General features: G+C 37.5%; 2 protein-coding genes across 3 annotated transcripts; one reads left to right on the forward strand and one right to left on the reverse strand.

The window, feature by feature from the left end:
• The first annotated feature begins 23,517 nt into the window (after positions 1-23,517).
• Positions 23,518-28,223, forward strand: LOC107798988 (aldose reductase). 2 transcript variants are annotated; one of them, XM_016622041.2, is made up of 9 exons: positions 23,518-23,784; positions 25,710-25,760; positions 26,074-26,147; positions 26,255-26,342; positions 26,426-26,632; positions 26,700-26,771; positions 27,357-27,593; positions 27,733-27,786; positions 27,944-28,223. In XM_016622041.2, the coding sequence occupies exons 1-8, from the start codon at positions 23,644-23,646 to the stop codon at positions 27,751-27,753; spliced, it is 891 nt and encodes a 296-aa protein (XP_016477527.1). In that variant the 5' UTR covers positions 23,518-23,643; the 3' UTR covers positions 27,754-27,786; positions 27,944-28,223. The 2 variants fall into 2 exon arrangements, with proteins under 2 accessions (XP_016477527.1, XP_016477526.1); XM_016622040.2 differs by lacking the exon at positions 27,733-27,786 and having other exon boundaries at positions 23,523-23,784.
• Positions 28,224-29,478: 1,255 nt separating this feature from the next.
• Positions 29,479-31,782, reverse strand: LOC107798990 (uncharacterized). Its single transcript, XM_016622042.2, has one exon. It carries the CDS (start codon positions 31,336-31,338, stop codon positions 29,791-29,793), a length of 1,548 nt encoding a protein of 515 aa, XP_016477528.1. The 5' UTR covers positions 31,339-31,782; the 3' UTR covers positions 29,479-29,790.
• Between the last annotated feature and the right edge of the window lie 40,307 nt (positions 31,783-72,089).

Raw genomic sequence — 72,089 nt, forward strand, 5'->3', positions numbered from 1 at the left:
TTTCCCTTTGTTTCTTTATCTCTATTTTTCTCTTTTTCTTTTCATTTTTTTTGAATTTTTTTCTTTTGGAATGAACTTTCTAAAATAAATCTATGGGACAATTTTTTCCGTATGACTTTAACTTGATTCCAAAAGAGGGGAAGTCAAAGAAATCAGTATAGGCTCAAAAGGGTATCAAATGGTATAAGTGTTTGGGTAGCTGAAAGAGGGCCTCCCAATCCCTGAAAATGCCGAGTACAATACATGCAACTTTAAATGACAAAAGGAAGAGCACACACAACATTTCTTTTACAATTTTGACATTGATATCACTAATATGATTTCCACTTTTCTTTAGCGCCTTGTCAAGTATAGAACCCTCGTTGGGTGATTCCCTATTCACAATGGATATCCTCCGTCAATTCAGAGAAAACTTTCTTGATTTTTTTTGTAACTTGAGATGCACTTGAACTCAAAGTTGCTTGCTTCAAATTGTCCGGGATGCACTTTTCTTTAACGAATTCTTGTCACCCTATTAACTTCTCAAATTATCTGTCCTAGTTTCACATGGTTTGGGCTTCATATGATCTCAAAATGTCCAAATCTGTACTTATTTCCCTCAAGTGTCCCTATCATCTTCAAAATTGTTTCCTTGTTTCATGACTAAACTAACTTTTATGACCACACCTAGAATTATGCGTGCATGTCATGTCGCTAGAGCCAGCATGAAAAGAAGTATAAAAGGAGAAGAGAACTAAACAAAAAATGACTAGAAATAACTGAAAATAGAAAGTTGCATTAGACAGATAGTAAAACGGTTTGAACGACAAGACAAGCAAAATAAACTTGGGTTACAACCCTGGAACAAACCTAGACAACACTAAAAGAGTTACTACGACTAAACAAACTAGGCAAAATAAAAGGATAGAAGGGTTTGAGTCACAAGACAATATCCGAGTTACAACCCTAAGATAACCTGGACAACAGAAATGACAACAAAATAAACTACCATCTCCTTCCCGGCTAGCCACAAAAGGAGCATCTTTCCAATCATCAAGATCAACATCTTAGCCACTGAGTTCCACATCAACAATATTAGGACCTTCGCAAGTCTCCATCACATTGACTTTAGCAAATTGTGTTTGGGTCCCTTTTGCAGGCTCGTTCTTAAGATCAACCTCTGCTAGCGCTGAAAGCTTTTCAGCGCATGGACCTCCGAGGATCTCAATAGAATTCTTATATTCCTTTTCAAAATAAATCATACCCACCATATGTGTCTCATTATGAACAGGCGATGGACTTTGGCTAGTGTCTAATGCATCTGGATTTTGCACGACAATATCACCTACATTAATAAGCTTCTAAATTGCTCTTTTTAGATCCCAACACTTTTCTGTGCTGTGACCCGGGGCAATAGAGCAATATGCGCACCTTTGAGAATAAACAAAATTCTTTGGAAGAAGGTTTGGTATTTTTATCTGCATCGACTTCAACATGTCCAATTGCCTCAACCTTTGGAACAAACTGACATATGATTCTCCAATGGGAGTGAAAGTCTTTTCCTTTTACTTTTGCCTTTATATCTTGTACTCTGGGCTCGATTGAAACCTTTTGCGGGTAGGTGGTTGGTATGCTTGAAGGGGCATGTAAGACATTTGTGGAAGTAGTGCAGGCCATCGCAGGTCTTTTGGGTGTGGAGCATATGGTGGTGCATTGTGGACGGAGTACTGGAAGGTGATGTACAACTTTTGAGGTTTTGTGGAGAGAAGTAGCATTGGGGAGGATTATCTGGAGCACAGGGATATCCATGGGGTCGATATCGAGGCTGAAAGCATTGAGCTGGAATGCCCACTGGATCCTGTCGTTGGCGCGGATCAACAACATCTTTTCTATTTCTCTTTCTTCCATCCAAACTTACTGAGATGTTCTGAATGTCTTGTGTAGTGTCTTTCAATGCAGAATAGCTCATGATTTTGCCTGACTTGATTCCCTCTTCTACCATCTCCCCCATTTTTACCATATCATTGAAAGGTTTACCCAAGGTCGAGATCAAATGACTGAAGTAGGTGGGCCCCTAGGCTTGTAGGAAAAGCTTAACCATTTCTTCTTCATCAATCAAAGGACTGACCCGAGCAACTTGTTCCCTCCATCTGAGCCCAAACTCCCTAAAGCTTTCCTCCGGTTTCTTTTCCATCTTAGATAGGGAGGAGCGGTCTGGGGTAATAGCTATATTGTATTGAAAGTGCTGAACAAAATCTTGAGCCATGTCATGCCATGTATGCCGCTTATTGACATCTTGACGAGCATACTATTGCAAGGCTGCCCCAGTCAAGCCCTCGCTGAAATATGTCATCAACAAATCCTCTTTCCCGCCAACACTTCTCATTTCACTGCAATAACCCCTCAGATGGGCTACTGGATCTCCACGTCCATCATACAAGTTAAACTTTGGCATTTTAAATCCTGCGGGCAGATGAACATCAGGGAACATACACAAGTCATTGTAAGACATGTTAATTTGATTTCCCATCCCATGCATGCTCCTTAAGGACTGTTCTATACCTTTCAGCTTCCTGGATATCCCATCTCACCCTTCTTTTCCTGTGAACTTTTCATTTTCAGTATGAGGCTCATTCCGAAGGTTTTGATTGTATGAGTCAGGAACCTTGTGGGCAACCTCTAAGGGATAATATTAGGCATCATGAGCTTTGAGTGGGCGTTTATTGTTGGATTTATAAGGAGAAGATTGTTGAGAAGTTGTGATCATGGGGATAGTGGATATGACATGTGGGAAATTTTAGGGAGAGGTAATTGGAGGATGAGTGATGGAGCTACTAGGGTGGTTGGGAAAGCTATAATAAGCGGGTAGATCATGAGAGTATGGGGGATAATCTGGCACTATGACCGGAGTTTGGGTAAGGGTAGCATCTAAGAAGCTAGGTGGTGGCGGGGGTGGTGCCTTCCCAGTCATCCAAGTCTGATATATGTTTGCCATGTGTTGTCTTAACATCCTTACCTCTTCAACCAACCCATTGCCCTATTCAACCAATTGCTTTTGGGCACTGGTATCAACCGACTCAATTCCATTGTCGTCTGCCATTGCCTTTCGACCTTATGTTGTAGAGAAGAGTTACCACTTTGAGAACCACAAACCAGCCACCCTTCTGCTCAATGAAGATAACAAAAGGAACAAAATGAGGTCATCCTATTAGCATTAGGGCATTTAACAGCTAAAAATATCACATTGCGTGCAATGCACCTAGCAATAATTAACAGTTCTAGAATGACTTCGAGGGTCACAAGATCACTTGGCATCATCCCAATTTTGTTCATTTCAATCTCCTCTTTTCGTTTCTTTTCTAGCACTTGCTTTCTCATTCTCCTTCCTTTTTTTCTAATTTTTCTTTCCTCTCATTTCTCACATCCCATAATTTCACCTCTTTTTTTCTTTTTTTTAGTTCTTTTAATAAAATAAAAAAATAATTCGATCGAACCTTATGTAGGTTGCCTACATATCATGACGTCACATGAATCCGATCTTTGCGTAGTTCGGAAAAATCGAGAATAGACTAAATAAACTAACGTTCTCTATTTTTTTCTTTAATGAATACTCTGATGAGAAATTATTAAGGAAAAACTCCTAGAAGAGAAAAAAATATTTTTTGATTTTTTCTTTTTTAAGAAGGAAATCTAAAGGCTAAACCAAAGAAAAAATATTTTGAATTTTCATTTGATATCATGAAGAATGATTTCGAAACGAGAAATGAAAAGATAAAAAAAAAATTGGATTTTAGTTTTTGATCACCTAAGGAAGAAACTCTAAAGATAAACACAAAATGAAGTATGTTTTTTCCTCTATGTACAATATCCTAAAGTTCTAGTGAAAATAAAAAGAAAATATTTTTTTGTTTTTTATATAATTCCCAATGAGAACCTTAAGAGAAAATCTTTTTGGATTTTTTGGAATTAAATATCTTAAAGAAAACTTTTAAAGGGGTACTAAAAGAAAATTCTCTTTTTTTCCTTTTTGAATTTTTAGTCTTAGTATACTAAAGAAAATATAAAAGCAATTTTTATTTCGAGTTCTAGATATTAATTTCTAAGGAAAAACCACAAAAGATTTTTTTTTGAACTTCTAGAGTTAGTATTCTAAAGAAACATCTAGCAGAAATATGAAAACGCAAAATCTCTTCTTTTTTTTGATTTTTGATTTATAACGCATCTTTTTCCAACACAAAATAGGAAATACAATAACAAAAGACTCGACATTACCATACAAAACTAGAAGGTAAAAGACAAATAAAAAGAAAAATAGACTAAAAAAAAATTTTTTTTAATCCACTCCTGAATGAGCGATCCCGACTAGATGGTCCTGGGGCTCCGTCATGCTCAAACTCCGGTAAGTAGATCCATACTTGTATGAGAAAATTAAAACTAAACAAGTTAAAGACCTAAAACGCTATGTGAGACAATAACCTTTCTTGTTGGACACATGCAAGACATGATTGTGACTATTTTTCTAAAATTAACCTATGTGGCTAAAAGTGGCTAAAAATGCAAGATTTGCCTAAGACCCCGCGAAGCCAAGAACCTAAGACTCACTAGGAAGACCGGACTCTATGTGGGTTTCCTACGTATCACGCCCCGGAAGACGAGAATTAGATATGCGTAGTTCGGGCAGATTGGATACGAGCGAGAATTAAAAAAAACAAGTAATTTAGAGAAAATATGTTTTTTGTCCTTTTTTTTTGAAAAAATGATGAAACATGTAAACTCTTTTTTGATTTTTTTTTTGATTTTTTTGATTTTTGAAAAATGATGAAAAAGTGCAAAAATTTTTTTTTTTGAATTTTTTCATGTTTTTTTCTTTGTCTTTTTCTTAACAAAAATGTGAAAGAAAACATAACTGGGCCCTACTTGTTTTTTTTTTCAAACTTCACCCTCTCTTTTTTTTCATTTGCCCTCAACTATCATTAGTCCGCCAAATGACCCTTTTACCCTTGAAGATTGCAACATGTAGCATATAAGATGCATCAGGATGGCCTTTTATTTTTTGGGTACACCTGTCCTAGACGGACCCAACATCTGTGTTGAGTCCCCAAAGTCAAATGCACGTGATGCAAATAAGCGTTCCTACTAGGATCCGACATGAGGCTATGTTATACTAGGTTTGAAAACCTGAGTTTATTTGTACTAGACTTGGCTTACCCGAGCGGACAGCTCGAGCCGGGGGGGAGGAGGGGCAGCGTACCGGGAATACAGAAGCTTCACCGGCTTTGCAACTTGTTCGAACCTCGTTCTAATATTAGGATATGACTTTAACAGAAGAGAAGCTACACGGAGTGCACCCTTCCTAGATGATTTAGAAGACTCAAAGAGAGGAGGGTTTCGCAATAATTTATATACAGTTCAACAATATCAAAGCGGTAAAAAGCAAGATTTAGCACATTATGCCCAAGCATGTAAATAAAACCATATAATAAATGAAGCCAAATATAACAATTATTCTAAGCTCGAATTCTTGAACCCTGAACCAGAGATTCTGGGTTCGTTTCCCAGCAGAGTCGCAAGAGTTGTCACACCTCCTTTTTACCATCCCCGAAAGGGGTATAAGGGGAGTTTTTTCAATTTAAGTGACAATCGAAACGAGATTAAATATTAGATTCAGAGTCGCCACTTAGAATAATTTATGGTGTCCCAAGTCACCGGTTTAAAATTCCGAATCGAGGAAGTTTGACTCTATTTAAGGTCCGTGAACATAGAAATCCGGGTAAGGAATTCTGCTAACCCGGGAGAAGGTGTTAGCCATTCCCGAGTTCCGTGGTTCTAGCACGGTCGCTCAACTATTATTATTGGCCTATTATTTGATTTAATACATGTTTTAAACCTATTGTGCATTTTTAGCTTTATAACCGCTTTTATTTATTTAAGAGATTATTTCAAGGTTATTTAAAACACATCGTAAGCCACGCTACATGAAATGCACCCGTGATTCACGACACGTTCTATTTAACCTTGTTAAAAATTAGAACCGGGTCACATGAAATGTACACCTGAACTTTAGTAATATCCATGATATTTATATAATTAACGCGCCTAAAGCAAACTACGAAGTTCATTTTTTGATATCTAAGTTATAAGATTAATATGAGGGCCATAAGCGACTCCATTAAAATGGCACACCTCAAACTATTGGTAAAGGTCTATATTTGATTAAACTGCTTAGGGGCGCTCTTATTAGAAAATAGTTCAAACTTACTAAACAACTATTGGTAAAAAGGGAATTTGGGCTACACATGATGGCATTTTAATTTATTTGGGGGAAATTGGACCGACAACAGGCCCCATTTAATATTTGATCAAGAAAAACAATATGTTGGGGCTGCCTGGGCTCGTAGATGAACCCAAAAGGCATGGACCTTCGAAGACCTCATTAGGTCTAAAAAGATCGAGGTTGTTTTGCTTGGGCTGATGCCCAGCCCAACAGTTTCACAAAAAACTCCACATTACAAATCCTTTTCTTATTAAATTAACATAGGAAGACTATTGGGCTTCAAATTAAGTCCAAATCTGGCCGTGTCCGGGCCTTGAGACAAACAGGCCAACTTATGTGACCAAGAATCAAGCCCTGGTTCAACTGAAAACTTTAAACAGGCCAGGCCCTTCTTGATATTCAAGCCGCTCTAGACATACAAATCACAATAAAAACATGAATACTAAGATCTGAAAATTAATATGCTGAATCGACTATATTATCTACATGACACTTAAGGCACGAATGTCAATTGACTGATTAATCATAAAACATACTGTTCAAGAAAGAAAGTTCTGATGGCCTTGACTTAAGAGCCAAGACAAACTAGAATAATGATCTAAGATTGCTAACATTATGAACTGTCAAATAATTAGAACAATGCTCTCAGAATCAAAACAGATTTTAATAATGACCATATAAGCTATCATGGCTGCCTACTGCCTCAAAATTATCCAAAATAATACATGAAAGAGACCAAACTAAACTGACCATTCATGTGAAAACATCTAAATTACAGAAAAACAGGATGTTAAACTAAACAAATTATGAGTAGCATACATATGAAGCCACAACTCTAACACCTTAAACATTGGGATTTCATATTGCAAACTCAAACAACAAGCATTCTTTACAACTTAGTTTGTCATCCAACAGCTCATAGGAGTACCTGGATACAGCAACAGAAACAAAAGATAGTTCAGTTGGATGAACAAATAGGAGATCAACAGTAGAACAATAGTGACCAGCAACAACACAACCAGCTCAGTCTATGTTTAGAACCCAGAACCAGCAAAATAGTGAAGCTCTTTTGAAAATCCAAAAAATTGAAAACCAACTGACCAATAGAACAGTACTCAAGACCCCATTTTTTGTGTTTTTCTGATTCTGAAACTCTCTCAATGTGTGTATATTTTCAGTGTTCTAGGTGCAGAGAATAGTGCTTGAAAATCTGATCCGAGAGTGAAGGATGGACCCTCATTTATAGGACTCTAAGGCCATGTGCCTAAAACAGAAATGGGGAATATTCTTAGCTTGCAGGCATCTTTTTTAACTGAATAGGACAGCTGGCAGCCTTTAATTGGCTCCAGCACTTGTGCTGGCCAAAATTGGGCCAGCTGCCCATATTCTAGAAGCTTCCTTAATAGAAATTTTGATTTTTTACTCTCAAAATAACCTCCCAAGTTCTTAGTTGTTCATTTAACCCCTCCCATGAGCCCCTTTAAGTTTTTATTTGTTCAATTGAAGCCCCTGAAAATTCTGAACATTACAAACTAAACAAATAATTTTCTAACAGAATCCATAGGCAAACCGAATAAAATGGCATTAATTTCTAAAACCTAAATAGGTTTAGCATGAAATGAAATCAGAAATAAACCCCACACTTGAACAATCAGAACTGACATTAGTAAGAACGATCAATAAATGAACTTATTTGAGATTTAACCTCTGAAACAATTAATACAATCATCTTAATAGGGAATAAAAATACCACGATTCACTAACATACTGATTTCGGAAAAATTCATTAAACACAAGTTAACCAATTAAAATAAACCTTAAATGAAGAACTACTGATTCTGATGGCAAATGCAATATTTTAACCCTAAACTGATGACTAACATTGATGATTATTCACAGGGGAAAGAAAACAAAATCTAATGGCCTGAAATTAAGACTAACTACCCCTTTTCATTTTTCGGTCAAAAGAAATAGAAAAAGTAAGAGAAATCGGAGATGTAAAGAAGCTAAAGAAGGGCAGGATGATGAGAAGATAGAAGAAGGGAAGAGGAACAAATACCTACTGCAAAAATTGACCAGTGGCTCCGGCTGGACCGTCTTTTCCGATTTAAATCCAAAAATAGGTGTCAGATGACTGTTCCCTTTGAGAAAAGACAAGTGACACCCATTTTCGGCTCAAATCACCTTGGAAGCTCATGTATGCTCAACCAGATTTGGGCAAATTAGGGTTTTTGGTATTGGTTTTAGATCTGAAATTGGAGAGGATTGAGAGGGATTCGAGGGAAATCATTTTGGGGTTTAGAAAGATGAGAGGACGAGGATTATAGGGTGTAATTTTGGTGGTGTTTAGAGTGTCGGAACCGCCGTGAGGCGATTTCCGGCGAGTGGAAGGCGGTGGAGACGATGAAGGTTTTTAGAGCGGCGGCTAGGGTTCTTGTTCTCTGAATTTGAGAGACATGGAATGAAGGGGGAAGTGGAATGGGGGGGTGCCTTGGTTCAGACAATTAAATAGATAAGGGGACTTGAGTTCCGGTCCGTTGGATCTCATTGATCCAACGGTTGAGATGGGGGCCAGAAATGGGGTCGTTTTGGTTTGAGAGTGGGGCTGGGCTGAATCCGGGTATGGATCATTGGGCTTGGGTTGGGAATTCATTTGGGTAGGGAATTGGGCTCAATTAAAATAGCCTTTTTCTTTCCCAATTCTCTCTTTTCCTTTTTTTTTCAATTGTTTTCTTTTTCCTATTTTAATTAATTAAAACCTAAATTAAACTCCTAAAATAATTAATTTGAAAAAAATTAAGTTGATTATCTACTATAATATTTACAAGAATCAATTACTCCTAAATTAAAATAGAAAATTACTGATTTAAAAAAGGCTAAAAATGCAAAAGTAAGCCAATTTTGTGATTTTTATTTTTTAAATAAATCAACTAATTTACTAGTTAACCTTAAAAATGTAAAAATAAATCCTAAATGCAATGCATGATATTTTTTGACATTTTCATGATTTTAACAAAAATTAAACATGCACAGAAAGGCAAACAATTAGCACAAATTCCACAGAATCCTATAAAATTGTAAGAAATGGAAAAAGTTGTTTTTTTTCTTGTATTTTATGAGAATAATTCCTATAGGGCAAAAATCACGTGCTAATAGACCCAAAAATTCATTAAACTTTTGGCATGTCACATCGCGCCCCACCTTGTGCCACACGACGTGACAGTGTTGTTATTTTTAGGCACAGTTGATAGCGATGCTACCCTCTAGTAAAACAGTCAATAACTCTTTGCATAAATGTCCAAATGACAATTGATTTGAACTTATGGAAAATAAATTCAAAGGGATGCATCCCCATCAAAATCTCATCTCTAAATCCTTCGAAAATTTGGATAAACACTCTCTTGAAATCGGACTATTTGTGAAAATTCCTATTTCAGTAGTTCAATTCTACCAAAACTTGTTCCAACCATACCGAAACTCACTCAAGTCCTTTGGTTCCCTTCTAGCCATCCCAACATGTCCAAATAACCTTTATGTACCTATCTAAAGGCTAAAAATATATAACAAAATGTAATAATATAAAAGTGAACCCCCAGGTCAAACTTGAGACTTTCTGAGATTGGTAAATATTACCAATTTAGGAAATAGTCATTTTTCTTTGAAACCAACCAAATGGGAAGAAGGAAGTACTTGAGAAATGGAATGCTAAAATATTACTACATTGCTTTAGTAGAAATTCTCATTAATAGTTAAACTAGAAATGCAAAATTCACTTTTACAATTCTCAACCTTCAGTATTGGTTAATTGATTTCTTGTTCTTAAAAGATGTTTGTGAACTTGTTCTTTTGCAATTCTTTGTTTTTATTCTTTATTGTGCCGAAGATCTTTCGGAAACAGCCTCTACCTTTATTAGGTAGGGGTAAGGTTTATACCCTCCCAAGATATGATTTTCATGCTGCAATGGCTTGTTGATACACATTTACTCTAGTCTCTTTCAAGTTAGATATTATATATGAAATTATTATGCTTTAACTCATAAACATGATAAGATTGAATGCAACTTTTTTGAAATATTCCTTTAGGGTGTTTCAGTGAAGTTAAAGATAGATTGTCACTTTGAAGTTCTTTGTTAGCTATCTCGACGGTATTTCTAAATGAATACTATTATTAAATGATCAACATTTTTATGATTAGGTTAGGATTTAAAAAAAAAAGTTACGAAAACAGGAATAAGAAAGCTATGTCCATTCCTTTTTAAAATATACAGGAGGAAACTTTAGGACTCAAATTTTTTACTCTGCTTCAAGATTATATGCAATTTTTTAAATTAAGAGAAAGGGACATGTAGCCATAAACTACTTGTAATAATATCTAGCAGATTGACTTTGCAAAGAAAGAAAGTGATTGAACCTGTTGTTTGCTAACAAATTTTAGATGAATAATACAGTTAGATATGCATTGTATCATATCCTTCTTTATTTTTATATATTTTATAGATATGGCTTGAGGGAGAGGTCGAGCCAGTGCAGGTCGTGTAAGCAAATCTTCAGTTAGGGGTAATTGTGCCACTCGTGAATATTTTGTTCATCCCGAATCGTACATGTAAGTCAACTTTTAAAATAATTTTATTGACTTTACTTTCATATGTTTTTTTTATTTTGTAAATTGAATACTCAATATTCTTTAATGTTTCAATTTCACTAATTATTAACTTTTCTACAGGAAAAATATCAGGAAATATTAAAAGGACAAGCACATAGTCAATCTGATTTTGATCAGTGTAAAGCATATTACGAAGCTGCAAGAGGAGAAAAGAAAAGAAAAGAAAAGTATATGGTCTTGGATCTCAAGCAAAATGCTACTACGAGCTAAATCTTCATGACACTTTTGGATCTGATGCAACATCCTCAGCAACACCTTCAAATGCTCAATCAACACTGATAGGGAATATGGATGAGTTAGTGACACGATTGATTCCTGTACTGATAGATCATATAGTTTCTGTAATCATTGAGTGGGTACGCGAATTAGTTTCTTTACCCTCGCATCAGCCAAATATTGATCTTACCAACCACTCATCTGATGTGGCACCTACAGTTCCTACCTTTTCTGCTGCTGCTAATATTGATAAGGTTCATGCATTGGGTTCTGACGATGACCATGACTATCCAGCCTCGCATAGTTAGCCTAGTTTGTTTAGACTTTATTGTTGGTGCTTGTGGATATTTTGTACTTAACAATACAATTATATGCATTATGCTGTATATTTTGGACCTTGTTGAATGTTAATTTATATTAATATCAGTCACTTTTAATTAAGTGTATTTAATAGCATTTAGATAATATGCTTGAATAGGGTACCTTTAAAATAATAAATAAATAAATAATTTAAAAATTAGCGACAAATATTTTTCGTAGCTAAAATTAACGCATTAAATTAAATATTGCAACAGATTGGCGACAAAAGATTTTTATCGCTAAACTAGGAAGAACTAGCGATTTTTTTTTTGTTGCTAATAAGAAAAAACGATGAATTTTGTTATGAATTGTAGCGACAAAATTAGTCAAAATAGCGACGAAACCAAGCAAAATAGCGACAAATATTTCAGTCGCTAAACTTGGCTACAAATATATTGAGTCGCTAATCTGTCGCTAGATCTGCGACAGCTTGTATTTTTCGTCGCTATGAGCTTAGTTGCGAGCATTTTAGAGACCAACTTAAATCCGTCGCTAAACTGTTGTAGCGACGGAAATAACATGTATAGCGACGGAATACGTCCGTCGCTAAATGCTACTTTTTTTGTATGTGGTTCTTTAAATTGCTAACTTTCAACCGAAAGCACTGAATCCTCTCTAGGACACCAAAGACCCCGATCCAAATATAACTACAAGTTTAAAATGATCATACAAACCTATCGGGGCCTTCATATCACCAATCTGAGCCAGTTCACCCAAAATATTGATTTTGGTCAACTCTTTTAACTTAAGGCCTCTAGTTAGGAACTAAGTATTCAAATTACTTCCAAACCTCTCGGAACCCAAACCCACCATACATGAACGTAATAAAACATCATATGAATCTATTCAAGATCTCAAATTACAGATTGAAATGCTAGAACTCAAAACGACTGGTTGGGGTCGTTACAATATAGTAGCTTTCCAATCAACTTCTGGTAAGAAGTGATATTCTCCAAATGTAGATCACCTAAATATGCACACATGAGTATCATAATCCATTGTGGTTAACTTCTAATTTAATTCAAGAGAGTATTAGCTGGTTTGGAACCACTCAAGCCTACTTTTGAAATCAACTCCAATATATATATTTTTGATCGAGTAAAATACATTTCTTGTATCTTAATAATTCAATCCCAAGAAAGTATCTCAATTTACCCAAATCATTTACCTTGAATTGACTATGTAATGTTTTCTTGGCATCCTCTACTAACTTGGAAGAACTCCCAGTTATAAGCAAATCATCAATATGTACCAATATATGATCACTATTTCTTTTTCTTCCTTCTTTATGAAAAGAGAGTGATCAAAGGAACTCTGTATAAAACCACCAAGAATTAGTGCTCAGTCAATTTAATATTCCACTATCTTCTATTTTAACTCATAAAGTGATTTCAATAACTTGCATATCTTTTTCTCCCCCTTATGTCAAACCCTTGGGACAGTATCATATATACCTCCTCATACAAGCCTCCTTGTAATTAAGAAGGCATTACTCCATCCATCTGGAACATAATCCATCCTCTAGATGTTGATATACTAATTATTATTCTTACTGTGATCATTTTTGTAAGCAACTCTCACTTCCAACCAAGAGGTTGTGAGTTCGAGTCTCCCCAAGAGCAAGGTGGGAAGTTCTTGGAGGGAAGGATGCCGGGGGTCTATTTGGAAACAGCCTCTCTACCCCAGGGTAGGGGTAAGGTCTGCGTACATACTACCCTCCTCAAACCCTACTAAGTGCGATTATACTGGGTTGTTATTGTACTGTGATATTTTTGTCATATGTGATAAAGTGTCAATGATAATCTAGACCCTAATTCTGGTAATACCTCTTGGCAACTAATCTTACTTTAATGTCTCCACATCCCTATTTGCCTTACATTTGATTTTATAGACCTATTTAGAACAAATTGCTTGTTTTCCAGTTGGTAACTTCATTATTTTTCAAGTGCTGTTTCCCATCTGAGCATCTATGTCTTGTTGCATTTCTTCAACCTATCGACTATCTTGAGAAGCTTCCTTGAAAGAATTAGGCATAGCATATCCATAGAAGGCTTCTAAGTATGTCTGGTTGCTTGTTGTAAGATTAGCATAAGATAAATCATGTGAGAGAGGATATAGATTGTTTCTTGTAATAATTTTTTTTAGTTCCGTACTCTTTTAACCAAATAGGAGACTTAGATGTTCTTGTAGTTTCCTTGTCTGTCGAACAACATTAGGAGCGTGTGGAACCTCTGAACTGTCTGTACCCCATCAGGAGTTTGTGTAGTGTCTATACTATCTGCAGGTAGTGCCTCAGCAATAGGATGCCCTGAATTGTGACTCTGATCATCACTTTCAGCACGGTCCTCATTTTCAACAACAATGTCTTCCTGAGAATGCTTCTCAAGTGAAGGTAATATAACAGTTGGTGGGACCGAAATCATCAAGTAAGTGCTATGGAAAAGTATCTTCCGTATCTAGCTGCATTCCTTTGAAGGAAAAAACATGTTCTCTGATTGTAACATATCTGCTTACTAGAAATCTTCTACTCTCTAAATTAAATCATATAACTTGCAACCTTTAGAATACCCAATCAAGGCTGTCAAACTTATCTCCTTTTGGCAAATTGCTAGCAAAAAACAGACAACCAAACATCTTAAGATGATCAATCTAGCTGGCTTCCTATAGCGAATCCTCACAAGGAGATTTTCCTCCCAAGACAAAGGAAGGCTACTTGTTGATCAAGTATACTGTTGTCTTCATACAATCTTCCACTGCTAGAAATCCGGTAAAAAGCGATCACAAAAAGCGACCAAAGTTGGTCGCTTATAGGCCTAAAAGCGACCAAAAAGCGACCAAACATGCCTGGTCGCAATATTGCTGGTCCCTTTATTTTAGGGACCAAAGTTGGTCGCTAATTAGCGACCAACTTTGGTCTCTAAGGTAAAAGGACCAAATATTCTGATTTTGACTTTAGTGACCAACTTTGGTCGCTATATTAATTTAATAATATAAATTTGGCGACCAAAGTTGGTCTCTACATATGAAATACGTTGTTTTTAATTTATCATTAATCATTAGAAAGTGACCAACTTTGGTCTCTAATCCAAATATTATATTTTAAAATCTGGACAATAAAGACCAAAGTTGGTCGCTAAATTGAAGAATTTAATTTTTTTTTTAAAGATAAGCGACCAACATTGGTCGCTATATTTCCAGAAATTATATTTTTTTTAATAGAAATCTGGGCAGGTAGCGACCAAGGTTGGTCGCTATTGCCCAGAAAATTATTTTTTTATAGTGAAATGCGACCAAATAGAGACCAAAGTTGGTCGCTTTTCTTGGTATATTTTTGGCAGAAACTGCCTGTTTTGGCAGCTACACCACCTGCCAGCTTACCAAACATCCTAAACAGGCATTTTATGCCAGCAACAACAACAACAACAATTAAAAGCAACAATCAATAGAACTAACACATTAAGCTAACAAAACTAAGTTAACGCTTATTACAAGCCCATTCGAACTAAAAAGAACTAACACAATAGAACTAAATTTTTTTGTCTAGTTCAAAGTATATAAAGTACTCAAGGAGTGTTCTTTCAGCATCCTCGTCCGAAAGTTGGATTGCCTCGCCCGATTCATTAGGTGGTTGACTGCGTATGAATTCTCCCACGTCAGCTGCATGTGAAGCGAACCTATATGAAAAATTATATATATTGAATTAGTATTTCAAAATTTATATAAAAGTAAATCAAAATACTTAATGAAAAGTAAAAAACTTACATGTATATAGTCGAGGTTTGACCCTCCTTTCTGAATCAGTCTCTTTCTTCTTCTTTACAATACGAGTTTCATTGAATAGCTCATCTTGCTTCATTGGCATCATAAAGCTGTCTGGTGGCTTTGGTGATTATCCTCGTGGTACTATTACTCGGGATGAACTTGGATACAGAGAATAACTTGGATACAGTACCTGACAGGGTGTGTCTTTGATCAATTGTTGATCTCTATAGCTAAAATGATAATGAGAAGGCAACGACATGTGTTTCAAAATAGTGATGGTATAGGTAGGATTTAACATTTCCTAAGTAGATAAAAGAGGTTATAGAGGAATTCTCTACTTCACTTTCCAAGAGGAAAAGAAGTTTGATTGATAGTGACAACGTTGATGAAGACGGAATATTTTCCGTTGGTCATGACAGTTCCCATAAAGCGGGGATCATAAGACTCTATGATGACAAAGATTATAGGAAGTTTTGTTCTAAACTTTCTTCCAAGTCTGATCTGTACAAGCTTAATATGATATTGGTGATATTTCTTCGGATTCAGACAATGATTTGACCGACAAAAGTATGGAAATGCTCTTAAAAAGAATTAAAGGTAAAATATTTTTCTTGGTAGAGAAGGATGCTGAAAAGATTTTACCTTTAATTCTTTTTAAGAGCATTTCCATACTTTTGTCGGTCAAATCATTGTCTGAATCCGAAGAAATATCACTAATATCACATTAAGCTTGTACGGATCAAACTTGAAAGAAAATTTAGAACAAAACTTCCTATAATCTCTGTCATCATAGAGTCTTATGATCCCCATTCTATGGGAACTGCCATGACCAACGGAACACATTCCGTCTTCATCAACCTTGTCACTCTCAATTAAACTTCTTTTCCTCATGGAAAATGAAGTACAAAATTACTCTATAAGCTCTTCTTTTATCTACTTAGAAAATACTAAATTCCTACCTACACCATCACTATTTGAAACACATGTCATTGCTTTCTCATCATCATTGTCGCTAATGAGAAGAACAATTAAAGGCACATTTTGCCAGGTACTGTGTCTTAGTTATTCTTGGTGGAAGTTCTATTGCTTGTCTAATAACGTCATCAACCTCTTCTAATAATCCTCTGGCAATCTAAAATTCCAAAACATAAACTAAAAGTTCAATTCATATCCTAAACCTTCAATTCATATCCACAAAAGTTCAAGTCATATCCTAAAGGTTCAACTCATATCGTAAAATGTTCAAGTCATATCGTAAAATTTCAATTTATATCGTACAAGTTCAATTCACAAGAACAAAACCTAAAAACTAAAAGTTCATCAATTCTTATCCTACGATTTTAAACATAAACTAAAAGTTCAATTTATATCCTAAAGGTTCAATTCATATCCACAAAAGTTCAAGTCATATCCTAAAATTTCTATTTATATCCTAAAAATTCAACTCATATCCTAAAAGTTTCAATTTATATCCTACAAGTTCAATTCACAAGAACAAAACCTAAAAACTAAAAGTTATATTCATATCCTACGAGTTTAAACATAAACTAAAAGTTCTAGTCATATCCTAAAGGTTCAATACATATGCTAAAGGTTCAATTTATTTCCTAAAAGTTCAACTCATATCCTAAAAGTTTCAATTCATATCCTAAAAAGTTCAAGTCATACATAAAAGCTTCAATTTATATCCTACAAGTTCAATTCACAAGAACAAAACCTAAAAACTAAAAGTTATATTCATATCTTACGAGTTTAAACATAAACTAAAACTTCAAGTCATATCCTAAAGGTTCAATACATATCCCAAAGGTTCAATTTATTTCCTAAAAGTTCAACTCATATCCTAAAAGTTTCAACTCATATCGTAAAAAGTTCAAGTCATACATAAAAGCTTCAATTTATATCGTACAAGTTCAATTCACAAGAACAAAACCTAAAAATTAAAAGTTCATCAATTCTTATCCTACGAGTTTAAACATAAACTAAAAGTTCAATTTATATCCTAAAGGTTCAATTCATATCCATAAAAGTTCAAGTCATATCCTAAAATTTCTATTTATATCCTAAAAGTTCAACTCATATCCTAAAAGTTTCAATTCATATCCTAAAAATTCAATTCACAAGAACAAAACCTAAAAACTAAAAGTTATATTCATATCCTACGAGTTTAAACATAAACTAAAAGTTCTAGTCATATCCTAAAGGTTCAATACATATGCTAAAGGTTCAATTTATTTCCTAAAAGTTCAACTCATATCCTAAAAGTTTCAATTCATATCCTAAAAAGTTCAAGTCATACATAAAAGCTTCAATTTATATCCTACAAGTTCAATTCACAAGAACAAAACCTAAAAACTAAAAGTTATATTCATATCCTACGAGTTTAAGTTCAATTTATATCCTAAAGGTTCAACTCATACCTAAAAGGTTCAATTCATATCCTAAAAATTCAACTCGTATCCTAAAAAGTTCAATTTATATCCTACAAGTTCAATTCACAAGAACAAAACCTAAAAACTATAAGTTATATTCGTATCCTACGAGTTTAAACTTAAACTAAAAGTTCAATTTATATCCTAAAAGTGGGCGACTCGTTGTACTCAAACAAGAGCCACGCAACGATTCGCTTAAGGCCTTAAACATTAACATTGTCTTGAACTTTAAGAGAAAATCCAAATATACTATCATGTGTCTATATTAAATATCTACCTATAAACTAATCAAGATTAAACTAAAAGTTCAATTTATACCCTAATATATATCTACCTATGAATCAAGTCTTTGACGTTAAATTAGTATCTATTGCTTACTAAAATATTGAAGGAGAAATACTCAATAAAGCCTAGCCTAAATATTCAACCCATACCCTAAACCCTAGATTTCTATAAAATGTTAAATAATGATAAATACAATCTAAACCCTAGGTTTCTATAAAATACAATGTTAAATAATCAATTGAAACACTAATTCTAGGTTGAAACAATAAAAAATTGAAACACTAATTGAAACCCTAGGTTTGTAATTCTAACCTTGAATTTTTAGGAGGTGGAGAAGGAAAGACGCAACAGCAGCAGAGGCGACGGCGGCAGCTGAGCGGTGGTCGTTGGTGGCGTGGGTGGGGCCTGGTGGTGGGAGTTGGAAGGGGGTGGGGTTTGAGTGTGAGAGAGAAAAGAGGGATTTTGGGAATTTTTTAGAAAGAATGGGAGGGGATCCCGGTTTTGAGAGTTATGTAATTAAAATAGCGACCAACGTTGGTCGCTATTTTGGTGGGTAAAACAGTTTTGAATTTTTAGACATAGCGACCAACTTTGGTCGCTATATTCTGACCGTTTGACCAAAATAGCGACCAAAGTTGGTCGCTATTTCAAAAAAAAAATTATATATATATATATATAAGCTGTATTCGATACACTATATATATAAGCTATATTCGATACGGTATTACCTCATACACTTATACTTAGTGCATAGTATAGCGTAAGTACATATATTATATATATATAAGCTATATTCGATACGGTATTACCTCATACACTTATACTTAGTGCATAGTATAGCGTAAGTACATATATTATATATATAAGTTGTATTCGATACGGTATTACCTCATACACTTATACTTAGTGTATAGTATAGCGTAAGTACATATATTATATATATATATATATATATATATATATATATATATATATAAGCTGTATTCGATACGGTATTACCTAGTACACTTATACTTAGTGCATAATATAGCGTAAGTATATATATTGTATATATATAAGCTGTATTCGATACGGTATTACCTCATACACTTATACTTAGTGCATAGTATAGCGTAAGTACATATATTATATATATATAAGCTGTATTCGATACGGTATTACCTCATACACTTATACTTAGTGCATATTATAGCGTAAGTACATATATTATATATATATAAGCTGTATTCGATATGGTATTACCTAATACACTTATAGTTAGTGCATAGTATAGCGTAAGTACATATATTATATATATATATATATATAAGCTGTATTCGATACGGTATTACCTCATACACTTATACTTAGTGCATAGTATAGCGTAAGTATATATTATATATATATATATATATATATATATATATATATATTATATATATATAAGTTGTATTCGATACGGTATTACCTAATACACTTATAGTTAGTGCATAGTATAGCGTAAGTATATATATTATATATATAAGCTGTATTCGATACGGTATTACCTCATACACTTATACTTAGTGTATAGTATAGCGTAAGTACATATATTATATATATATAAGCTATATTCGATACGGTATTACCTCATACACTTATACTTAGTGCATAGTATAGCGTAAGTACATATATTGTATATATAGACACACACGCCCGCTTCGTAGTACTATTCATCCCTTGTATTACAAAATTATTAACGACTTACATTTATATTATTTACATAGTAAACACAAAAGTGATTTTTAAATTTGACCATATAGAGACCAACTTTGGTCGCTAACTTTAAATGAATTTAATTTAGCGACCAAAGTTGGTCACTAAATGTACATGAATTTAAATTAGAGACCAAATTTGGTCACTAAAATTTAATCAGATTTATTTATATTTTATATAATATTTAAATTAATAATAAAAATTGTTAAACGTTAGAACTGGGTCCCACATTGGCGACCAACTTTGGTCGCTAAATTTTGAATTATATTTATTTATATTTTATAAAATTTTTACATAAATATATATTTATTAAAATATTATAACTGGGTCCCACTTTAGCGACCAAAGTTGGTCGCTATCTTCTTATCCTTCAGTTAGCGACCAACTTTGGTCGCAAGTTTTAAATTATATATATTTATATTTTATAAGTTTTATAAAATAATAATAAAATTATTAAAAAAATTTGTGTGGGTCCCACTTTTGCGACCAACATTGGTCGCTAAACTCAGTGTATCTTTGACCAAGCAAGTCTGACCAGTCCAGTCAACAGTTTGACTAAATTTGCGTCCAAATAGCAACCAACTATGGTCGCTAAATTATTTCAAATATTTTTTTATTATTTTCGGTAGTTTGGCGACCAACTTTGATCGCTTTTCTTAATAGACCAAATTTGATCGCCAATATTTGGTCGCTTTTTGGCCGAATTCTAGTAGTGAATTCCCATAAGCTATTTGGTATTGAGCTTTGGAATTTCATGCCCCATTCGAAAATGTGCCTATGCTTCCTTACTACCATCCCATTTTGGTGAGGGGTTTAGGAACATCTACTTTAATTCACAATTCCTAAAGAAGCCATTAATTCTTTACAACCAGAATTAGAAAACGTATGCTCATGCGTAACAAAACTTACCTCACTAACTCCCAATATTTTTGGTGTCATTTTTGTTTATACGATGTAAATAAAATAATGGCGTAGAGCAAAGGTGAGATTAAAGTTGATTGGTGAGTACAAACTTAGTATTCAGCTGCAGGACGCACTTTCTTTTAGTAAGATATAATATTACTTCCTAGTGTTTCTTATCTAAACTCTATAATAACTATACTTGGTACTTATTCCTTTCCAATATAAATGACACCTTTTTCTTCTTATTAGTCGTTCAAAAAAGAGCGACACTCTTAAATTATTTCTATTCATTTTTAAAGATAAACCTTTATAACCATATGAATATTATAATATTTTTGAAGGAAAATATTTTATTAAATCTCTCAATAATCTCTGCAAGTCTTTATTTTCCTTCACATATCTCCACACATCTTTATTTCCTCCAAATATCTTTATTTCCTCCACACATAAAATAAGCTATCAATACTTCTATTTATAATAGTATGAAATTTATTTCAACTAGAAACAGGAAAGTCTATTCCTATATTTATTGTAAACTGCAAATCATATTTAGACATAAATTAAATAAATCAAATCTTAAATAACTAAGGTTTCCTACTACAACTTTGAATTAGTTTTTCAATATTCTCCCATAATTCAAAGTTGTATAGTCTGACTTGTTCGTTGTGCAGTTATGTTGGAGCACTTCTCTCCAACTTTCACTTTTGATGAAGCACATGTCTTCATCCCTCAATTTGTTGAAACACCTCTCTCCAACTCATGTTAATGCACTTTATCACCAATACCCAATTTTTGTTTAAGCACCTTCTCCAACTCACGTTGATGTACTTTGTCACGAACCGTTGATGCACTTTGTCACCAACATCAAATTTTGTTGAAGCTCATGTCTCCAACTCATGTTGATGCACTTTGTCACAAACTGTTGATGCACTTTGTCACCAACACCCAATTTCGTTGAAGCACCTGTCTCCAACTCACGTTGATGCACTTTGTCACCAACACCCAATATTGTTGAAGCACCAGTCTTAACTCCCAATTTTTTTAAACCTCTCTCCAACTTTTAGAGAAGAGTTTCTTTCTCTTGTGCCATATTTATTTGCACCTCTTTAAACTTGCTTTTTTTCTTGAATCTGTTTTGAAACTTTTCATCGAATAATCTAATTCCTTTTGACAACTATCTATGATTATGCCAACATATTTTTTGGCCAGACGGCCGGCACACATTGGCTAACGCCGCCGCCAGCAGCGGGAGCTACTTGATTCTCTCCCAAGATTGTAGAAGCTCTGATACCAATATGAAAGAAACTAGTTTATTATAAATGTATAAATGATCTTTACAATTCTTATTTCCTCCACACGTCTCCCACTCATAAAATAAGCTATCAATACTCATATTTATAATAGTATGAAACCTATTTCAACTAGATACAAGAAAGCCTATTTCTATATTTATTCTAACTCCAAATCATATTTAGACATGAATTAAATAAACCAAATCCTAAATAACTAAGGTTTCCTACTATAACTTTGAATTAATTTTCCAATATTCTCCCGTAATTCAAAGTTGTATAGTCTGACTTGTTCGTTGTGCAGTTATGTTGGAGCACTTCTCTCCAACTTTCACTTTTGATGAAGCACATGTCTTCATCCCTCAATTTGTTGAAACACCTCTCTCCAACTCATGTTGATGCACTTTATCACCAATACTCAATTTTTGTTGAAGCACCTGTCTCCAACTCACGTTGATGCACTTTTTCACGAACCGTTGATGCACTTTGTCACCAACACCTAATTTTGTTGAAGCTCATGTCTCTAACTCACGTTGATGCACTTTGTCACAAATCGTTGAGCACTTTGTCACCAACACCCAATTTCGTTGAAGCACCTGTCTCCAACTCACGTTGATGCACTTTATCACCAACACCCAATTTTGTTAAAGCACCAGTCTTTACTCCCAATTTTTGTAAACCTCTCTCCAACTTTTAGAGAAGAGTTTCTTTCTCTTGTGCCATATTTATTTGCACCTCTTTAAATTTGCTTTTTTTCTTGAATCTGTTTTAAAACTTTTCATCGAATAATCTAATTCCTTTTGACAACTATCTATGATTATGCCAACATATTTTTTGGCCAGACGGGCGGCACACATTGGCTAGCGCCGCCCTCCGGCAGCTGGAGCTACTTGATTCTCTCCAAGATTGTAGAAGCTCTGATACCAATATGAATGAAACTAGTTTATTATAAATGTATAAATGATCTCTACAATTCTTTATTTCCTCCACACGTCTCCCACTCATAAAATAAGCTATCAATACCCCTATTTATAATAGTATGAAACCTATTTCAATTAGAAATAGGAAAGCCTATTCCTATATTTATTCTAACTGCAAATCATATTTAGACATGAATTAAATAAACCAAATCCTAAATAACTAAGATTTCCTACTACAACTTTGAATTAGTTTTCCAACAATTTTTAAGATTACATGTTTCAAAAGTCTTTTTATTACATAAATATTCGATTATACAAGCTTATTATTAAGAATAAACGAAAAGTTTAAGTAACATTACTCTTATATTTAAAAAATTGCCTTCCTTTTAGAAATTGACGGACTTAAAAAAAGGTATTATCACACAAAAAACAATGTCTCGTCTGCACACTCTAATAACTCTAACCATTTCATCAACTTGTACTCATCTATATATTCTTTTCTTTCGCATGATAAGAAAAAAGACAAAAGGGAAAGAAGGCATAAGCAGAGGGTGGTAGCAGGAAGGAAGAGAACGTGTCCAAAGACGCACAAAAAATGTCTAGCAAATATTTCCGAATGGCTTCGAACGTGTCAACATGCAATGCTACGTGTATCCTTTTTCTTCAGCTGGCGCCTCCCTTGCTACTCAATTTCCCAGGCCACATAAATGGGCACGAGTGCCTTAATTAATTCCTTCTTATCGAATTGGACATTTCATAAATCAAGACTGAAAACCAGATATAGGTGAAGAAGAAGAAGAAGAAGAAGAAGAAGAACAAGAGGAAAATGGCTCAGATGACAATAGACCCACAAAATGAGAAAATAGAATATTTTGAGCTGTTAAGTGGACACAAAATTCCTGCTATTGGTTTGGGCACATGGAGAGCTGAAAATGCAAAGGACTCTGTTTATACTGCTATCGTTGAGGTACTCTGTCTACTCCACCCCTTTTTGATTTTCTTAATTTGTGCTGTATACATATTCTTTCTGTCCATCTGTATTCCAGATTTTTGGTGATTTTTATATAACTTAACTGCCTGTTTGAATTGTTGTTTTCCTCGTTTCGTCATTATGTATCATTCATGAGTATCGTATTGTAATATATTGTATTGTGTTGTTGAAGTAATGTTTGAATAAACTGTATTGTTTGTAGTTGTTTTGTTACAATTTTCTTGTTATAGTATCATTCTGTATTGTATTTGTTAATGTATTGTATAAGGTTGTTTGATCATTGAAGTAACTTTTGGGTATACTGTATAGTTTGTATTCGTTAGACTGTATTGTTTGTAGCCGTTTAATGCAGTAACAATTTTCTTGTTTGATCTGATGTGAAGCAACGCGATAAACTAAACACATTAGATTAGCACGTAAATCATAAAACGAGAACTTATTCTTCGTGAAGGGGAAGCGGAAGCGGAAGACGGACGAACTGCTGGAATCACTGGTCAGTGGGGGTTGTCACGTTATGACGGAGCATCCCCTTATATCACAATCTAAACCCCTCGTCTGATTTGGGAGAAGAGAGCGTGGAGAGAGCGTGGAAAAATACTGCAGAGAGTGTTGTTTTATTGTACACAGTAAGTACTTATATAGGGAATATTAGGGTTAACTAATAATCCTATTGGGCCTTAAAGCACCCTTATGGGTGGACCCAATTTTCCTACATCTCCCATTCACACATAATGGGAGTGCTCGTCTAATTTGAGAAACATATTCTCCTCTCCTCAAACATTCATACACGGAAGTAAACCGTGCGACCAGCATACAGGGAAGAAAAATGAAGTAACAAATCCATCGCACCAAGTTGGTCAATTTGGTCATTACGTAAAATCCGTCTTCAATCTTACATAACAATGAGATTTGACAATACAATACAATAACAACGTCCAATGGTTTAAAGTAGCAATATAATACAGCCCCCTGAAGATTAGATCTTCTATTTTTTTACTTTTCTATTTCAAAGTTATGCTGTTTGTGAGGTCTTGATCGTTTCCATAGACCCTCTTTTAATTCCATTTTCGGGAATTCAATAACTTATGGACCTTCCCCTACAGGTGATGCTCGTGTTATTTGCTGCCTAAAGTTAAAAGTAGTGTAATTATAACTCATACCTGTAGTAACAATCATCTTAAGGAATTTGCATTTGAATTTGAAGTAAAATCAGCTAACAGAAGTTAGTGTATTATACAGGTAAGTTAGTTGGTGACATGAGATGTGTTTGAGGCTATTGCAAAAGAAGTAATTTGACAAGAGATATTTTGGTTTTGTTTCTTTTATCCTTTGTGGAATTGCTCAGTGCAAAAGCCTAATATCCCGGGTTTTAATATGCTTGTTTATGGATATTATCGGCTATATATATACATTAGAATATTCTCATGTATGTATTTACTATGCTTTATAAATTCTTACTGTATTAGTTAGTCCAAATTCAATTATCCACTCATGCATGCAGAATCTAAGGAAATTTAGAAATGCAATAAAATCACTACTCCTAATCGGTTATAATCTTCTAACTTTTTTCATTTGCATACATGTGAGAAGAACTTCAGAATTCTGTACATACTCTACCTCTCTGTTAAAAAAATCCTAAATAATGTCTCTGTAAATTGTTTTTAAAATTTTAAAATGTATTTTGCGTCATTCCTTCTTCTTTTTTCGTGTTTTACAATCTCCATTACCCAAGGCTTGGTCCTTGGAGCATGAAAGTCAAACTTGCAATGATAAGACCTTATTATATATTAGAAGGATCTTGATGAATTAAGTATCTCAAGGTAATCAACGTGTATTTTGAGGAAGCAAATTTGATGATATAAAGCTGCTTTTTTATGATAACGCTCTGGCTATGGCTGCAGGCCGGCTACAGGCATGTGGATACAGCGGCTGAGTATGGAGTCCAAGAAGAGGTAAATCGTTGATCTACATCCAAGTAATATCTTTTGTATAAGTTGTTTGACATGCACTTAGACGCACATAAGGAAAGAAAAGAGGCTTACAAATGCTTCTTTTGATTCATGAAGCAATTGGGAGTAAGGAATACTATGCTGTTTGCTTACTAGAAAATCCTGGACATAGTCTACAATGTTGCACATATACAATGTTCCGACCAAAGTAATTGGTAGAGATTGATGTCATCTAGTAACGTGCAAGTATGAAATTTGTTAACTAAAATAGATGTTTTCTGTGCTTAACAAGTAACTTTTTTTTATTCTTATATAGGTTGGCCGTGGAATCAAAGCAGCTATACAAGCAGGAGTAGAGAGATCATCCCTGTTTTTAACATCTAAACTATGGTATCAGGAAAATTATACTAACTTATTTCAGATCCCTAGGAGTTGTTACATTCATATGCAACTAAACAAATTATATGGATATAAGGTGATTTTATTGGTTGTTTTAGTTGTACTGATTTGTCACCTGAGAGAGTTCGTCCAGCATTGATGAAGACTCTCAATGAACTACAACAAGATTATCTAGATCTCTATCTGGTACTACTTCACGCTCCTTTCTTTCTGTGGTATCTGGTTTCAGTATAGAAATCTAATTGAGGTATCTGAACTTTATGTCGAAGATCCATTGGCCGTTCCGTCTAAAGGACGGAGCGAGCAGACCTCCAAAGGCGGGGGAAGTGTCCGACTTCAACTGGGAAGGCGTTTGGAGAGAAATGGAGAAGTTGGTGAGGGACAAACTAGTTCGAGATATTGGAGTATGTAATCTCACGGTCAGGAAACTTAATAAGCTCTTAGATATTGCCCAGATCATGCCTTCAGTATGCCAGGTCAGTTCTTGTCTTTTAACTAATGATATCAATGTCATCGTACTTATGGGTGATCCTATGTACTCAGATGGAGATGCACCCTGGATGGAGAAATGAAAAAATGTTTGAGGCTTGCAAGAAGAATAACATCCACGTCACAGTAAGTAACTGAAGCTCTGTTCATGACATACATTAACAATGTGACAAGATTGACATTGGACCTAAAGTGGGCTATTTTCGATCATATGAGTTCGAAAGATAAAAGAAAAAACACAAATGCCTTAGTTCAAACCTGTGACTAGTATCTTAGATGTTTAAAGTGGACTCGAATGTTTTGTAGCTTTAGTTTTGTACTTTTGTGATCCTAGTAACTCGCGGAAGCCATGTTAGAGTTGATGCATAGTCATGAGTCTTCATTTATTGTCATCAATGAAGTTGGAACTTTCAGAAGTTTACTTTGGACTGGAGGGCAATCCTTCCAGTGAAATTGCCTACTCCAAACAGATAAACATGAACAAATCGAGTATACTAGGATGCTTGAGAGAACCATGTTAAAGGAATTCGACGCATTCGCATTCCCCTTTCCTTAGGTCAGGTTAGCTGCTTCAGCCTTTGAAGTACCTATTGATGGAAGGAGGCTGTAAGTATCACGAACAAAGACGTGTCAGAAGTGAAAGCTTCTTATACTATTGAACATAAATCTGTGTATATAAATGCTTTTGTAGTAACAAGCAATCTTTTCCAGGCCTATTCGCCTCTTGGTTCACGAGAAATTGATCTTTTACACCATACCGTGGTGGAGAGGGTAGCAAGAAAGGTAAATAAATCAGCAGGACAGGTGCTAGTGAGGTGGGGTATACAAAGAGGAACCAGTACAATTCCCAAATCTGATCACTCTGAAAGAATCAAAGAGAACATTAAAGTGTTCTCGTGGGAAATTCCAGAGCAAGATTTCCAAGCCCTCTGTGATATCCCAGATCAGGTACTTCTCTCGTCATTTAAAATTCTAAATTGATGATGTTGGAAGAAAGCTATCAATAGATGATCGACAGAGTTAATTCCACAAATAGTATTGGAACTTTATCCACTATAATAGTAGCCACAAAACTATTTTATTGCAGGTAATGTTGAGCTACTTTTAATGAGACAAGAAAATAATATTGACGACTTTACTGGTTAGTGTGTAAAGCACAATAACTTTAATGTGACAAAATATAGACGTGTAAATTTATTATACAAAGTTCGGTGATCATACGTGAAGTTAGGCCCTAATCATTTGCCCTCACCGTTACCATGTAAAATTTATGAAGTTTCTATACCTTGTTTCTGTAGGCACGAGTATTGGACGGAGAAGAATTGTTCGTGAACAAGACAGATGGGCCTTACAGGAGCGTAGCAGATATTTGGGACCATGAAGTTTAATAAGTTTTCACTTGAAACATAGTTCCATTTGGTGCTTTTAGTTTATGTCAAGAATGAGTATGTGGTGTTTCTCCTTTTGTCACCGTAATAAAGTCCTGTCCAGGAAAGATGTTTTTGGAATAGCTATTGTCTCTCCAAATTCTGTAATTTGCGTGCTTTTTTCACTAGAGAGTTGGCTTTTCTTTCTCTCTGTGTGGGCGTGTGGCATGTGGCATGTGGGGCAGTGAGACGGAATTTTATTGTTTGTTATGCTTCTGATATCTAGGTGTTCTGCTTTTCAAAATTTATTTATTACAGATTAATTTGTTTACTTCAAATTATAAATAATTTATCTAGTAGTGTCCTCATCATGCTAGAGTATCTTTAAATACGGTATATTGAATTGAATTCTTATGGACCAAAAGGAGAATCTACGATAAATGCTGATTCATATAAGGACCTCAACTAATTTGTGAAGCGACGTAGTCATAACAGAGCATCTATGAAGATTCATATAGGTGACATCAACTAAGTTGGGGATGGGAGTACTTGTTCTCGACTTGATGAATTTCGTAGTAAAATATCGACTTCACATTATTTATGTGAATCTCTTCTTAGTCCTTGTGAGCGGATGCTACTCGGCCACCTTTTCGAGACTGAATCATACTTCAATAGCTGATGAAGTATTGCATTGCAAGTAAGGGTGTCATTACTTTATTAGGCGATAGTAGGAGATAACAAGTGTCTACATGTAAATGTAATATCCCTGGCAAAGAATGCTGCCAACTATATCTTCTTTAATCTCACTTATTTTCTATACTTGCATTCTATATTTTATGACTGAAGCTTTAAAACCAGCGAGATTGTTGGCAAAAAGTAAGTAAAAGTAAGTAAAAGTAACTCTACTTCAAGTCGTATTTCCAGTAACACAAGAAAAATAGTCCACTAGTATAATATGAAAGTACTCAAAAGAGGATATAAACAAAGAAAAAGGCAGAGGTTTTAGTTGACCGTTATGAACTCTTTTGCTATTATCAGTACCTAGCATTAAAAAGCTTAACACTAACAAGATTACAACAACAACTGCTTTTATGTTAATTTGGTTGGATTAGATGGGTTTACAAGCTGAAACATAGTCGATTTGGTTTTGTCTAAAGGAAAGATACACCCCTACATCACAACATCAGTCTATCTAAAACTCTCAACATCAGGACAGGGAGCGAAATCGTAAATCACAAAAGGTCAATAAGAAACAAAACCAATGAAACTACCTGACATACGACAACAAATGAACCAAATTCTTACCATCCTCAAAAGTTCCTAGGCATAGATATTTTAGAAGCAAGGATCCTAGATTGGAAGAAGAACAAACATTGCTTAACACAGAATGTTTAAACAGGCCACAGTTCAGAGCAAATATCCATTTTGAACCTGTCCCACACTCAAAATACCAGACAAAAAACAAGTTTAACTCAAAACTCACAATTCTTGCAAATTTTGTCCAACTTGTCTGAATTGAAACAGAAAAAAGGAAGTAACATATCTCAGCTGAACTTTTTACTCTATATCTACGTGCTAGCTAACACATAGTCGTGTACTCACAACTGTTATTGTACAAGCAAATGAATTAAACAACACGAACGTGATACAGAATTACAGATGATATTTGCCTACTACGAGATGTATAAAAAGGATGGCAGTTTTCCTGCTTGTGTGAGAATTACAAAGAGAAATAAGAAAAAACTAAAGCTAATGACACTATGCTGGTTTATTGATGATCACCACCACTGATGAACAAGAACTCCACTTTCTCTTAGAGAAGCAAAGAGATCCAAGCATTGGCCATATGTATGCTCATACTTAGAAGACCTCTCCCCAGGACAGCATTTCTGCCACCTATTGTAATGGCATTCAAGAAAAACTTCATCAATCAGGCAAATCGCCCCTGTTTCAAACAATCTGGGAATCAAATCAAATTCAGTGCCTTCAACGTCCATCTTCATCACGACATAATCCCTCTCCGATACACTGCTCTTCAACCATTCAGCAAAGTCAAAACCTTGGATCAAATCCACCTCACTTGCAGAGTTACTAGAAGATTCAACAGGTTGAATTCTTCCCATCCCTCGCCCTTTCGCCACGTCTTTATGACCCGGGTCTTGATTAATCTCAAACGACAACGTCTCATTCCTCACCCAAGCAGCATAGGGCAACAAAGTCACCCCTTTTTTACCCTCATACTGCCCATGGAAAGTCTTGTCAGCCTCGATTGCATATATCTCAAATGTCTTATTCTGTTTAGGATACTGCTTCTTAAACCAACTCACAATACTCGAGCCGTAACTCCTCGCCCCAACATCAACATACACATACCTCGGCTTAAAACTTATATCCGCCATGGACGACAAGTACTTTATTTTCTGTGCATTCTTCTTTAGAGTAATCCATGGTTTCTTAGGTTCCTCTTTAATCAAAGGCTCAGCTTTTTTAATCAGCTTCAGTTTATAATCCGGAACATTACATTTGTTCTTCGAATCACTACTCACTTTTTCCTCAACATTTACATCCCCAAAAACAACCTTTTTCATGACAATCTCACGAATAGTATTTGAATCAAAACCATCAATATTCCTAGACTTAATCAATGTACAACAGTTAAACAAATGAAGGAATGAATTGAAACTGTACGTATCTTTAGAACCTGTTGTATGGACCACGAAAAACCCTTCGGGTTTCAGAGTCCGACAAATCTCCGCCGCGAAATCCCCCGGCTTCGTCGACTTATCTATCATTCCGGCACCGGAAAATATGAAATCAAATGTATTATCTTCAAAAGGCTGTTTAACAGCTTTACCTGTAATAACCAAAGGCTTTGAGCCTTTCTTGTATATCCCAACTGAATCGGCGATCCCAATTTCCTTTAAAGCGAAAACATCAGCACCTACTGGAGTTTCGACGCAAAGGGTCTTCGAATTCGGGCTCAAAAACCCATCTACAACAAGATCCTGAAATACAGAAGAATAGAAACGGGCCGATTTTTGGAAATCTGGGCTGGTCCATAGATCGGGAAGTTTGGGCTTCGCCGGAGCAGATTTTTCGCTTGTTGTCATGACCGCTGATACAGACTCAGTCAGCTGCCCAACGCCGGAGGTAATAACATTCAGATTTTCGGGCAGGGAGAAGAAACAAAAATCGCCGAGGTCACAAGTTTCGCCTTTGAGAGTCACCACATAAGCAAACCGACAACCAAGAATCACAACACAAAATAGAAACAAACGAACCAACACATTCCTTAAAAAACCAGGCTTTCCCGTACTATGATCCATCAAACAACGTATTCTTGTGTATTTTTTGTAAATATTATCAACAAAAAAATGAAAAATACAAAAGTGAAAGAAGCTAAAATTGGAAAATAGAAAAGATTGGATTACCGAGAACAGAAACGAGCAGAGGTATGATTAGCGCCGATAAGAGAACGGTGAGACATGGGTTTTGAAAAGGGTAAAAATAAAGGAGCATAAGGGGTTAACATTTTTGGTAAGAAATAAGAAAACTGTATGATTTGTAGGCGAAGTTCACTCTTTTGTATATTTCTTCATATACAAATCCGAAACCCAAAACCCAATTTATAATTTTCTCACTGGGATTATGAAGAAATCAACAAAACCCAGTTCCTAAAAATTGCTGATTTTGGGATGTGTAGAGAGAGAAAATTCAAAGAGAGAGAAAAGGATGAAGAAAAATGAGTTGCAGGGGCTAGAGAGAGAGGGGGAATAAGAAGAAAAAAGGGTGTGAAGATGACGGGAATTTAGTTCGGGTGGGGTGGGCCCCGGGTGACTATAGCGTGGGAGAGTGCTTTTGGGTAGATTTAACGGCGAAAGGAGTTTGGGTTTGACTACTCGGTTTAGTAGCCCGTTTGGCCAAGATATAAAAATCAGCTTATTTTGAAAAATATTTTTTTTTAAAAGTATTTTTTTAAAAAATATTTTTGGTGAAAAATAGTTTGTATTTGGCTAATTAGTTTAAAAAATATTTCTGAGTAGTAATTAGTATATTTTTCTAAGTATATTTTTCTCAAAAGTGTTTTAAAAAAAATATTTTTGGAGAGAAACTACTTTTTTCTACTTCTCCTCAAAAGTATTTTTTTCCCTTCCAAAAACTTGACCAAACATCTCAATTATTGGCACAATTATTAATCTAAAGTGTTTTTGGCAAAAAAAAAAAAAACACTTCTGACCAGAAAGAAGCTTGACCAAACAGGCTATAGAATTGAGCTTCTTGTTAATTACGGTTTTGCCCGCTGCAGATGTTATTCTCATAGAGTAGCGTGAGATTTTACTTATGTGCATAGACATATTTATTACTTAATCGTAATTAAATAATATGTATTTTCATTTTTATTTTAAAATTAAATTATTGATTCAATAATTAAAAAACGAAAAGGACGAAATATACCTCTGTAGTATGAGAAAAGGTTTAAAAATAATCCTCGTTATATTTTGCGTTCAGTATACTCCAGATGTAATATTATTGGTTCAAATATACTCATTTTCCGTTAAGTTCACAGGCACCGACATTTGATGAGGTGCATGCCACCTCAGTGCCCCTAACCCATAACCCATTTTACCCCTCCCCTCTATTTATTTTTCCACCACTAAAATTTTCTTGGAGGGAAAGAAAATTTTAGTGATAAAAAAAATAGAAGAGAAGGGTAAAAAATGGGTTAGGGACCACTGAGATGGGATGTCACTTGACATCCACCTCATCAAATGTTAGTGTCACATAGGATTGGATGTTCACATTTAATAAACTTAACAGAAGAGGAATATATTTGAACTAATCGTATTATGACAAAGATATATTTGGACTAAAATATAACCAGAGATATATTTAAACTTTTTTTCATAGTATAGATTTATTTGATCCTTTCCGTTAAAAAAATTTACTCGATTCGAATAAGTATTCAACGAATAGAGTGGTTTTGGGTAAATTAACGGCGAAACTTTTTCTGTGTACTCGGTTTAGAAGCGGACTTGGGTTGAATTACGGTTTTGTCCATCTGGAGATGCTATTCTAGGCCAGCTAATGTTCAAGTTGTATACGGTTTCTTTTTGTTTTTGTCTTGCTTTTGGTTATGTATTAATTATTGGACGCGGAAAGGAAACGGCTCTTTAATGATTGGCTCCTTTTTTTAATTTTATCACATATTATTGGCTTTTTTTCCCTTTTTCTTTCTTTCTCTTTTACTAATTCTTTATTTTTTTAAAAAAAATTATATTTGCATTACAATTTACACCGTACATAATTGTTAACTTCTCCCCCTCCATTCACTTTTACTTGACACGTTTTGATTTTTCATTCCCCTTAAGAAATAATAAATAAAGTGCATAATTTACCATGATACTCATATTAATTAATACATATTTTATTGAATTTGAGAAAATAATTTGGAATGAGTAATAAATAATGTGGGTATAATAGGGAAAAAATTATCTTACTTAATATGTGTAAAGTGACAAGTAAAAATAAAAATCTATTTTTAATATATATGTCAAGTAAAGGTGAACGGATGGAGTACTTGCTTGTAACATATCACTTTCTTGTTTTGTTCAACTTAAGCATCTGCATTTGTTAGAGATAATTATTTGGATTGGTTCTAGATAATCTTGTTATAGAAACAATCTTTGCACCCATCAATGCATAAAAATTAAATTAACTTGTGAACATTAATGTGGAACAAGAAGGTAGAAGAGGATATTGTTATCACTTGCCAGAGTTCAATATAAAAAGTTTTCTATAAAATTGATTGAATAGTAGAAAGATAATACTCTATTATTTCCAGTTTACGTAATATAATTTGTCTTGGTATAAGATATAAGAAAAAATGATTTTTAAAATTTTACAGTCTTAAATAAGCTATAATATTTGTTTGACTATAAACGCTTTTTACTAAGAACAAAAAGTGAATTTAAAATTACATTATTTTCAAATAAAAAAAAAATATATTTTTTAAACAAACTAGTAATTAGAAAATATATAGTATCACAGAAACTACGAAAGAAATAAGTAGCTGGAGATTAACACGTCAATAATATTACCTATATCTATATCTATATTTATATCTATATATATATATATATATATATATATCCATCTATACTATAACTATATTAAAAGTACGAAGGTTCTTAGCGAAATGTTGTTCGCATTTTTTATCCTTTTAAATAGAATTCACATTGGATAAAATAGTCATTTTATTACTTTTCTAATATTAGGATTTAATCTATCTATACTATGTTAAATGTCACGACCCATTTTCATAATAGGTCATGATGGCGCCCAACACCGTTGTCAGGCAAGCCAAGGCGGAAATGTTAGTAAATTCTTGCTTTACTTACCCAATTCGGTTACAACATTTCTTAATTTGCAATTAAAACAGGTGATGATAAGCAATATTTAATAATAATTATACAACCCAAAAGAACTGTCTACTAATGTGCATGCCAAGACCTGGTGTCACAAGTAGTGGACAACTAGTAGAATATACAAAAGAATAATACTATCCTACTGTCCGGGATAGAATAGACAACAAAAGTAAAGAAAGACCCCATCAAGCTGCTGAACGGCGCAGGAAGGGAGCAGCTCACCGTGGAAGTCTCGGTCTATGAATCAGGGGAGCACACCAGTCTGGAGCCAAATATACCTGCCTCAGATCCTGTACAATTAAGTACAGAAGTGTAGTATGAGTACATAAACAATATGTACTCCGTAAGTATCCCGTCTAATCTCGAAGAAGTAGAGACGAGAGATCGACTTGATACTTATTAAGGTCAATAATACAATATAATACAATGTAGAGTTACACTAAGCATGGAAGTTACAAATAATCAACAGTTTATAGCAAGAGGTAATATGTCATGTTCTTAACAATTTTACAATTTGTCATTTACATTTCAAATATTTAGTCGGTCAAGTCATGGATATGATTTCACATAGGTATCATGTGCACACTATGCCGAGGTTGACGGCCCGATCCAACAGAAAATAAATTGTGCACTGCCAGAGGGTCGAATGACGCGAACCATAGATGCATTTATTCATACCAAGGCGATCGGCCCGATCCACAAATATCAATTAATATCGAGAAAACACACGAAGGCGCATTTATATTCAAATAAAATCATGCAAGGGTCCAACAATTATATATGCTCACCATTTTTCCTTTCCAAGTCTCTAGCATACCCTAAGTGATCACATTAGCACAAAAACATAGAGATATTCACTATATAACATGATGTGGGTCCTAGACTACCCGGACAATTAACATAATAGTAGCTACGCACGGACTCTCGTCACCTAGTGCGTATGTAGCCGCCGCATTTAGTAGCAAATTACTCAATTATTACACTTATGGGGACAATTCACTCTTTCAAGGTTAGAAAGGAGACTCACCTCACTCCAAAGTGCACTTCCAATCCCAAGAACGAGTCCAAACCCTCAATTCGGAGCTGAACGATCCCAAACTAGTTAAATGAGGTAGGAACTAGTCAATATAGACTCACAAGATCGAATTCTAGCCATTTAAGCAATTTTCCATTCTTTAACACAAGTTTCCTAAAATTCGACCCCGGGCCCACATGCCCGAATTCCGAAATTTTTCGAAGGAAGTTGTTCTTTATAACCTAAGGATCAATAATATATGATTTCTAATTTATTCCATACCAAATTTAGTGGTTTAATCTAACTTTTATTAAAACCCTAGGTTTTTGCTCTAACCCCATGATTTCACCTTAATACTAGTGTTTAATCTACCTAAGACATAAATATTAAACTAGAAATAGGTAGAACACACTTACCTGAAGATGCTAGGTGAAGGTCTTCTTTCAAAAGCTCTAAAATCGCCCAATGGAGGAGTGAAATATGGCAAAAATAGACTTAGAACCCGTAATAAATGAACTCAGTGCCTCAGCGATTTCCGCATCTACAGTCAGGGGACCGCATCTGCGAGAAAAGGCCCGCATCTGCGAAATGGGCAAAAAGGGTTGGGACCGCTTCTACGGTTTGGCCTGGCCTCCCTGGGCCGCATCTACGATAGATGGACCGCATCTACGGTCTCGCACCTGCGGTCCACCAACCGCAGGTGCGGTTATGACAGAAGCAGCAGCTTCAGCACTTCTCAAAAAATTTCACTTCACTCGAGCCTCATCTGTTTGATGCTCGGGGCTCCCGGGCCCCGCCCGAACATACCAACAAGTCTGAAATCACTAAATGGACCTACTCGAACCTTCGAAACACCGAAAACAACGCTAAATCTAAGAATCACTCCCTAAAACCAAATGAATCAAACTTATGAACATCAAGTTCTCAATTTTTTCTCCAATGGGCCAAAATGGCCTTAAACTACTCGGATTGGCACCAAATTTTGTGGACAAGTCTTAAATGATATATCGGACCTGTACCAGGCTTTGGAACCAACATACGAGCCCGATACCCATGAAATCAATCATTAATTAGTTTATTTAAATCCTTAAAACTTCATATTAACAATTTCTAACAAAAATTCATTACTCAGACTAGGGACCACGAAATTCAATTCCGGGCATACGCCCAGGTCCCATATTTTCCTACGGACCCTCCAGGACTGTGAAATTACAAATTCGGGTCTGTTTGCTCAAAATGTTGACACAAGTCAACTTAGCCTTTTTAAGAAAATCCTGAGGAACCAAATGAGCATATTTCACTCCAAACTCTTCCAAATCCCGAACCAACTGTCCCCGCAAGTCGTAAATTAGCTAAAGCAAGAACGGGAGGTCTTATTTAAGAAAACGAGGTTCAAAAAGGCAAAATGACCAGTTGGGTCGTTACATTCTCCACCTCTTAAACAAACGTTTGTCCTCGAACGGATATAGAAAAGTACCTGAGCTGCTGAATAAATGGGGATATCTGCTCCGCATGTCCTCCTTGGACTCCCAGGTCACCTCCTCGACTGTTTGGCCCCTCCACTAGACCCTCACCGCAGAAATCCTCTTGGACCTCAACTGGCGATCCTACCTATCTATAATGGCAACTGGCTCCTCCTTATAACCCAAACTATTATCCAGCTAAATAGTACTGAAGTCTAACTCATGGGACAAGTCGGCATGATACTTCTGAAACATTGTTACATGAAAAAACAAATGAACTCCCAATAAGCTGGGGGGGGGGGGTAAGTCAAGCTCATAGGCAACCTCCCCAACTCGTCTCAACACCTCAAAGGGGCCAATAAACCTTGGGCTCAACTTGCCCTTCTTCCCGAACCTCATAATGCCTTTTATTGGTGAGACTTTCAAGAGAACCTTCTCACCAATCATGAATGATACATCACGCGCCTTCTGATCCGCGTAACTCTTCTGTCTGGACTGAGCTGTGCCAAGCCTCTCCTGAATCAACTTTACCTTATCCAAGGCATCCTGTACCAAATCTGTACCGTATAACATAGCCTCACCAAGCTCAAACCACCCGATAGGAGAATGACACCGTCGACCATATAACGCCTCAAATAGAACCATCTCTACGCTGGACTGATAGTTGTTGTTGTATGGAAACTCTGCTAAGGGCAAGAACTGATCTCACTACCCTCCAAAGGCAATCACACATGCTCTGAGCATGTCCTCCAAGATCTGCACTGTTCGCTCCCACTGCCCGTCGGTCTGAGGATGGAATGCTGTGCTGAGCTCTACACGGGTCCCCAACTCACTCTGAATATCCCTCTAGAAATGGAAAATGAACTGAGGGCATCTATCTGATGTGATGGAAACAGGCACACCGTGCAATCACACTATCTCCTGAATGTAAATTTGAGCATACCTCTCTATTGTATAAGTAGTTGCCACTGGAATAAAGTGGGCTGACTTGGTCAACCTGTCAACAATGACCGATACTGAATAAAACTTCCGCAAAGTCCGCGGCAACCCAACTACGAAATCCATGGTGATGCACTCCCACTTCCATTCTGCTATAGGCATCTGCTGAAGTAGGCCACCCGGCCTCTAGTGTTCATACTTGACCTGCTGACAATTCAAACACTTAGCCACATATTCTACTATGTCTTTCTTCATCCTCAGCCACCAATAATGCTGCCTCAAGTCACGACACATCTTCATAGCTCTTGGGTGAATGAAATACTGCGAACTGTGTGCCTCTTCTATAATCCTCTCCCTCAGATCATCAACATTAGGAAAACATAAACGACCCTGGAGCCGCAAAACACCATCCTCGCCAATAGTAACCTCCTTGGCACCACCCTGAAGCACCGCCTCCCTGAGAACCGCCAAATGTGGATCATCGAACTGCCAAGCCTTGATCTGCCCCAATAATGAAGACTGAGATACCACACACGCAAGAACTCAGTTGGGCTCTAAATTATCCAACCTCGCAAGCCTGTTAGCCAAGGACTGAATGTCCAAGGCTAGTGGCCTCTCCTCTGCTGGAATGAATGCTAAGCTACCCATACTCTCTACCTTTCTGCTTAGGGCATACGCGACCACATTTGCCTTGCCCGGATGATAAAGAATGGTGATGTCATAATCCTTCAGTAACTCAAGCCACATACGCTACCTCAAATTAAGATCCCTCTGTTTGAACAAATGCTGTAAGCTGCGATGATCAATATAAACCTTACATGACACCCAATACAGATAATGCCTCCATATCTTAAGAGCACGAACAATTTGCGGCAAACTCTAGATCGTGCATAGGATAATTCTTCTCATAAATCTTCAGCTAGCGCGAGGCATAGAGAATAACTCGCCCCTCCTGCATCAATACACACCCCAATCCAACGTGCGAAGCGTCGCAATATACCGTATACATCCCTGAAATGGAAGGCAACAAAAGGACTGGTGCTGTAGTCAAGGCTGTATTGAGCTTCTGAAAGCTCGCCTCACAATCATCGGACCACTATAAAGGAGAACCTTTTTGGGTCAATCTAGTCAGAGGTGATGCAATAGATGAAAAGCCCTGCACGAACCATTTGTAGTAACCTAACCCCAGGAAACTCCTAATCTCGGTCACCGAAGTAGGATGTGGTTAACCCTGAACTGCCTCAATCTTTTTGGGGTCCATCTTAATACCCTCTCCTGACACAATATGCCCCAAAAATGCCATTAACTCTAGCCAGAACTCACACTTGGAGAACTTAGCATATAGCTTCTGCTCTCGCAAGGTCTGAAGCACTACCCTCAAATGTTGCTCGTGCTCCCCAGGCTACAGGAGTATATCAAGATGTCGTCAATGAAGACGAAGAAAAATGAATCAATGTAAGGCCTGGATACTCTATTCATCAAGTCCATGAATGCTACTGGGGCATTAGTCAAGCCAAAGGACATCACCAGGAACTCATTATGGCCATATCTGGTCCGGAATGCAGTCTTCGGAACATCCAAGTCCCGAATATTCAGTTGATGATACCCTGACCTCAAGTCAATCTTGGAAAACACCCTAGCAACCTGCAACTGGTCAAACAAATCATCGATATGGGGCAGCAGATACTTGTTCTTGATGGTGACTTTGTTCAACTGGCAGTAATCAATACACATCTGCATAGTCCCATCTTTCTTCTTCACAAATAACACGGGTGCACCCCAAGGCGATACACTGGGTCTAATAAACCCCTTTGCTAACAATTCCTCAAGCTACTCCTTCAACTCCTTCGGAGCCATACGGTACAGTGGGATAGATACAAGCTGGATGTCTGGAGCCAAATCAATGCAGAAATCAATATCACAATCCGATGGCATGCCAGGAAGATTAGAAGGAAACACATCGGTGAACTGTCGAACCACCGAAACTGAATCAATTGTCGGAGACTCTGGGGTGGTGTCTCAAACATAAGCCAAATAAACCAAACAACCTTTCTCGACCATTTGCCGAGCCTTCAGGAAAGAGATAACCCGACTAGATGTATCAACTGTGGAACCCTTCCACTCCAACCTCGGAAAGCCTGGCATCGCTAAGGTAACAGTCTTGGCATGGCAATCTAGGATGACGTGATATGGGGATAACCAATCCATGCCCATGATGATCTCAAAGTCGATTATATCAAGCAACATGAGATCTGCACTAGTTTCAAAACCACAGAATGTGACCACACAGGACCGGTAGATCCGATCCACAATCACCCACAGGAGTGGACACATAAACAGGAGTGCCCAAAGGCTCAGGAGAAATAACCAGGAAACAAACAAACAGAGATAATACATAAAAATAAGTAGACCCTGGGTCAAATAATACTGAAGCATCTCTACCACCGACGAAGATAATACCTGTGATGACGGAATCTGAGGCCAATGCATCTGGCCTAGCCGAAAGGGCGTAGAATCTGGCTGGAGCGCCGGCTGGCTGGCCTCCAACTGACTGAGCAATAGCTGGCTAACCTCTCCCTACCTGGCCTCTACTTCTAGGATGGCCCCTACCAGTCTGCCCTCCACCTCTAGGTGGCGGGGCAGCTGATACTGAAATCATACACTACTGACCCTGCTGTACTGCCTTGCCCCGAAGCTTGGGGCAGTACCTCCTCATATGGCCAAGATCTCCACACTCAAAACAACCCCGCGGTGCAACAGCTTGCTATCCTGATGGCTGACCCTGATGGCCTGTAGACCCACTAGAAGAAGCCTAAATAGCCGATGGACGGTATGAACTCTCCGGCATAGCAGTGAAATAAGAATCAGAAGAGTCCTGAGGACCTGAATACCCCCCGAAGGAACCCTGAATAGCTGGCGGGCAATACGAGCTCTCTGGCATGGTGCTGAAATAAGGACACGCTAGAGCACCTCGTGCAAGCGGTGGTGCTGAATATGGGGGCTTGCTAGGCCGACCTCTCCCAAACTGACCTCTACCCCTAGCCGGAGCACCTCTAAACTCTCCGGAGAATCGAGCCCTCTTATCTTGCTGCATCTGCTCTCTACCCCTCTGGCGATATCCCTCAATCCTGCGAGCAATCTCTACCACTAGCTGATACTCTATACCCATCTCCACCTCTCGGGCCATGCCAGATCGAATACCGGGGTGCAACCCCGCAACCAATCTCTACACTCTCTCTGCATCTGTGGGAAGTATCATGAGTGCATGGCGAGACAACTCAGAAAACCTCGCCTCATAATCGGTCACAGACATCTGACCCTGCTCAAGATGCTCAAACTGATACCGTAGCTCTTCCCTCTTAGAGGGTGGAATGTACCAATCCAAGAACAACTGTGCAAACTGACCCCAAGTGAGGGGAGGAGAACTTGCTGGCCTGCCTAGAACATACAACTACCACCATCTACGGGCCCTATCCTTAATCTGAAAAGTAGTGAAGTCAACTCCATGCGACTCCAATATCCTCATGTTGTGCAGTTTATCCCCACACCTATCTATGAAGTCCTGGGCATCCTTATGATGCTTGCCCCCAAAGACCGGAGGGTGAAGCCTAGTCAACCTATCCAATAACTTCTCCAGATCGCCATCCGCAGCTGGTCTGGGCTGGGGTGCCACTGAAGCAACTGGTGGAGCTCCGTTTGGGGGTAGTGCACCCAAAGTCTAATACACTGCAGCTGCATGACCAGGAGCCTGAGCAGTATGGGTCTGTGCTCCCCATCCTACCTGTGATGAAGCTGTATCTGCTGGAAATAAACCAGCCTGAGTCATAGAATCCATGAACCGCAGTATACGGCCCATGACCTCCAAGAATTCCGGTGATGTCATGAAGTCCGCCGGGGTTGGCTCAGCTACGGGCACCTCGCCCTGCTCCTCGATGATAGGATCTCCCGCGGGATCTGCTGGTGGAAACAATCTTTGCACCCATCAATGCATAAAAATTAAATTAACTTGTGAACATTAATGTGGAACAAGAAGGTAGAAGAGGATATTGTTATCACTTGCCAGAGTTCAATATAAAAAGTTTTCTATAAAATTGATTGAATTGTAGAAAGATAATACTCTATTATTTCCAATTTACGTAATATAATTTGTCTTGGTATAAGATATAAGAAAAAATGACTTTTAAAATTTTACAGTCTTAAATATGCTATAATATTTGTTTGACTATAAACGCTTTTTACTAAGAATAAAAAGTGAATTTAAAATTACATTATTTTCAAATATAAAAATATATATTTTTAAACAAAGTAGTAATTAGAAAATATATAGTATCACAGAAACTACGAAAGAAATAAGTAGCTGGAGATTAACATGTCAATAATATTACCTATATATATATCTATATATATATATATATATATATATATATATATATATATATATATATATATATATATATATATATATATATATCCATCTATACTATAACTATATTAAAAGTACGAAGGTTCTTAGCGAAATGTTGTTCGTATTTTTTACCCTTAAAAAATAGAATTCACACTGGATAAAATAGTCATTTTATTATTTTTCTAATATTTAGGATTTAATCTATCTATACTATGTTAAATGTCACGACCCATTTTCATAATAGGTCATGATGGCGCCTAACACCGTTGTCAGGCAAGCCAAGGCGAAAGTGTTAGTAAATTCTTGCTTTACTTACCCAATTCGGTTACAACATTTCTTAATTTGCAATTAAAACAGGTGATGATAAGCAATATTTAATAATAATTATACAACCCAAAAGAACTATCTACTAATGTGCATGCCAAGACCTGGTGTCACAAGTAGTGGGCAACTAGTAGAATATACAAAAGAATAATACTATCCTACTGTCCGGGATAGAATAGACAACAAAAGTAAAGAAAGACCCCATCAAGCTGCTGAACGGCGCAGGAAGGGAGCAGCTCACCGTGGAAGTCTCGGTCTATGAATCAGGGGAGCACACCAGTCTGGAGCCAAATATACCTGCCTCAGATCCTGTACAATTAAGTACAGAAGTGTAGTATGAGTACATAAACAATATGTACTCCGTAAGTATCCCGTCTAATCTCGAAGAAGTAGAGACGAGAGATCGACTTGATACTTATTAAGGTCAATAATACAATATAATACAATGTAGAGTTACACTAAGCATGGAAGTTACAAATAATCAACAGTTTATAGCAAGAGGCAATATGTCATGTTCTTTTTACAATTTGCCATTTACATTTCAAATATTTAGTCGGTCAAGTCATGGATAAGATTTCACATAGGTATCGTGTGCACACTATGCCGAGGTTGACGGCCCGATCCAACAGAAAATAAATTGTGCACTACCAGAGGTTCGAATGGCGCGAACCATAGATGCATTTATTCATACCGAGGCGATCGGCCCGATCCACAAATATCAATTAATATCGAGAAAACACACGAAGGCGCATTTATATTCAAATAAAATCATGCAAGGGTCCAACAAGTATATATGCTTACGATTTTTCCTTTCCAAGTCTCTAGCATTCCCTAAGTGATCACATTAGCACAAAAACATAGAGATATTCACTATATAACATGATGTGGGTCATAGACTACCCGGACAATTAACATAATAGTATCTACGCACGAACTCTCGTCACCTAGTGCGTATGTTGCCGAGACATTTAGTAGCAAATTACTCAATTATTACACCTATGGGGACAATTCACTCTTTCAAGGTTAGAAAGGAGACTCACCTCACTCCAAAGTGCACTTCCAATCCCAAGAACGAGTCCAAACCCTCAATTCGGAGCCGAACGATCCCAAACTAGTTAAATGAGGTAGGAACTAGTCAATATAGACTCACAAGATCGAATTCTAGCCATTTAAGCAATTTTACATTCTTTTACACAAGTTTCCTAAAATTCGACCCCGGGCCCACATGCCTGGATTCCGAAATTTTTCGAAGGAAGTTGTTCTTTATAACCTAAGGATCAATAATATATGATTTCTAATTTATTCCATAACAAATTTCGTGGTTAAATCTAACTTTTATTAAAACCATAGGTTTTTGCTCTAACCCCATGATTTCACCTTAATACTAGTGTTTAATCTACCTAAGACATAAATATTAAACTAGAAATAGGTAGAACACACTTACTTCAAGATGCTAGGTGAAGGTCTTCTCTCAAAAGCTCTAAAATCGCCTAATGGAGGAGCAAATTATGGCAAAAATAGACTTAGAACCCGTAATAAATGAACTCAGTGCCTCAGCGATTTCCGCATCTACGGTCAGGGGACCGTATCTGTGAGAAAAGGACCGCATCTGCGAAATGGGCAAAAAGGGTTGGGACCGCTTCTGCGATCCTTGGGCCGCTTCTACGGTTTGGCCTGGCCTCCCTGGGCCGCATCTACGATAGATGGACCGCATCTACATTCTTGCACCTGCGGTCCACCAACCGCAGGTGCGGTTATGACAGAAGCAGCAGCTTCAGAACTTCTCAAAAATTTTCACTTCACTCGAGCCTCATCTGTTTGACGCTCGGGGCTCCCGGGCCCCGCCCGAACATACCGACAAGTCTGAAATCACTAAATGGACCTACTCGAACCTTCGAAACACCGAAAACAACGCTAAATCTAAGAATCACTCCCTAAAACCAATGAATCAAACTTATGAACTTCAAGTTCTCAATTTTTTCTCCAATGGGTCAAAACGCCCTTAAACTACTCGGATTAGCACCAAATTTTGTGGACAAGTCTTAAATGATATATCGGACCTGTACCAGGCTTCGGAACCAACATACAAGCCTGATACCCATGAAATCAATCATTAATTAGTTTATTTAAATCCTTAAAACTTCAGATTAATAATTTCTAACAAAAATTTATTACTCGGACTAGGGACCACAAAATTCAATTTCGGGCATACGCCCAGGTCCCACATTTTCCTACGGACCCTCTAGGACTGTCAAATTACGAATCCGGGTCTGTTTGCTCAAAATGTTGACCCAAGTCAACTTAGCCTTTTTAAGAAAATGCTAAGGAACCAAATGAGCATATTTCACTCCAAACTCTTCCAAATCCCGAACCAACTGTCCTCGCAAGTCGTAAATTAGCTAAAGCAAGAACGGGAGGTCTTATTTAAGAAAACGCGGTTCAAAAAGGCAAAACGATCAATTGGGTCGTTACATTCTCCACCTCTTAAACAAACGTTCGTCCTCGAACGGACATAGAAAAGTACCTGAGCTGCTGAATAAATGGGGATATCTGCTCCGCATGTCCTCCTTTTACTCCCAGGTCACCTCCTCGACTGGTTGGCCCCTCCACTGGACCCATACCGCAGAAATCCTCTTGGACCTAAACTGGCGATCCTGCTTATCTATAATGGCAACTGGCTCCTCATTATAACCCAAACTATTATCCAGCTGAATAGTACTGAAGTCTATCACATGGGACAAGTCGGCATGATACTTCTGAAGCATTGATACATGAAAAACCGAATGAACTCCCATAAGCTGGGGGGGGGGGAAGGTAAGCTCATAGGCAACCTCCCTAACTCGTCTCAACACCTCAAAGGGGCCAATAAACCTTGGGCTCAACTTGCCCTTCTTCCCGAACCTCATAATGCCTTTTATTGGTAAGACTTTCAAGATAACCTTATCACCAATCATGAATGATACATCACGCACCTTCTGATCCGCGTAACTCTTCTGTCTGGACTGAGCTGTGCGAAGCCTCTCCTGAATCAACTTTACCTTATCCAAGGCATCCTGTACCAAATCTGTACCATATAACATAGCCTCACCAAGCTCAAACCACCCGATAGGAGAACAACACCGTCGACCATATAACGCCTCAAATGAAGCCATCTCTACGCTGGACTAATAGCTGTTGTTGTATGCAAACTCTGCTAAGGGCAAGAACTGATCTTACTGCCCTCCAAAGTCAATCACACATGCTCTGAGCATGTCCTCCAAGATCTGCATTGTTCGCTCCCACTGCCCGTCGGTCTGAGGATGGAATGCTGTGCTGAGCTCTACACGGGTCCCCAACTAACTCTGAATAACCCTCTAGAAATGGAAAGTGAACTGAGGGCATCTATCTGATGTGATGGAAAAAGGCACACCGTGCAATCGGACTATCTCCTGAATGTAAATTTGAGCATACCTATCTGTTGTATAAGTAGTTGCCACTGGAATAAAGTGGGCTTACTTGGTCAACCTGTCAATAATGACCGATACTGAATAAAACTTCCGCAAAGTCCTCGGCAACCCAACTACGAAATCCATGGTGATGCACTCCCACTTCCATTCTGCTATAGGCATCTGTTGAAGTAGGCCACCCGGCCTCTGGTGTTCATACTTGACCTGCTGACAATTCAAACACTTAGCCACATATTCTACTATGTCTTTCTTCATCCTCCGCCACCAATAATGCTGCCTCAAGTCACGACACATCTTCATAGCTCTCGGGTGAATGAAATACTGCGAACTGTGTGCCTCTTCTATAATCCTCTCCCTCAGATCATCAACATTAGGAACACATAAACGACCCTGGAGCCGCAAAACACCATCCTCGCCAATAGTAACCTCCTTGGCACCACCCTAAAGCACCGCCTCCCTGAGAACCGCCAAATGTGGATCATCGAACTGCCAGGCCTTGATCTGCCCCAATAATGAAGATTGAGCAACCACACACGCAAGAACTCAGCTGGGCTCTGAAATATCCAACCTCACAAGTCTGTTAGCCAAGGACTGAATGTCCAAGGCTAGTGGCCTCTCCTCTGCTGGAATGAATGCTAAGCTACCCATACTCTCTACCTTTCTGCTTAGGGCATACGCGACCACATTTGCCTTGCCCGGATGATAAAGAATGGTGATGTCATAATCCTTCAGTAACTCAAGCCACCTACGCTACCTCAAATTAAGATCCCTCTGTTTGAACAAATGCTGTAAGCTGCGATGATCAATATAAACCTTACACGATACCCAATACAGATAATGCCTCCATATCTTAAGAGCACGAACAATCGCGGCCAACTCTAGATCGTGCATAGGATAATTCTTCTCATGAACCTTCAGCTGGCGCGAGGCATAGGGAATAACTCGCCCCTCCTGCATCAATACACACCCCAATCCAATGCGCGAAGCGTCGCAATATACCGTATACATCCCTGAAATGGAAGGCAACAAAAGGACTGGTGCTGTAGTCAAGGCTGTATTGAGCTTCTGAAAGCTCGCCTCACAATCATCGGACCACTAGAAAGGAGAACCCTTCTGGGTCAATCTAGTCAGAGGTGATGCAATAGATGAAAAGCCCTACACGAACCATCTGTAGTAACCTGCTAACCCCAGGAAACTCCTAATCTCGGTCACCGAAGTAGGATGTGGCCAACCCTGAACTGCCTCAATCTTTTTGGGGTCCATCTTAATACCCTCTCCTGACACAATATGCCCCCAAAATGCCATTAACTCTAGCCAGAACTCACACTTGGAGAACTTAGCATATAGCTTCTGCTCTCGCAAGGTCTGAAGCACTACCCTCAAATGTTGCTCATGCTCCCCAGGCTACGGGAGTATATCAAGATGTCGTCAATGAAGACGAAGAAAAATGAATCAATGTAAGACCTGAATACCCTATTCATCAAGTCCATGAATGCTACTGGGGCATTAGTCAAGCCAAAGGACATCACCAGGAACTCATAATGGCCATATCTGGTCCGGAATGCAGTCTTCGGAACATCCGAGTCCCGAATCTTCAGTTGATGATACCCTGACCTCAAGTCAATCTTGCAAAACACCCTAGCAACCTGCAACTGGTCAAACAAATCATCAATATGGGGCAGCAGATACTTGTTCTTGATGGTGACTTTGTTCAACTGGCGGTAATCAATACACATCCGCATAGTCCCATCCTTCTTCTTCACAAATAACACGGGTGCACCCCAAGGCGATACACTAGGTCTAATAAACCCCTTTGCTAACAACTCCTCAAGCTGCTCCTTCAACTCCTTCGGAGCCATACGGTACAGTGGGATCGATATAGGCTAGATGTCTGGAGCCAAATCAATGCAGAAATCAATATCACAATCTGATGGCATGCCAGGAAGATTAGAAGGAAACACATCGGCGAACTGTCGAACCACCGGAACTGAATCAATTGTCGGGGACTCTGCGGTGGTGTCTCAAACATAAGCCAAATAAACCAAACACCCATTCTCGACCATTTGCCAAGCCTTCAGGAAAGAGATAACCCGACTAGATGTATCAACTGTGGAACCCTTCCACTCCAACCTCGGAAAGCCTGGCATCGCTAAGGTAACAGTCTTGGTATGGCAATCTAGGATGACGTGATATGGGGATAACCAATCCATGCCCATGATGATCTCAAAATTGATCATATCAAGCAACATGAGATCTGCACTAGTTTCAAAACCATAGAATGTGACCACACAGGACCGGTAGATCCGATCCACAATCACCCACAAGAGTGGACACATAAACAGGAGTGCCCAAAGGCTTAGGAGAAATAACCAGGAAACAGACAAGCAGATATAGTACATAAAAATAAGTAGACCCTGGGTCAAATAATACCGAAGCATCTCTACCACCGACGGAGATAATACCTGTGATGACGGAATTTGAGGCCAATGCATCTGGCCTAGCCGAAAGGGCGTAGAATCTGGCTGGAGCGCCAGCTGGCTGGCCTCCAATTGACTGAGCAATAGCTGGCTAACCTCTTCCTACCTGGCCTCCACTTCTAGGATGGCCCCTACCAGTCTGCACTCCACCTCTAGGTGGCGGGGCAGCTGATGCTGAAATAATACACTACTGACCCTGCTGTACTGCCTTGCCCCGAAGCTTGGGGTAGTACCTCCTCATATGGCCAAGATCTCCACACTCAAAACAACCCCGCGGTGCGGCAGCTTGCTGTCCTGATGGCTGACCCTGATGGCCTAAAGACCCACTGGAAGAAGCCTAAATAGCCGATGGACGGTATGAACTCTCTGGCAAAGCACTGAAATAAGAATCAGAAGAGCCCTGAGGACCTGAATACCCCCCAAAGGAACCCTGAATAGCTGGCGGGCAATACGAGCTCTCTGGCATGGTGCTGAAATAAGGACACGCTAGAGCACCTCGTGCAAGCGGTGGTGCTGAATATGGGGGCTTGCTAGGCCGACCCCTCCCAAACTGACCTCTACCCCTAGCCGGAGCACCTCTAAACTCTCCGGAGAATCGATCCCTCTTATCCTGCTGCATCTGCTCTCTACCCCTCTTGCTATATCCCTCAATCCTGCGAGCAATCTCTACCACTAGCTGATACTCTGTACCCATCTCCACCTCTCGGGCCATGCCAGATCGAATACCGGGGTGCAACCCCGCAACAAATCTCTACACTCTCTCTGCATCTGTGGGAAGTATCATGAGTGCATGGCGAGACAACTCAGAAAACCTCGCCTCATAATCGGTCACAGACATCTGACCCTGCTCAAGATGCTCAAACTGATACCGTAGCTCTTCCCTCTTAGAGGGTGGAATGTACCAATCCAAGAACAACTGTGCAAACTGACCCCAAGTGAGGGGAGGAGAACTTGCTGGCCTGCCTAGAACATATGACTACCACCATCTACGGGCCCTACCCTTAATCTGAAAAGTAGTGAAGTCAACTCCATGCGACTCCAATATCCTCATGTTGTGCAGTTTATCCCCACACCTATCTATGAAGTCCTGGGCATCCTTATGACGCTTGCCCCCAAAGACCGGAGGGTGAAGCCTAGTCCACCTATCCAATAACTTCTCCAGATTGCCATCCGCAACTGGTCTGGGCTGGGGTGCCACTGAAGCAACTGGTGGAGCTCCGTTTGGGGGTAGTGCACCCAAAGTCTGATACACTGCAGCTGCATGACCAGGAGCCTGAGCAGTATGGGTCTGTGCTCCCCATCCTACCTGTGATGAAGCTGGATCTGCTGGAAATAAACCAGCCTGAGTCATAGAATCCATGAACCGCAGTATGCGGCCCATGACCTCCAAGAATTCCGGTGATGTCATGAAGTCTGCCGGGGTTGGCTCAGCTACGGGCACCTCGCCCTGCTCCTCGATGATAGGATCTCCCGCGAGATCTGCTGGTGGAAACAATCTTTGCACCCATCAATGCATAAAAATTAAATTAACTTGTGAACATTAATGTGGAACAAGAAGGTAGAAGAGGATATTGTTATCACTTGCCAGAGTTCAATATAAAAAGTTTTCTATAAAATTGATTGAATTGTAGAAAGATAATACTCTATTATTTCCAATTTACGTAATATAATTTGTCTTGGTATAAGATATAAGAAAAAATGACTTTTAAAATTTTACAGTCTTAAATATGCTATAATATTTGTTTGACTATAAACGCTTTTTACTAAGAATAAAAAGTGAATTTAAAATTACATTATTTTCAAATATAAAAATATATATTTTTAAACAAAGTAGTAATTAGAAAATATATAGTATCACAGAAACTACGAAAGAAATAAGTAGCTGGAGATTAACACGTCAATAATATTATCTATATGTATATCTATATTTATATCTATCTATATATATATATATATATATATCCATATATACTATAACTATATTAAAAGTACGAAGGTTCTTAGCGAAATGTTGTTCGTATTTTTTATCCTTTTAAATAGAATTCACACTAGATAAAATAGTCATTTTATTATTTTTCTAATATTAAGGAATATCTATTTAATTATTTCCTACCCATTTCCATAATACGTTATGATGGCGCCCAACACCGTTGTCAGGCAAGCCAACGAGGAAGTATTAGTAAATTCTTGTTTTACTTACCTAATTTGGTTACAACATTTCCTAATTTGCAATTAAAACAGGTGATGATAAGCAATATTTAATAATAATTATACAACCCAAAAGAACTGTCTACTAATGTGCATGCCAAGACCTGGTCTCACAAGTAGTGGGCAACTAGTAGAATATACAAAAGAATAATACTATCCTACTATCCGGGATAGAATAGACAACAAAAGTAAAGAAAGACCCCATCAATTTGCTGAACGGCGCAGGAAGGGAGCAGCTCACCGTGGAAGTCTCGGTCTATAAATCAGGGGTGCGCACCAGTTTGGTAGCCAGATATACCTGCCTCAGATCCTGTACAATTAAGTACTAAAGTGTAGTATGAGTACATAACAATATGTACCCCGTAAATATCCCGTCTAATCTCGAAGAAGTAGAGACGAGAGGTCGACTTGATACTTACTAAGGTCAATAATACAATGTAGAGTTACACTAAGCATGGAAATCACAAATAATCAACAGTTTATAGCAATAGGCAATATGTCATGTTCTTAACAATTTTACAATTTGCCATTTACATTTCAAATATTTAGCCGGTCAAGTCATGGATAAGATTTCACATAGGTATCATGCGCACACTATGCCGAGGTCGACGACCCGATCCAATAGAAAATAAAATGTGCACTACCATAGGGTCAAATGACGCAAACCATAGATGCATCTATTCATACCGATGCGATCGACCGGATCCACAAATATCAATTAATATCGAAAAAACACACAAATGCATATTTATATCCAAATAAAATCATGCAAGGGTTCAACAAGTATATATGCTCGCCATTTTTCCTTTCCAAGTCTCTAGCATACCCTAGGTGATCACATTAGCACAAAAACATAGAGATATTCACTATATAACATGATGTGGGTCCTAGACTACCCGGACAATTAACATAATAGTAGCTACGCACGGACTCTCGTCACCTAGTGCGTACGTAGCCCCCGCATTTAGTAGCAAATTACTCAATTATTACACCTATGGGGACAATTCCCTCTTACAAGGTTAGAAAGGAGACTCACCTCGCTCCAAAGTGCACTTCCAATCCCAAGAACGAGTCCAAGCCCTCAATTCGGAGCCGAATGATCCCAAACTAGTTAAATGAGGTAGGAACTCACAAGATCGAATTCTAGCTATTTAAGCAATTTCCTATTCTTAAACACAAGTTTCCTAAAATCCGACCCCGGGCCCACGTGCCCAGATTCTGAAATTTTTCGAAGGAAGTTGTTCTCTATAACCTAAGGATCAATAATATATGATTTTTAATTTATTCCATAACAAATTTCGTGGTTAAATCTAACTTTTATTAAAACTCTAGGTTTTTGCTCTAATCCCATAATTTTACCTTAATACTAGTGTTTAATCTACCTAAGACATAAATATTAAACTAGAAATAGGTAGAACACACTTACCTCAAGATGCTAGGTGAATGTCTTCTCTCAAAAGTTCTAAAATAGCCCAATGGAGGAGTGAAATATGGCAAAAATGGACTTAGAACCCGTAATAAATGAACTCACTGCCTCAGCGATATTCGCATCTGCGGTCAGGGGACTGCATCTACAGTCCCACATCTGCGAGAAAAGGATCGCATCTGTGAAATGGGAAAAAAGGGCTGGGACCGCTTCTGTGGTCTTGGGGCCGCTTCTGCCGAGCCGCTTCTGCGGTTTGGTCTTCTGGGCCGCATTTGCGGTCTCGCACCTGCGGTCCACCAACCGCAGGTACGGTTATGACAGAAGCAGCAGCTTCAGCACTTCTTAAAAATTTTCACTTCACTCGAGCCTCGTCCGATTGAAGCTCGGGGCTCCCGAGCCCCGCCCGAACATACCGACAAGTCTGAAATCACGAAACGGACCTACTCGAACCTTCGGAACACCCGAAACAATGCTAAATCTAAGAATCACTCCCTAAAACCAAATGAATCAAACTTATGAACTTCAAGTTCTCAATTTTTCCTCCAACGGGCCAAAACGCCCTAAACTACTCGGATTGACACCAAATTTTGTGGGCAAGTCTTAAATGATATATCAGACCTGTACCGGGCTTCGGAACCAACATACGAGCCCGATACCCATGAAATCAATCATTAATTAGTTTCTTTAAATCCTTAAAACTTCAGATTAACAATTTCTAATAAAAATTCATTACTCGGGCTAGGGACCTCGGAATTCGATTTCGGGCATACGCTTAGGTCCCATATTTTTCTACGGACCCTCCGGGACCGTCAAATTATGAATTCGGGTCCGTTTGCTCAAAATGTTGACCCAAGTCAACTTAGCCTTTTTAAGAAAATCCTAAGGAACCAAATGGGCATATTTCACTCCAAACTCTTCCAAATCCCGAACTAACCGTCCCCGCAAGTCGTAAATTAGTTAATGCAAGCGCGAGAGGTCTTATTTAAGGAAACGTGGTTCAAAAAGGCAAAACGACCAGTCAGGTCATTACATTAAAAGTACGAAGGTCCTTAGCGAAATGTTGTTAGTCTTTTTTGTCCTTTTAAATTGAATTCACATTGGATAAAATAGTCATTTTATTAGTTTTCTAATATTTAAGGTTTAAAAATTAACTAATATTTTTTTACTATCAAAAATCTCCTTATTTAAATACAATTTCAAGATTATGAAAACATTTCCTTATTTGATTTCCTACATAAAAAGGAACCTTTCAAGCATAAAAAAAGGGTAACGTGGTGTTGACCACTTTCTTTTTTAACCACTTCTATTTCTTGTAATTTCTAAAATACAAATTAAATTTGATAATTTTATATAACTTCTTAATGATCGCATTGTTTTAGAAGATGATGATAATAATTAAATTTAGTAAGATTGTTGCAAGAAGATCAAAATAAGATCTCTATTCTTCTTTATATTCACTTAATGATACTAAGGATATTATAACTAATACATACGACCTTGAATTGCATAGGATTTTTGATAATTTGTCGTTATTTTTTATTGAGCAACGGAGTTTTGCTGCTTAGCTACATAATTTAGCTGTCGCAATTTTTTTTTAGCTGACCTGTCTAGAATACACAATACCAATAAAATCATTTTCATACGAAGTTAAAACAAAAGAAAGGGATACATGTTAGATCATTAAGCTTTTAAAATTATTTGAATTGTTTATATGCTTGGCTAGGTCATCCGCTATTTTTTTTTAACTAAATAGAATCAATATTTGTCATTTTCAAGAGCTTATATTTTTAAAATTTTGTTTTATAACTCATATATACTATATAATATTATTTATTAAATTTTTAAAAAGTTATACTAATACATATAAGGTACACGCATATCGCGTTTATCCTAAAACTTGTATACTATATTAAAAGCACGAAGGTCCTAATCAAAATATCGTTCGTCTTTTTTATCTTCTTAAAATAGATTTCACACTAGACAAAATAGTCATTTAATTATTTTCTTAATATTTAGCACTTTGAAGTAATCTAAAACTTTATTTATTAAATTTTTTTCTTATTTGAACGACTACACAGAAAATCCTAATATTTAGGACATCAAAATCAATTAACTTTACCTTGTAGAATTCAAACAAGTCGTATATTTTTTTTTCATATTCTACGTATATTGAAAATTAGGAACGTGCATTTGATAAAGCATTTCAAAGCTCTATTCAATGTAATACACTTTTTTTTCAAATAAAATATTTAAACTATCGTATATACACAATTTATATAGTTATTTACTTGAAAATATTCTTATGTCATTAAGTGTAGTGTATGTTTTTGACTACCTATAACTTTAATACATTCTAACAATTTAAAAGTCATGAGTACTTCGTAAAACTTAAAACTCAAGTTTTGAAATTCAGAAATTTTTTATGGAAAAAATAAAAAAATATAAATATACAGCTCATTATAATTGAAAAACAAGCTAAAAGTTGGATAAAATTATAGTTTAATATTTAAAAAATTTAAATCAACTAAAATTTTAGTTATTAAATAAGTCTTTATTTGAATTATTTAGAAAATCCTAATATTTAAAATTTTAAACTAATTAAAATGTTACCTAAAACAAACCATTTACTTATTTGAAGTGTGTATAATAACTATAAATGTCACGACCCGAATTTTTCATCCTCGGGAATCGTGATGGCGCCTACTAGTGAAAGCTAGGCAAGCCAACCATTACTATTATTCACCTTTTCTATTTTTTTTTATCCTTTAAAAGTTGTGAACTAACATTATATGAACAACGGAATTAAATGAGCGGAAGAAAAGAAATGTAACAATTTAAATATTACCAGTACAAATCCATAAACTAAAAAGCTACCTAGATCTGGTGTCACAATTTCACAGACTGTCTAAGAGTACTACAAATAAGGGTCTGAAAGATAAATACAAGTTGTTTCGGAAATACATAGAAGAAACAGTATAGAAAGATAGAAGGAGACGCCAAGGTCTGCGGACGCCTGCAGGACTACCTCGGGTCGCTTGAATGGACTGAAGACAGCACCCTCACTGCGGTCCAAAAGCTGCTGCACCGAGATCTGTACACAGGGCAGAGTGTAGTATCAGCACAACCGACCCCATATGCTGGTAAGTGCCTAGCCTAACTTCGGTGAAGTAGTGACGAGGCTAGGACCAGACTACCAAATAAACCTATGCCGTTAAATCATATATAGCGGAAAATAAAGGCAGAAATGTACAGTTAAGGATAGGAGGGGAAAGCATGTTGCGGGGAACATCAAGTAATAACAGAAGAACAACAGATAAATATAAGGAACACCAAAGTTCAATTATCAACAAGAATCAGAAATAAAAAACAAGTGCACGGCATCACCCTTTGTGCTTTTACTCTCGTCCTCACCATAAAGTCAATACGGATGATCCTTCGTGCATTATCACTCATATCATGGCACAGAATTGTACATTGTATGGCACGGCATCACCCTTCATGCTTTAACCTCACAAAAATCGGCACGACATCACCATTCGTGCATTAACACTCTCTTACAAATATCATGCACGGCATCACCCTTCGTGCTTTAACATTCTTCCTTACCCAAACAACAATCACAAAGTAATACGGGCAAGAAAATCAATGAAATTATAATAAAATCCCGGCAAGGGAACAATAGTATAACAACCATATCCCGGCAAGGAAAACAATATCAAAACAATAAAATCCTGGCAAGGGAGACAATATCATAAACATCTTCTCTTTTCCACATTTACTTCACAACTCAATTTACAACTTGAGCCAATGCTCTAAAATGTTCATTTGTCTATAATACTTCCACAATTCATTTTACAACTTGAGCCAACGCTCTTCAATATTCAATTACTAGTAATACTTCCACAAGCCATGTTCAACAAAAGGAAATCATCATATAAAGCAGTAATCATAGTATAAGACTCATGGGCATACCTGACACCAACGTATAGATATTCGTTACCATGTCTATACGTCGTACTCAAGAATTAACACATAGCAAATAAGACACAACTCCTAATCCCTCAAGCTAAGGTTATACCAAACACTTACATCGATGCCACGAACACAATTCAAGCCTCAACTACCGCTTTACCTCTTGTTTCTATCATCAATTCGCTTGTGTCTAGCCACAATTACTTAACGATATCAATGAAATGCTAAATGAATTCTAATGCATGAAAATAGGGTTTATAAAGATATCCCCAAAAGTCAAAAATCGACCCCGGGCCCACACGGTCAAACTCGAGGTTCAAACCAAAACCTGATTACCCATTCACCCACGAACTCAAATATATAATTTATTTTAAAATCAGACCTCAAATCGAGGTCAAAATTCCCAAAATTTGAAAATCCTAAGTTCTACCCAAAACACCCAATTTCCCCCATGAACACCCTTGATTTTGGATTGAAATCATGAGAGAAGATGTTATAGATTAAAGAAAATGAGTTAAAAATAATTTACAATTAATTTGGAGATAAACTTTTCTTTAGAAAATCGCCCAAAAGTGTTTAGTTTTGAGAAGGTTTGAAAAATGGATGAAAATGCGTCTAAGTCCCATTTAACTGGTCTATGATATCGCAATTGCGACCAGGGTTTGCAATTGCGAACCCCTTCAGGACCTGCTATATTTGCATTTGCGAAGAATAAGTCGCATTTACGACTCTGGCCTTTTTCGCATTTGCGATGAATTGGTCGCATTTGCGATCAAAGCCTGCCCAGTCCATCTTCGCATTTGTGATAAAGCTTCGCATTTGCGAGTCAGGCTTCGTAATTGCAAAGCCTGCAGGCCTGCAACACACCAGCAATTTCCTAAGTTAAATTTCACTTCGTGGCCTATCCAAAACTCACCCGAGCCCTCGGAGCTCCAAACCAAACATGCACGTAAGTCCAAAAATATCATACGAACTTGCTCGTGCGATCAAATCATCAAAATAACATCAATAACTATGAATTTAGCATCAAAATCAAAGAAAAATCTCATGAACTCTTAAGTTCCATTTTTATCAACCGATGGTCCGATTCACGTCATATCAAGTCCGTTTCTTACCCAATTTTACAGGCTCAACGTAAATCCTGTATAAGACCTGTACCAGGCTCCGGAACCAAAATACGAGCCCGATACCATCAAATTCAAACATATTTAAATTTCTGAAAACTCTTATAATTTCAGTTAAATAATTTTCTTCAAAAATTCATTTCTCGGGCTTGGGACCTCGGAATTCAATTCCGGTCATACGCCCAAGTCCCATATTTTTCTACGGACCCTCCGGGACCGTCAAATCATGGGTCCGGGTCCATTTACCCAAAATGTTGACCGAAGTCAACGTAAATTCATTTTAAAAGCAAAATTTATCATTTTTCACAGATTTTCACATAATGGCTTTCTGGATACACGCCCAGACTGTGCACGCAAATCAAGGTGAGACAAAAAGAGGTTTTTAGGTCTCGGAACAGAGAATCAACTTGTAAAATAAGTGAATAAAACAATAAAGAAGAAAAGAGTATTACAGAGAAAAGTAGAGAGAGAATTTTTATTGATTTGGGAACAATTACAATGGAATAGAACCTCTCTATTTATAAGAAAAAAGTGACTTAGCCACCAAGTAACAAACCCTAAAATCTCTCTAAAATATAGACATTCACCATAAATAAAATACTATTTTACAGGTCAAATACATATACAACCCATCCAACTTGGCACCATTTTTTATTTTGGCACTTTATCTCTACCTTGTTCTATTTTGGCCCTCCAACTCAATTTTATATGTTCTATTTTGGCCCTCCAACTCTATTTCTTATGTTCCACTTTACCACAAAAACTGAAACCAGTGCAAAAAATATAGTACGTGTGTATACACAAATCTGAGGTGTAATAAATATCCAATTAAATGTTGTTACCTGATTTTTTCATCCATGTCAAATGGGTCAATACTAAAATATCTGAACGCGATCGTATTTTTTCATCCATTGTTGCCCCATATTCATTCTCTAAGTTCCAAAGCTTTCATCTGCCGATTTCATACTTGACCCGTTTAGATCAAATAAACCCACAAAAAATACGGTCGGGTTCAGGTATTTTAGTATTGACCCATTTAACGTGGATGAAAAAATCAGGTGGCAACATTTAATTGGATAGTTATTACACCTTAGATTTTGTATACACACGCGCTATATATTTTGCCTGGTTTAAGCTTTTGTGTTAAAGTGGAACATAAGAAATAAAGTTGGAGGGCCAAAATAGAACAAGGTAGAGATAGAGCGCCAAAATAAAAAATGGTGCCAAGCTGGATGGGTTGTATATGTATTTCGCCTATTTTATAATACTCCTCCTTAAATGTCTATCCAACAGATAACGTGCCTCATTAAAACCTTAATTAAAATAAAACCTAGTGGGAAAATTTCTAGTGAAGGAAAAAGAGTACACATATCTAACAATACGCCTTTTGGTTGCCTCGTTAAAAACCTTGCAAAGAAAACTTAGTGGGACAAAATCTTATAAGAGAAAAAGAGTACAACACGTATTAACTCCCCCTGATGAGAGCATCAATTCACATCCTTGAGCCTTCGCATTCCAGTTTTGTGCACCATCTTCAAAAGATCATTGGTAGAGATTTGATAAACAAATCAGCCATACTAAATTGAATGAATATTTTGAATCTTGAAATCATCACTCTTGATAGATATGTGATGTCTTCATATAATGTCAGCAAATGCGTCTGGCATGATTTGCAATATATTGCAGATGAATTATCTTTTATGAACTTTAAGTTCATATTATCTTATTCAATGATCTAGATGTACACATGATAATTCATTCTATGTAACTTTTTCTCAATTGTTTATCATGTTTCCCCCTCATGTTAGAAAAACTAACTTGCTTCCTCAACTTTGAAAATTCATCTTTGTGCATTATGGTGTTAATCAAGATATACACGACACATTAATAATAATATTAAGATGCAATTATTTGGTTTTCCACTGTAAACCACTTGTAAGGGGAGAATATAATATACTTTCATATATAACTTATATCAAACTGATATAGATAACTTTGTTCTCATAAGCAACAATTTAGTTATTAAGTGGAGGTATTCAATAAATTATTTTGCTAAATCAACTGTGATGTTAACCAACTTATTAAGATGAAATGTCTTGAATAGAAATCTGGAAATTATGCTCTAATTTAAATTATTGAGCAAGTTACCTCGCAAACATCAAGTTGCGGGTTAATAATAATCGCATATATAACCATCTCATAGATGCATCTTATATGTGCTATATATGGCAGGTGAATGGGCTCATATTCACTTTTGATATTTCCTGCATTCATGGGATTCAATCCCAATTTTAGTTGGCCTATTAATTAATAAGAATAAGCAATGTAAGAGAATTCTCTTTTAATATTTACCCATGTGAATTCTCTTTTATTTTTGCACATCATACTTAAATTAATATAGATAAATCAATTGTGCCAATTGGATAAATTATTAATATTGATAAACTTCAGGTTTACATTATGACGTGTGCAATTATAAAAAAACTCCAAGTTTATAATGATATGGGTTTTTATATCAATAAACTTCTACTTTATTGTGGCATCTTTTTATTTGTGTAGTACAAGTCAGGGAATAAATCGGGTAGCTTTTCGCGTACATATTATCCCGCTACAAGTTATAGTAATAGAAGATATTAAATTTTTTCTTTATTTATAGTCTCAATATAATCAACCGCTTTCGCGAATACTGTCGAAACTCAATAAATATCTTTGAAACTTACTACAACACAATGCCTTATTGATAATTAATTGTATTTCTCCAAAATAGTAATAATTGGCTCTTCCAGAGCTCTCAATTAATTTGGTACTACCATATATTCATCAACATCCATATGGTGAATATCTCTTTTAAAGAGAAAGTTATACCATTATAGTCATGGTCAAAATTATATGCAAGATCTGTTTCTTACACTACCGTTGTCTTTTAATAATCACATTGCCAAAATATTTTGATGTACAATAAGTATGTGATCAATGACCATTTATGCCATAATAATGACATTATTTTATTATTTCCTCTCAAACCTCCTTCTAGAGGTGAGTGTGGTATATACCATTAGCACGCTCATATTCTTCCAAGAATGAATATGTACTCATAAATCACATGTTGTCATATTCACATTATGAATGGACCATACATTTATATGTGTTTTACAAAATCTCATGTCAAATCAATGACATATATTATTTCACATAGTGAAGGATTATTTTGAGAATACTTATTGTTCTCATTACCACAATGATGACGATTATACTTTCATCTATTGCCACGTCCACATCCATTGATACATTCATGCTAATAATTTTGTCTTCTTTCAGACGTATCACATACTGCTATCACATTCTCTTAAGAAAATGAGAATGAAGCAAATTCAATGAGGCAAGTTTTCACTACTTGTGCTCACAATCATATATGAATTTGATCATAGCAAGACATAAAAATTTTACTACTTTGGGTGGTTATAATTTTTCACAAACTCTATTAGAGTTATAATCACAACTTATTGTCTTTACTCGTATTGAAAATCAAATTATAGAATTTCAAGAATTTTGAAAGAGAAAAATAAAGTAAAATACTTACCTTAAATCCAAAATTTGATCCTGAAGGAACTTTATGGAACAATTGACAATCATGATGTTACGACCCAAAATCCATTAAAGGTTGTGACGGCGCTGGACACTGTTGTCAGGCAAACCAACAATAATTAATTAATTTGATTTTCTATTTAATATTTTTGAAATCATAGTTTTCCTTCAATTAAATAGCAGAAAAATAAAAGTTTTAGAATAAATAATAATATTTCACAATCTCAATACTGAATAACCCATAATCATCCCATAACCAGGTGTCACAAGTGCATGAGCAATTACTAGGAAATAAAATAAAATACAATAACTGTCCGGAATACAAATTGGACAGAAAAGAAAATACAAATACTCTAAAGGAGACTCTGCTGGCTACGGATCGTCTCATAAGATGCAGCTCACCTAAGTCTCTGTATCAACCATCCCGCCGCGCCCACTAGGCCACTATCCATACATGTGCATGTACAACAGAAATGTACAACAAGTGTAGTATGAGTACGAAAACAACGCGTACCTAGTAAGTATCCAATCTAACCTCGAAGAAGTAGTGATGCGGGGTCGATTTCGATACTTACTAGTGGTCCAATAATATCCGGTACAATAAAAAAGTGAATAAATATGAGACAGAGTAAATATATGAAACAAACTAGTATAAAATATATGGTACAATTCCCCTCTTTACAATTTACTTAAGCTCTCAACTAGAAAGTTCCTCTCTATATATATATATATATATATATATATATATATATATATATATATATATATATATATATATATATATATATGTATGTATGTATGTATATTTCATCAAAGAGGTTGTCATAATTCAAATCAAGGGAAAACCCTCAGATACACTGGCTTCTTGTCAAATATTACGCACGATTCCATGAGGATAATATATATATATAGGAAATGCCAAGACGTACGGACCGATCTAACATAAAAGTAAACTGTGCACTGCCGAGGGTCGAACAGGGCGAACCACAAATGCATCTATTAACCTGCCGAGGCGATCGGCCCGCTCCCATGAGAGTAGTAGAAGGAGTTACCCTGCTCGCGGATCATACTTGCGACGCGGTCAAATATAAGTTTAAGGAATTACCCCGCTCACGAATCATACTTACGACGTGGTCAAATATAAGTTTACAGAATTATCCCGTTCACGGATCATACGTGCAACACATATACACATAGATTTCTTAAGTTATTAAAGTATTCCTCAATTTTTTTTAGATTACGAATTTCAAATGAAAACTTTTAAGTTCCCAACTTTTCCTCAATTTCAATTCCTTTCAAAACATCTAATAAGCTAACCAAATCTCGCTTCTTCTCAAGACAAAGAATAAATATAAATTAACAACAATATCAACAAGGCATGATGTAGACCTAAAACTACCTGGTCATAGGCATAGCTAGTAGCTACGTACAGACTCTCGTCACCTCGTGCGTACGTAGCCCCCACAAATAGAAGCAAATAACAATTTAGTTCACCTATGGGGTAATTCCCTTTTACAAGGTTAGAAAGGAGACTTACCTCGTCTTAAAGCCTACTTCCCAATTCAAGAATGCGCTCAAACCTCAAAATTCGATGTCAAACAACTTGAAACTAGTCAATAATTATGCAAACTCATTAATATATACTCAAATACTCATTATAATCCTATTTACAACAATTCCCATCTCCTCTTGAAAAGTCGATAAAATCGCCCTCGGGTTCACGTGCCCAAATTCCGAAAATTTTCAAAGATAAACTTTACCCATAACCCAGCGAACTCAAATATATAATTTGTGTCCAATTCCATGCCCAAATTTATGGTCAAAATTCAAAAATACCAATTTTTAGGTTTTTCTTCAAATCCCAAATTTTTTACAATTTTTCATGTCTTAATCCATATATAGACCTTGTATTCAACTCAAAACTAGTAGAAATCACTTACTACTTGATGATGATGGAATCCCTCTTAGAATTCTCTCAAAAAACGCCTAAGACCAAGTGGGAAATGAGGGAAATAGGCTAAATCTCGGAATAAAAAGCCCTTGCACCAAACGCAGAAGTCGCATTTGCGACCTCTTACTCGCAAATGCGATGGTCGCATTTGCGACAAAGGCATCGCAAATGTGAAGCCCAGTTGCCCCCTGCCATGATCGCATTTGCAACAAAAATCCGACAGCATCGCAAAAGCGATGTCTCCCTCGCAAATCTGATCTTCCCTCAGCAGCCCCAGGTTCGCAAATGCGGTGGTCGCATTTGCAACCCATGCATCGCAAATGCATTCACACCAGAACCAGAAATCTAATTTCTTCACAAAATACTCTGAAGCTACTTCGAAACTCACATGAGCCCCTGGGGCTCCAAACCATACTCCCACACACGTCTAAAAATATAATACGGACTTTCTCCAGTCCTTAAATCACATCAAACAATGCTAAAAATTACGAATCACCCTCCAATTCAAACTAAAAGAACTTGAAACGTAAATTTCTACTTTCGATGCCGAAACCCATCAAATCACGTCCGATTGACCTCAAATTTTGCACACAAGTCACATTTGACATTACGGACCTACTCCAACTTCCAGAATTGGAATATGACCCTGATATCAAAAGGTCCACTTCCGGCCAAACTTCTCAAAAACCTTCAATTTCTAACTTTAGCCAAACGACTCCAAAATGACTTACGGACCTCTAAATCCACTTTCGGACATGCTCCCATTACCAGAATCACCATACAGAGCTATTCCCAGACTCGAAATCCCAAACGGACATTGATAACATTGAAATGCACTTCAACCCAAATTTATGAAATTCTTCCAAAATGCTAACTTTCACAATAGGCGCCGAAATGCTCCCGGGTTATCCAAAACCCGATCAAGTTCGAAGTAATCAAAAGAACCTGATGGAACCTTCAAATCCTGATTCCGAGATTTTTTACTCAAAGATCTAACCTGAGTCAATTCTTCCAACTTAAAGCTTTCGAAATGAGAATTTTCTTTCCAAATCAACTCCGAACTTCCCAAACTTCAATTCTGACCACGCGTACAAGTCATAATACCTGAAGTGAAGCTTCTCATGGCCTCGAACCACCGAACGACACGCTAGAGCTCAAAACGGCTGGTCGGGTCGTGACACATGATGCTCAATATTATGTACAAGTTGAACACTATGCATGTATCTCAAAACATCTACTCAATTGGTTAGAGTCTCATGCTGATAACGTGTTATAAAATAATAAAATAAGAAAAGAGTATCATAGAGAAAAGTAGAGAGAGAGAATTCTTATTGATTTGGGATCAATTATAATGGAATAGAACCCCTCTATTTATAGGGAAAAGATGACTTAGCCACCAAGTAACAAACCCTAAAATTTCTCTCAAATATAGACATTCACCATAAATTAAATACTATTTATAACAACATGTTTTTTTAACATTTGAAACTTTGAAATCAACTAAGCATTTTATTTATTAAACTTATGTATAAATATTTGAACTCAATGATTATTTCGACGAGCAAACATCATCTATTCTAAATACGTTGAATATACTCAATAATTATAAAATAGAATATAGTCAATAATTTTTATATTAATGTTGATAACTAGGGAATATGATGCATCCTACACTCCTTCTTACTAGAGTTTTGATTAGAATTGTGTACAAAATAGCCCCAAAGACTCACAAGTTGTGCTTGATTGCAGGTTTGATCAACAAGGTGACAAGGTGTCAAAAACCAGCTCAAAAAGGAGTGAAACCTTGCACAAGTACCAAGACAAGACAAAGCTCAGTCAAACGGAGCCAGTGCGGTCACACACCATTCTGTGCGGTCCACACAAGTGAAGTTCAGAGAGGTTGCTGTTCCGCGGACCGCAATGGAAGCCACCGCGGCCGCACTCGATTTCGTGTGGTCCGCATTGCCTGAGTTCAGAGAGCTGATTATTCAGGCCCAGAGCCTTAGTGCAGCCGCACTCGATTTTGTGCGGTTCGCACTAGCCCCACAGGGGTATTTTTGTCCAAGATTTTCAAAATAGTATAAATAGATTCTTTTCCCATTTTTAGATCATTAGATAGTTTTGTACTAAGCTGCGCTCGTGACTTCATCCCTCTTACCTATTTTGAGTAATTTTAGCTTAATTTCAACATTGAATCTTCAAGTTTAACTTAGCAATTAATTATTATGAGTTTTTCTTCATCTATTTCTTTGTTTTCTTCTCTAATTATGAGTAGCTAGATCCATTAGCTATGGTTGTGGCTCAACCCTAGTGTGGGTAATTGATGAGTCTTGTGTTTGATGCTTGATTGTCTATGGGTGTTTGATATTTGGGCTAATTTAGGATTTAAATTGTGAATTAGTGGTTGCAAACACTAGTTTATGCCTAGTAGACTTTGGCTCTTCTTGAGAAAGAAAGCCTAAGTCCATGAAATTAGTCCAACAAGGAATTGGGGCATACTCAAGAGATTGATAGTCCCAATTTAAGGGTTAAACCTAGAGATAGTAATACCCGACTTGAACCTTGATTGCTTGTGCAAATTTGCATACCCAATTGGTCTTGAGAAATTCAATTCGGGCAAAATCACTCGAACTACCGAGAGGTGTAGAGTGAGTAGAATCGTGCAATGGTTATATCATACTCCCCAAATGTGACAATCTAGTTTTAGACGCAAGAATCCGTCAATTGACCACCTAGGTGAAATTCATTACCCTAGTGCCTCATTTGAACAACTCGCAATAGTTTAACCTTAGCTTTATTTAGTTTAATTGAGCATTGTAGTTTTATAAAATTAGAATTATAAATCAAACCAAAAATGTGTATAAGTGCAATTAAGAGAAAATACACAACTCCGCTTCAGATAGACACCCGACTCCAATATCTAGCTCCCTATGGAAATCGATCCCGACCTTAATTGGGTAAAAACTGCTTCGACCTCTCTCGCTACTCCATAGTAGTGCAGGGTTGGCCTCGATCACTTTTTGGTGTCGTTGCCGGGGAGTTAACGATTTTGGCTATCTATCTAAATAGTTTTGTGTATTGTTCTTCTTTCCTTCTGTGTTACTAATTTGTTTGAGTCACAACTTCAGGTACAAAATGGCAGCAAACTTAAATAATGCACCTCTTGGAGATCTTCCACCGGGGGAGGAAGTAGATGACAATGTTGAAGATGAGGTCCCTATTGTGCCTCAAGGACAAAGAAGAGGCCGCCAAGCCAATGATAATATTCCAGACCCTCCCCCGCCACCTCCAAGAGTGGCTCCTTGAGTGTTTCCAAACCAGGGCTATGCAAGTGCAATTGTCCCACCCCGGATTCGGGTGGGCAGTTTTCAAATTACCAATGTGATGCTGACATTGCTGGAGCAGCGTGGCTATTTCACGAGTGCTGCCACTCAAACATCTCAAGGGGTTAGTGGATACCTGTTGGGGGAGCAAGCAAACTAATGTGTCCGAAGATGCACTTCGGTTGAGGCTCTTCCCATTCTCACTTAGAGGGAAGGCATTGGATTAGCTTAAGCGACTTCCCAACCATTCCATCACTACTTGGGATGAGTTGGTGGACAAGTTCATTGCAAAAATTTTCTCATCGGGGCATATGGCTGCATTGAGAGATAAGATATTGGCCTTCAAGTAGGAGCCCACCGAACCTTTGTATGAGACTTGGGAGTGTTATAGAACAATGGTGAAGGAATGCCCCAATAATGATATGACTGAGGCGATGATCCAACAGACTTTCTACCGGGGCATTAACACAACAAACCAATGCATAGTGAACCAACTTGTTGTGGGCAACTTTATGAAGTTGTCTTATGATGAGGCTTGTGACATTCTTGACGAGATGGTTGACACTTCTTCTGTGTGGCAAAGTAGGGGCAATGTGCCCCAGGGTGACCCCACGGTCACTCATTTGCACAAGGACTTACATGATCATAGGCAGGTGATAGCTGAGTTGACAACTACTATGAACCAACCAGCAAAGGCACAGTTGCAACAAGTTCAAAATCTTTGCCAAGTGAATGCTATGGAGGGTGTCAACATGCTTGTCAACAAAAGAAGACAAAGAGGTCAACAGAATCAAGGAAATTCAGAGCAATTTGACAATGATTGTGGTGGATTTCAAGATGATGGTTATGATGGACAGAGTGAAGAGGTGCAATACGTGAACAATTATCAAGGCCAAAGGGGCAATTCTTCCAACTAACAACAGTGGAGACCCCAAGGCAATTAGGGCAATCAACAACAACAAGTCAATGGTAATTGGGGGAACAACAACCAAAACAACAACTGGGGTAATCAGAACAACAATCAATGAAATTGGAATGGTAACAACAACAATTGAGGTGGTAACAACAATCAAGGTGGATGGAATTATGGAAACCAAGGAAATCGGGGGCAAGGCTTTCAAAGGCCCCCAATGTACCAACAACCGAATAATCTAACCCCATTTCCATCCCAAGGTCCTAGTTCTTCTAGTAATGATATGGGGAGAATTGAACTGATGTTCGAACAAATGATGAAAAAGAGTGCGGATTCTGATGCTCAGTTGTCTCCCCATAATACTTCAATTAGGAATTTGGAGGTTCAGTTGGGCCAAATCTCACAGTCTTTGAATACTCTCCCTAAGGGTGCTCTACCAAGTGATACGGTAGTGAACCCAAAGGGTGGGAACAATCATGTTATGGCAGTAACTACAAGGAGTGGACGAGGCGGTGATGTGAATGCCTCCAAACAAAAACAAATTTTGAGTGATGCTATTGAGTTGCAAGAAGATGAAGTTCCTTTGGTGGTTGAAAATGTGATTGATAAGAACGTGAATGAAAAAGTGAGGATTGATATTCAAGATGCCGAGATGGAAACTCAAAATGACGTGAACCCGTCTAGGGAACACGTAGTAGATATGCCGGAGCCGGTTGTGCCTAAAGCCAAGGCTCATTTTCCAAGGCCACCTCCACCATATCCTCAAAGGCTTGCGAAGCAGAAAAACGAGAATCAATTTAAAAAGTTCATTGACATGATGAAGAGTTTATCTATTAATGTGCCTTTGGTGGAGGCTCTTGAGCAAATGTCGGGCTATGCTAAATTCATGAAGGACTTGGTGACAAAGAAGCCATCCATGGATTGTGAAACTATAAAGATGACTCACCAAGTTAGTACATTCAATGTCCCCAAAGCTTGAAGATCCCGGTGCTTTCACCATTCCTTGCACAATTGGGAGTGCAGACTTTGCTAAGGCTCTATGTGATTTGGGGGCGAGTATCAACTTGATGCCCTACTCAGTTTTTAAGACTTTGGGTATTGGGCAACCAAGGCTGACTTTCATGAGATTACAAATGGCGGATAGAATGATGAAGAGACCATTGGGTATTATTGATGATGTTCTTGTCCGGGTGGACAAGTTTATCTTGCCAGTTGACTTTGTGATCTTGGATTGTGAGGTAGATTATGAAGTTCCTATCATTTTGGGGAGACATTTCCTTGCTACGAGGAAGGCCTTAGTTGATGTGGAAGCAGGAGAACTCACCTTCCGGGTGGGTGATGGAAAGGTGTTTTTTCATGTGTGCAAGTCAATAAAGCAGCCCAATAGTACCGAGGTGTGCTCTTTTGTGGACCTTGTCACAGTAGTGATAATTGATGATACCAGTGCAATGATCAATGTGGAGGATCCTCTTGAGGCCGTATTGTTGAATCTTGATGTCAATGAGGATGCAAGCTGGGTGGAGTGTGTGAATGCTTTACATGGAATGGGCTCGTACTCTTATGAGCCAAGAAAACTTTCTTTGGATCTCGAGAATAGGAAGACTCCACTAACAAAGCCTTCAATTGAGGAACCTTCGGTGTTGGAGTTGAAGCCGTTGCCTCCACACCTTAGGTATGAGTTCTTAGGCCCAAGTTCTACTTTGCCAGTTATTCTTTCCTCTTGTCTTTCTAACATGCAGGTTGATGCCACATTGGCGGTGCTTCAAAAGCGGAAAAAGGCAATTGGATGGACTTTAGCTGATATTCGGGGAATAAGCCCCGCATTTTGTATGCACAAGATTATTCTAGAAGATGATGCAAAGCCCTCCTTGGAGCATCAAATGAGGTTGAACGAGCCAATGCAAGAAGTTGTGAAAAAGGAAGTGATCAAGTGGTTGGATGCCGGGGTTGTGTACCCCATGTCTAATAGCTCTTGGACTTCGCCGGTGCAATGTGTACCGAAGAAGGGTGGCATGACTGTGGTTACAAATTCAAAAAATGAGTTGATTCCTACCAGAACAGTCACCGGTTGGAGGGTATGCATGGACTACCGCAAGTTGAATAAAGTGACCCGCAAGGATCACTTTCCACTGCCTTTTCTTGATCAGTTGTTAGACCAACTTGCTGGGCGTGCCTTCTATTATTTCTTGGATGGGTATTCTGGTACAACCAAATCTTGATTGCTTCGGAAGATCAGGAGAAGACCACATTCACTTATCCATACTGCACCTTTACCTTTTCTCGGATGCCTTTTGGGTTGTGTAATGCACCACCTACATTTCAGCGGTGTATGATAGCCATTTTCACCGATATGGTGGAAGACATTTTGGAGGTGTTCATGGACGACTTTAGTGTTGTGGGTGATTCATTTGATGAATGCTTGAAAATTTTTGATAGAGTCTTGGCCCGTTGTGAAGAAACCAATTTTGTTCTCAATTGGAAGAAATGCCACTTTATGGTGGAAGAGGGCATAGTTCTTAGGAATAAAATTTCAAAGCATGGTATTGAGGTAGACAAAGCAAAAATTGATGTGATTTCAAGGCTCCCTCCCCCTACATCTGTCAAGGGAGTTAGAAGTTTTCTTGGGCATGTGGGGTTCTACCGGAGATTTATCAATGACTTTTCGAAGGTAGTGAATCCCTTATGCAAGTTATTGAAAAAAGATGCCAAGTTCGTATTTGAAGAAAAATGTATGCAAGCCTTTGAACTTCTGAAGCATAAGTTAACCACCACTCCTATTATTACCGCACCTAATTGGAGCTTGCCCTTTGAGCTCATGTGTGATGCGAGCGATGTTGCGGTTGGGACAGTTTTGGGTCAAAGAGTGAACAAAATGTTTCATCTGGTGTACTATGCGAGCAAGACAATGAATGATGCTCAAGTGAACTATACGGTGACCGAGAAAGAACTTTTGGCTATTGTGTTCGCAATGGATAAATTTCGTCCATATCTCATTGGTTCCAAGGTCATAATCCATACCGACCATGCTGTACTCCGGTACTTGATGACGAAGAAGGATTCCAAATCTAGACTAATGCGATGGGTCTTGTTACTTCAAGAGTTTGATTTTGAGATTGTGGACCGGAAGGGTAGTGAAAACCAAGTGGCGGGCCACTTGTCTCTCTAGGAGGAGGAGGGGAGGCCTCGTGATGGCCTAGAGATCAATGATTCATTTCCCGATGAACAACTCTTTTCGGTATCGGTGAATGGTATGCCATGGTTTGCGGATGTTGCTAATTTCCTTGTGACTGGTATAATCCCATGTGAGTCTCTTCTAACCAAAGTAAGAAGCTCAAACAGGATAGTTTGGATTTCTATTGGGATGAGCCATACTTGTTCAAGATTTGCACGGATGGTGTAATTCGAAGGTGTGTCCCGGAGGAAGAGCAATTGAGTATCTTGGAGGCTTGTCATTCCTTTCCCTATGGTAGCTATCATGGCGGGGCGAGGACGGCTTCCAAAGTTCTTAGTTGTGGGTTTTATTGGCCAACTTTGTACAAAGATGCAAGTGAACTAGTGAAGAGGTGTGATGAATGTCAAAGAGCGGGTGGAATTTCGAAGAAAGATGAGATGCCTCTCAATACCATTCTTGAGGTTGATATTTTTGATGTATGGGGCATCGATTTTATGGGCCCATTTGTTAGCTCGTGTGGGAACACATACATTTTTGTGGCGGTTGATTATGTTTCAAAGTGGGTCGAAGCCGTGGCTTTGCCCAACAATAAGGCCTGGAGTGTTGTTGCATTTTTCAAGAAGAGCATTTTTACAAGGTTTGGTACTCCTCGTCAATCATAAGTGATGGGGGGGGTCTCATTTTTGCAATAGAGCTTTTGACACTTTGCTTGCAAAGTATGGTGTCAATCACAAAGTTTCTACTCCCTATCATCCTCAAGAAAGTGGTCAAGTGGAAGTCTCCAATAGGGAAATCATGAGTATAATGTCAAAGACGGTCAATGCTAATAGGACTGATTGGTTAAAGAAGTTGGATGATGCTCTATGGGCTTATAGGACTGCTTACAAGACTCTGATTGGTATGTCTCCGTATCGGTTGGTGTTTGGGAAAGCTTTCCATCTATCGGTTGAGTTAGAGCACAAGGCCATGTGGTCTTTGAGGAAGCTAAATCTTGAATGGGATGTTGCAACCAATCTTCGTGTGGAGCAACTTAATGAACTTGATGAATTCCGATTCCATGCCTACTCCAGTTCTTCCTTGTACAAGGACAAGATGAAGTACCTTCATGATAAATATGCTTGTAGCAAGGAGTTCAAAGTGGGTGATTTGGTTCTCTTGTTCAACTCTTGGTTACATCTGTTTATGGGAAAACTTAAGTCAAATTGGAGTGGACCTTTTGAAGTGGTGTGTGTGACCCTGTTTAGTGCACTTGATTTAAAGAACAAAAATGGGGAAGTTTTCAAAGTAAATGAGCATAGGGTCAAGCACTACTTGTGAAAAATTGATGACAGCCACGTGGTGGCACTTCGTCATCTCAAATGATTTGATGGTAACCTGCGTCATGCCGCGATGTTAAATCAGGCGCTTCTTGGGAGGCAACCCGTGTGTTCTTCTTCTTATTTTTCTTTGATTTTCATTGTAGTATAGGATTTATTTTTGTATTGACTGGTTGTGAGATGCTACAAGATTGTGTTGATGCAGTACAGGACAAAGTGGAAAAAAAATTGTTCAAGTCTCTGAAGTTTGCAATGCGGACCGCACTACATTGCGGCCACAAAGAATTTAGTGCGGGGGTACAAAATTAGTGCGGACTGCACTGATGATGGATGTAAAAACCAACTCTCTGAAGTTTTCCACCACGACCGCATTACATTGTGCGGTCCACGGTGGACCACTGTGGCCGCGAAGCATTTTGTGCGGACCGCAATGGTTGCCTTCTCAAACTTGTATAACTCTGTGTGGTGTGGACCGCACTGCATTTTGTGTGGTTCACGGTGGGTAGGTAAGCTGGGCCTCAGGACTTTTTCTATAAATAGTACCTGAGGAGCACCGTTTGAACTTTTTGATCCTTTCACTCTCAGAACTCAAA

The sequence above is a fragment of the Nicotiana tabacum genome, chromosome 10, assembly GCF_000715075.1.
Source record: "Nicotiana tabacum cultivar K326 chromosome 10, ASM71507v2, whole genome shotgun sequence".
NCBI lineage: Eukaryota > Viridiplantae > Streptophyta > Magnoliopsida > Solanales > Solanaceae > Nicotiana > Nicotiana tabacum.

What these genes read in the sequence shown, in the direction of transcription:
- LOC107798988 (XM_016622040.2), top strand. Translation starts at nt 23,644, where the DNA reads ATGGCTCAGATGACAATAGACCCACAAAATGAGAAAATAGAATATTTT. An exon ending in TCATGCCTTCAGTATGCCAG is followed by an intron (nt 26,633 to 26,699) that starts GTCAGTTCTTGT and finishes CTATGTACTCAG; the next exon opens with ATGGAGATGCACCCTGGATG. An exon ending in AGAATAACATCCACGTCACA is followed by an intron (nt 26,772 to 27,356) that starts GTAAGTAACTGA and finishes AATCTTTTCCAG; the next exon opens with GCCTATTCGCCTCTTGGTTC.
- LOC107798990 (XM_016622042.2), bottom strand. Translation starts at nt 31,338, where the DNA reads ATGGATCATAGTACGGGAAAGCCTGGTTTTTTAAGGAATGTGTTGGTT.